The sequence below is a fragment of the Babylonia areolata genome, chromosome 24, assembly GCF_041734735.1.
Source record: "Babylonia areolata isolate BAREFJ2019XMU chromosome 24, ASM4173473v1, whole genome shotgun sequence".
Lineage (NCBI taxonomy): Eukaryota > Metazoa > Mollusca > Gastropoda > Neogastropoda > Buccinidae > Babylonia > Babylonia areolata.
The window spans coordinates 45,588,095-45,660,183 of NC_134899.1; the positions used below are offsets into that span (position 1 = coordinate 45,588,095).

The 72,089-nt window shown below is 41.6% G+C and overlaps 3 protein-coding genes across 7 annotated transcripts in view; 1 reads left to right on the plus strand and 2 right to left on the minus strand.

Annotated features, from left to right (window-relative positions):
* The first annotated feature begins 25,680 nt into the window (after positions 1–25,680).
* On the plus strand, positions 25,681–45,576 carry LOC143299230 (divergent protein kinase domain 1C-like). 2 transcript variants are annotated; one of them, XM_076612432.1, is made up of 4 exons: positions 25,681–25,971; positions 33,574–33,650; positions 34,112–35,215; positions 38,856–45,576. In XM_076612432.1, exons 1-4 carry the CDS (start codon positions 25,839–25,841, stop codon positions 39,162–39,164), a joined length of 1,623 nt encoding a protein of 540 aa, XP_076468547.1. In that variant the 5' UTR covers positions 25,681–25,838; the 3' UTR covers positions 39,165–45,576. The 2 variants fall into 2 exon arrangements, with proteins under 2 accessions (XP_076468547.1, XP_076468548.1); XM_076612433.1 differs by lacking the exon at positions 33,574–33,650 and having other exon boundaries at positions 25,863–25,971.
* A 366-nt stretch (positions 45,577–45,942) lies between these two features.
* LOC143299231 (uncharacterized) lies at positions 45,943–59,287 on the minus strand. 3 transcript variants are annotated; one of them, XR_013057499.1, is made up of 7 exons: positions 58,608–59,285; positions 54,036–54,446; positions 52,638–53,232; positions 51,495–51,659; positions 50,717–51,085; positions 47,408–47,853; positions 45,943–47,373 (listed from the first exon to the last, which is right to left on the minus strand). XR_013057499.1 is itself a non-coding variant. In XM_076612434.1 (6 exons), the coding sequence occupies exons 1-6, from the start codon at positions 58,992–58,994 to the stop codon at positions 47,840–47,842; spliced, it is 1,941 nt and encodes a 646-aa protein (XP_076468549.1). In that variant the 5' UTR covers positions 58,995–59,285; the 3' UTR covers positions 45,943–47,839. The 3 variants fall into 3 exon arrangements, 2 of the variants coding, with proteins under 2 accessions (XP_076468549.1, XP_076468550.1); XM_076612434.1 differs by having other exon boundaries at positions 45,943–47,853; XM_076612435.1 differs by lacking the exon at positions 51,495–51,659 and having other exon boundaries at positions 45,943–47,853; positions 58,608–59,287.
* Positions 59,288–67,229: 7,942 nt separating this feature from the next.
* Positions 67,230–72,089, minus strand: part of LOC143299063 (ADP-ribosyl-[dinitrogen reductase] glycohydrolase-like) — a 12,029-nt gene continuing 7,169 nt past the window's right edge. For both annotated transcript variants that reach the window (XM_076612162.1, XM_076612163.1), the window contains 5 exons: positions 72,029–72,089; positions 71,309–71,465; positions 69,607–69,765; positions 68,133–68,263; positions 67,230–67,398 (listed from right to left, as the gene is read on the minus strand). The exon at positions 72,029–72,089 is cut by the window's right edge and continues 94 nt beyond it. In XM_076612162.1, coding sequence (XP_076468277.1) covers positions 67,323–67,398; positions 68,133–68,263; positions 69,607–69,765; positions 71,309–71,465; positions 72,029–72,089 — 584 coding nt within the window. In that variant the 3' untranslated portion in view covers positions 67,230–67,322. The remainder of the gene's footprint in view (positions 67,399–68,132; positions 68,264–69,606; positions 69,766–71,308; positions 71,466–72,028) is intronic.

A 72,089-nucleotide genomic window follows, 5' to 3' on the forward strand; every position in this document is an offset into this window, starting at 1 on the left:
ACTTCCCTTTAAAACTATTCTTCAATCGAAAAAGTTTTAGTAGGTGTTACCAATAAATGGCACGGAGATCTGCTAGCAAGATTGAGAAAAAGAACCTTAGGTTTGAGAGCTAACAAAAGATGGTTGATCTAGATGGTTCTGCCGATAATGTGTGCACGATGTGTATGGATGGTGTGAGAGAGGATGAAGATATCTTTTTATTCCGTTGTAAAGCTTCTGAAGACGTCAGGGCTAAGACCCGACTTTTCATTCTGGCTGCTGGGACCTGGCAAGAACTGCATCGTCTGTTATCCTCACATATTAATGGAATTATAATTTTGCTTGCCAGGGACGTTGCAGAGGCTGTTAATATCAGAAAAAGAAAAGTGGATGGTCATAATACGTAATCATTTATTATCCGAATAACCTGTTACAACTGTATATACTTGATGGTCTCGTGAATATTAACTGTAAGTTTCATGTTTTTTGTTTGTTTGTTTTTTTGGGGTTTTTTGTTAATGAAGAGGTGGAGGTGGATGATGGAGGTGGTGGAGTGCTGTTGATGATGAAGGTAAGTGTGCTTGCACTAGATACATATGCCTGGCAACTTGATTTTTTAAATCGTTTTGTTGACTAATTTCGCTTTGTAACTGTTCGTTTTTCTTCCATTCAATACATTTGAAGCTGCAACCGAGAATTGCACACCCTTCACATAAGGTCTGTAGTCAGGCCAATGTCAATGAAAAAAACAACAGCAAAAAAATCCCCACCGTCTGAAGCGTTTATCTCTCTTTCACACACACGCGCGCGCGCACACACACACGCACGCACGCAACACACACACACACACACACACACACACACACACACACACACATATTAACTCTAAGACAAACACATACGTAAACTCAGTCAGCAATGGCACATCTGCCGCGTCTTTTTGTCAACTAAATGGACATATCTGCACTGCAGCAGATATTTTTAGACAGAGGCCGCAAGCATCCAAAACATCCTTCAGTATGGCCCATGTCTATGTGAGCCCTCCTGGTTTTACATTGAACTATGTTCCGAGAGAGTCTGGTGTTGATGGACTTGCGGTTTTGTTCAGGGACAGTTTAGTTTGCAACATATACGTTTCTGCTAAAGATCTTTAAGTCCTTTGAAGTGTGTGAAAATCGGCTGTGCTGCGAGAACCAGCATGCTACATTTCTCACAGTCTACAGACCACCACCAAACAAACGTTCTAACAGTATATTTATTGATGAATTTGTGATTTGCTGGATTGCTTTATCTCACGTGATAACATTTTTATTGTTGGTGATTTTGATTTTCATTCTGATGCAAATGTTGCTGTTAAAAAAATACTTGAAAATCATTGGATACAAAAAAACAAGAGGAAAAAAACTACAAACCCACTTGGGAGAGGAGAAGCTGTGTACTTCGACTCGTAGAGTCTTCAAAGCAACTGAAGATAGCAGCAGTCACAAGTGCAGTTTTCTGGCTGTTGAATAAAATTCACTTGTCTTGAGAACAGTTCACTGCTGGTTGGAAAAGATGGATGGGTGAAGGAAGTGAGAGAGAATCTAGACAGTGAGAGGAAAGGGGGGCGGGGGAAGAGGAAAAAGAGGGGGAGGGGAGGGAAGGGGGAAATGGGCAGGGTGGGGACGAGGGAAGCTGTGATTTGGTTTAGTCCTTGATGTTGAGGCCATCTGGTGCTATACTACCGAGATGGTGGATAATCTGTTTCTCCATGTTCTTTCTCTTGAAGGAGTCACCGGTGCTGTTGTGCCAGACCACTGATATGGAGAAGTGGGTTATGCTGTGGGGATCAGTGTTGAAGTGTATTGCCACAGGGGTTTGCTTTTTCTGGAGGATGCTGTCCCTGTGCTCTTTGCTGCATTCTTCCAGTGTGTGGTATGTCTCGCCTACGTAGATACAACCGCACAGGCTGCAGTGGACCACATATTCCAAATCACTGGTTTGGCAGGTGAAACTGCTCCTCATGGTGAACTGGATGGTATGTCAGAGTCAAAAGGATGCAGTCACTATGATCTGCCTTGGTCTTGGGTGTTAAGGCCTCCTCTCTGGAGATGCGTTTGGCCTGGTCCAGTGCCTGTTGGATCAACTCTTCGGGATATCCTTGTGTTTTGAAGAAGCTTATCATCTGGGCTGTCTGGGTGTGGAAATCTTCCTCATTGCTGCACAGGCGTCTGAGGCGGTGGAACTGGGAGAATGGAATGGCACGTTTGGTGGAGGTTGGATGGCTTGAAGAGTAGAGCAGGTGGGAATGTGAGTCTGTGTTCTTGTAGTGGACTGAGGTAGAGATGGTTTGGTTGTCAGGTGTGATCATGAGTTGGATATCCAGGAAGGGGAGAGAGTTGTCAGATATTTCATGAGTGAACTTCAGAGAAGGGTGGAAGGCATTGACAAAACTGATGAAGGACAACAGTTCGCTTCTGTCACCTGTCCACAGGCCCACACAGTCGTCGATGAACCGGTGAAAAAGGGATAGCATGGGGCCACTGTACTGCTGGAAGATCTGGGACTCCACATAGCCGACGAACAAGCACCCGTAGCTGAGGCCCATGCGCGTTCCCATGGCTACTCCACTTGTCTGCTGGTAGTGTGAGTCTCCAAACTGGAAAGAGTTCAGTGTGAGTACTAGTTCCGCCAGGCGAAGGATAGTGGGCACATGGACGTTGTACGTGCTGTTGCTCAGAAAGTGCTTGAGGGCAATGAGGACATCCTTGTGGGGAATGTCATTGTTTACAACAACTTGTCAAGGCTGCCACCCACCGTCACGGTCAAATATTAGATTGGGTTACAACAAAAAATGAGAACAATGTGACAGATCTTCTTGTTGACAAACTCATCTCTGACCACTTTGTGATATCATTTAACCTTAGGCTAAAAAAAAGTCTGTAAAGATTAAAAAAAAAAGAAAAAAAAAAGTTTGCTCACGCAATTACAGATCTCTAAATGTCAATATTCAAAAGCTGATGTTTTTGGGGTATTTGCCACTAGTCTGTATACAAATGGCCTGAACACATTCTACAATATTTCCCTCCAACCCTTTTAAATGTTTCTATATCTTTTTATGTGCTTTCTCGTTTCACTTTAAGCACTGGATTAGTAAAGTGCTTATAGCTTGCTTATGCTTGTATTATAGAGCTATACGAAATTAAAATATCATTATATCATTTATGAAACATAATTACCTCCACACATCGCTTTTTGCTAGGAGTTACATGCCCTGCGTTATGGAAAGGGACATCAAAGATTGTGTTACTGTTAAAACATGTTTAGTGTATATTTCAAAGCAAGGTATATTAAGTGTTTTACGGACTTCAACTGTGACGCTTTGACTATAATAGAAGGTCGACCCACTGGACTTAAGATAATCCCATTTGAAAAGGTGAAATATCTCATGGTTAGTTTCAAATCTGGTTCTATCTTTGTCAGTCTGCAATGCTTTCCGAGTCAGCAGTATTTAATCTATCGAACTGATTTTTTTCCCCGAATTCTCGAAACCTCTCACTTTGGACCTCCACTTTATGATTGGTTTAACATGTATCCCAGAGAAAGGCCAATACTGGCACCTGTGTGTGTGTGTGTGTGTGTTAATGCTGACGCATGTGCTTGAGAAAGATAAGGGGAAAGAAGGGTAAGAAGGGGTACTGGTAATTTAAAAAACAACAAAACTTCTTTAAGTTTGCTTAGGACTTTTCTTACGATTTACGAGTTCAAATCTTTATGAACCTTTCTTTTACTCATTATGTTTATTTGTCCGTTAAACTGTATGACCAGAAAACTTGTGTTTGAATCAGAACAGTTCGCAAATTGTTCTCCAGCACGTACATGCACAGTTACTTCCCTTTTAACTAACGTGCCCCAACCTATCAATGACCGTGCTTTCTCATAGCATTCGATACATTTATTCTTCTCCCACGTTGAATAACTTAAAAAGTATCTGCGTATATTGAACCAAATAAATTTCGTGTTGAGTTAGTTTATGTTGTGTAATGTACGCCAAATTTCATTTCCGCTGCTGGTAGACGTACAGTTACTTCCCTTCCACTTAACGTGCCCAAATCTATCACGAATAAGCTTAGCGGAATCGCATGTATTCTTTTCGTATCGTTTATTACACAATTAATTCTTCAACCAAGCTGAAGAACTTTAAAAAATCTGCGTATATTGAATCAAATCAATTTAGAGTTGAGTTACATATATATGTAGCGTAATAGTCTACACTATTTTTCACCCCTTTGCAAAGTATGGTTTGGTAGTCATTATTATTGTTTTATGCATAAGAAATACACAAAATTTATCAGATCTTTAATTCAATCCGTAAAGTCCTCTATCAAAATGTGAATCCCTATTTGTTGTAAATTTTTATTTGAGACAAAACGTCAGCTGAACTGCTTTTGATGTTTTCAGTGTAGCATGATAACAATTCTGAACTATATTTATGTCACTGCACGCTAGATGTGCAAATTTGAAGCACGTGGATGAGCATTGGTGCACTGATTCGCTCAAGTTTACTCTCAACAGAATTAGTCAAGTTGTGCTACGGAGACAATGTAATTTTTTTTTTTTTTTTTTTTTTTTTTTTTTTAGTCTGAACAAACCCCGTGCAGTCCTTCTGCAGAAATTATCTCCCTTCCTTCAGCTCATTTATATTTTTGACGTGTGATACTCGGCAAACACGGAACCAACGACATTCGTTTGGCCTAGTCTGTCGTATTGACACACATATTCCCAGGAGCCTCCTTACATAGGATTGCTGTTCGGATCAAAAGTAGCCGGCAGACTCGATGATATATTGTGTTTTTGTGTTGTTGTTTTTTCTGGTAGTTTAATATCATTTTCAATTCTGATGTATCGAATTATTCTTACAGTCATGCCTTTACTTTCCACAAAAAATATACGGCAAGTCCCCGTCTGAAGTTACTCATATACAGTTGAAATACTGACACATACGCGCTCGTACACACACACACACACACACACACACACACACACACACACACACACACACACACACTGTGGCACACACACATACACACACACACACACACACACACACACATACATACATACATACATTCACACACACACACACACACACACACACACAAACATACAAACACAAACACCAACACTGTGGCGCACACACACACACACAGACACACACACACACACACACACACACACACACACACTCACACACGCTGACACTTTTTGTTGCTGTTGCTGTTTTTTGTGCGGTGTGTTGTTGTCGTGGTTGGGTTTTTGTTTTGTTTTGTTTTGTTTTGGTTTGGTTTTTTTATAGGATTTTCTCAGTTGTTGCATGTGAAAACTTCCAAAATATAATTACAAAGAAGCAAACAGGGACTGTTTTACACACACACACACACACACACACACACACACACACAAAAAGGTCTTCAAAATGTAATAATCGTCATGTCAGATACATTTGATAAAGATGACAGTGTGCCACTTTTCAGTGCAACTCTGAAATCCAATCAAAACAAAAGTGACAGAATCGTAGCCTAAAAAGCCGCCAGTTAGCCAATATTGATCAACGTTTTGCGCATATGAAGTTCTCGACCACACAAAACATGTAAAAGAGATAGGATAAACTAAAATAAATTTATTCAAAATTTTAAGCAAGAGAGATAAAAGGAATGAACGTTCTAAGTCCAAGTTATCCATTAGAAACAGAAAATAACCCTATACCAAATGCATTGTAGAAACAAGAGGCTTTCGTGGATATGTCTGCTGATGCCTGTCGTAAATAGGACAACTAAATGATACCCAAACTGACCGAGAATACAAAAAGAACAATGTCACACACAAAGTTCCTTTCGAAGAAAATATTAGCTGCATCAACACACAATTAATACTTCAAGAGACAAAAGGTGGTATCAATTCAAATCCAGTTGAAAAGTCATCAGTTGGACTAGATGTCATTTGATATCAAATTCTTTTTTCTTTTCTTCTTCTTCTTCTTCTTCTTTTTAATCACTTTTATACGCAAATAATTTTCAGTATGTTGGGATAGTAGAAAACAATGCCGATGCATTACTACATCACACGTGTGTAAACCAATGGATAAAATTATATCTTATATATTTGATATAGCCAAAGCATATGACTAAGTTTGCCACTCTCGGTTGTTATTCAAAATATATATATATATAAAAAAAAAAAAAGCATTGGTCTGACAGGTCACATTAAAAGTATGACCTTGTGAATGGTTTTAGGGTTGCCAAGTATTTTTAAACGAAATAGGAAATACATACTCAGCTAAAACAAATACCGAAATAGGTATCCCCCAAGGGTCGGTTCTAGTTTGCCTTCTATTTTCAATATAAATATCTAACTAATCAGCTGAAATATCTAAAATGTTGTTCTGGTATAATACGCTGATGACACATGCATGTGGATGGCTGTAAATCTAAAAAAAAGAAAATGCTTTTGCACACTATCCATTATACAAGGAAGATGTATCGTGTTGAAACAAGGTAAGATAAGGCAGTATATGGAAGGGGATGGCTTACCCCTGTCTCATGAACAAAAACTAACATTGTTCTGTTTAACAGTACTTGTAACCCAGATCAGATGCCTAGTATTAAATTGAGAGACGCTATTCTCCAGCCTAAACATTGAAAAAGACTTGGGTGTGTCTTACAGCAAACCTAGCCTGAAACCAACAAATTAATTTCATATTACAAAAGCTCAGAAAAGCTAAATGTTTCAAAAGTAATTAGTAAACAACCATGGGAACAGTAGCTTTCTACACCTGTCTATGCAAATCAGTTATAAAATCTGAACAAACATATGCTTAGGAAGTCTTTTTCAGTGCCCCAGAATATCTGTTTAAGACTACAATGCACAAAATGTAAAACAAAGGAAAGTCGCCTCTGTAAAATGTTCATGAAGGAGCGGTACGGTAAAGAATTATATCAAATTTGAAGCTAGTTAAGATCAGACATTGATTTCTCAAAACTAGCTAAACCAGTTTCGTCTCAAGTGACACGGGTAACGTATATTTCCATGAGTGGTGTTAGCACTGGTAGCGCAATGGAACCAGTATCTGTAAAACCTTCATAATCTCCGACACGTGTGTGGGAACTCAAGAAAACACATTTTGATGCATTTCTTACTGATTAAAAGATAGGAAATGATATAAATCTACTGCTTAACCTTCTGGTAAAATGATTACCAAAATCATTTGAAAATAACTGTATCCAAATGGTTCATTAAATGAAAAAATAAAGTAATCCTATTCTTTACTTTGTTTCCATCCGCCAGTTTCCTTATCCATTCTAAATTTCTTTTTCGCTTCATAATTATATGTAATTGTATAAAATTTTCAAACACTTGCAAACATGCACAATGCACACATTTTTTTCCAGTGTAATATCACTTTAGTGAATGACCAGCACACACACACACACACACGCGCGCGCGCGCGCGCGTGCACGCACAAACTCACACTGATGCACAGACGTCCGCCCCAAACCATCCTTCACCACCCCCTCCACCCAAAGTAAGGATCACGAAAGACCCCCCTCTTTCTCGGCATTGAATAGTGCAGGTTCTTTTTTTCCTCTTAAAAAAGTTTTTATTTCATTTTATTTTTTATAGGAGATACAAAATCTTTTGTAGGAGATAAAAGAAATCTTTTGTAATACACCATGCAATGCATCTCGTCTCTTCCGTACACAAGGTGTTCGTAAATGCAAATTATTGATGAAATGATACCTCCTCTCCACCTCCTCTCGCTGCACCTCTCTGTCTGTCTGTCTGTCTGTCTGTGTCTGCTTATTTGTGTGTCTGTCTGTCCGTGTCTGTTTGTTTATTTGTCTGTCTGTCAGTGTCTGCTTATCTGTCTGTCAATCTCTGTCTGTCTGTCTGTCTATCTATATATCAGTGTATGTCTGTCTGTCTGTGTTTGCATATTTGTCTGTCAGTCTATGTCTGTCTGCCTGTCTGTCTGCATGTCTTTCTGTCTGTGTCTGCTTATCTGTCTGTCTGTCTATCGGTCAGTCTGTCTCTGTCTGCTTATCTGTCAATCTCTGTCTGTCTGTCTATTTATATATCTCAGTGTGTGTCTCTCTGTCTGTCTGCGTCTGCTTATCTGTCTATGTCTTGATGTATATGTCTGTCTGTTTGTCTGTCTGCGTCTGTCAGTATCTGTTTCAGTGTCTGTCTGTCTGTCCGCCTGTCTGTCTGTGTCTGTCTTTTTCTGCCTATTCGTCTGTCTGTTAGCCTCCTTCTGTCTATCTCTCTGTCTCTGTCTCTCTCTCTCTCTATGAGTGAATATGTCATATTTCTGACTGAAAATGACCTGCACACCTGACTGAGCCGACCGTTTTCTGGCAGCACGATTGAAAGGCAAAAAGCGTTTCATTCTCAGCACACACACCAAGACCACATCCTGCTGTGTCAAGTCTCAGCCTAGTGATAAACAGCAATTGTCAGAGACACGAGTCATTACTCCCATTCTCGCGGGATTGATGACGCCAGGAGATGTCCTTTAGCAGAGCGGATTTGTAAATGTCTTCTCACGGCTTTGTCCGGCAAGAGAGAGGGATTAGCACTGTCAGTCAAGTCGTGTAACCTCACGTGATATGGATACGTTATGTTGTACGTTCATCATCACTGCATTAATTAGCACACACGCAGACGCATTCGCGCGTGCATCACTTGTGTCGGAGAAGCGCGCTCACACGCACACACACACACACACACACACCTTTCATTCATCCTGCACCCGCAGAGACAGGGAGAGACAGAGAAAGTTCTGTGTGCGCCGGTGCGTGCGTCCAGTAGTATGTACATGAATGAGGGCGCTGCACACGCACGTTGTGTGTGTGTGTGTGTGTGTGTGTGTGTGTGCGCGCGCGCGCGCGCGCGTGTACGTGCGTGCGTGCGTGTGTGTGTGTGTGTGTGTGTGTGTGTGTGATTTCATGTTTTTGAATGACCTGACAATATATAGCAGATGGTGTGATATCAAAGGTACCTTAAGGTTTGAGAAAACAACGTTTCGAGTCTTACACTCCCTTCTGAAGGGAAAAGAGTCTTGTACTCGAAGCGTCGTCTTCTCATAAAGTACCTTTGATACTACTTTTTCCCCCCTCATTTTACAAGATGCTGCAGGTCTAATTTTTCATTTATTTGAACAACCGGAAGTTTAAGTGCTTGTTGAATCGCCAAAGGATTTAACTCAGCTGACGTTTATACTCGGTCCATATGGTGAGGACATTCTTTTTCCGTGTCGTAGAAGTCACTGGTTTCTTATCATAAAGCCCCTGCTCTGTTGCGTCTTACCCTTGGTCTGTTGCGTTGAAGTCTTTGTTCTATAGTGATGAGGTCCTTGGTCTGTTGCGTTGAAATCTTTGGTCTGTAGCGATAAAGTCCTTGGTGTGTTGCGTTGAAGTCCTTGGTCTGTAGCGATAAAGTCTTTGGTCTGTTGCGTTGATGTATTTGGTCTGTAGCGATGAAGTCTTTGGTCTGTTGCGTTGAAATCTTTGGCCTGTAGCGTTGAAGTCTTTGCTCTATAGGGATGAAGTCCTTTCAAGTGCGTGTGTTATGTTGAAGTTTTTGGTCAGTAGCGAGGATGTGTGTGTGTGTGGGTGTGTGCACGTGCGTACGTGCGTGCATGTGTGTGTGTGTGTGTGTGTGCGCGCGCGTGTATGTAAGTCCTTGGTCTCAGTGCAGCAATGTAATCGGTTCTTGGCGATGGTGAAAAAGTCCTTGACCCGACGAATCCACCAGCACGACCAAGGAACGTATTCATCATCATGACATTGTGCCACACACTGTGGGCCTAAACTCACCTGGAGGCGCGCGTGTGCAGTGCATGTCTGCTGTGACTGTGAACATCGTGATATGGCATGTTCTATTGCGTCGTTATGTAACTGCATTTGAGGTGTGTGTGTGTGTGTGTGTGTGTGTGTGTGTGTGTGTGTGTGTGTGTGTTGTTGTTGCTGTTGTTGTTGTTGTTGTTTTGTGTGTGTTTTATTTTGGCTTTTTGCGTGTGTGTGTGTGTGTGTTTTGTTTGTTTGTTTGTTTGTTTGTTTTTTAAACGATCTGGTTCCCAAGTCGTGCAGATCGTTTGTGTGCAGTATTGTTCACAGGTCTGCGCAGCTGTGTGTGCGACTGATGGCCGCGTGCATGGTCGGGCGAAAGAGTGCGTATGTGCCTGTGTGCGTGCATGTGTGGTGCACGTGCTTACAGTACATATGCCGGCGGTCGAGTGTGTAGCCTACGCGCATTTGTGAATGTGGGTGTGTGTGTGTGTGTGTGTGTGTTGGGGGAAGGAGGGAGGAAGGGCACGTGTGTGTGAGTGCGCCATGTAGTGTGCGCCATGTTGTGTGCAGACCTATACCATTCGCGTGAACGCACGTGTATGGTTTCGTGCGCAAGTGTGTGCACCTAAAATGCACACACAGACACGCGAGCGCTGAACTTTACAACCGCATTGTTTGTCAGAAATAATACATTCGTAACATGTGAATTTAATACACACACACACACACACACGGAGAGCACAGCACAGCACAGCACAGCACAGTGCTGTTTGTGAGTCACCAACTCCGGCTGAAACCGAACAGCCTGGTGACTGTGTCTAACACGTGGTGACTGTGTCTAACACAAAGGCCATGGTCTATCTCTGCACCCAGTCCTTTGAAGTTGTGAGCAATGACAAATGAAAGTCAAACGCTGCGTGTCAAAAGGCCCGTACTTGTACCGACTTCTGACAGCCTCTGTTAAGGATGAAAAACGCATCTGTTTTCACGTCTGGCAACTGCTTATAATATTAAACTTTATTTGATTTTTTAAAAAGTTCTTCAGTTCTGGTCGTTACGGCTAAAGCTAAAAAACAAAGGTTTGGTTTTATTTGCCATAGATCGTGTTGACTCTCCCGGGATCTACTATGACTGATCATGTTGATAGGTGTCTGTTTCAGGAAGAAAACTGCTCTTTGTTGAAGTCACCGACACTGGCTGAGAGAGATTGTTGAGTGTCACATCTCTTGGAGAAAGAGAGAGGGGGTGAAGAGAGGGGAGGAATGCAAGGGAATTAGGTAGCGGGTGGGGGAGAAATAGGAGGGGGTGGGGAGAAATATGAAGCGGGGGGAGGGGGGGGGGAGAAATATGAAGCGGGGGAGGGGGGTGGGGGGAATGAAGCATTGGAAGTGGGTTGACTGTGTATTCGTGTGCATATCGAGACGATGCTTGGTCTTCAACCTGTTGCCTGGGAATTCCACAGGGGCGGTATTCATTTTCGGCCTTTGGTCATACCAGAAGGATAGTTTTAACCCTGTTTCATCTCAGAGAAAATGGCAGCTTTCCGCGACTCTTGGTGTGTCAGAGTTCTCGGATTTTCGTGACGGGATTACTTGTAGATAGCTGTCCCCAGCTCTATTTATTCAATCATTTTTTCAAAAGAAATGCTATGATAATGATGACAATGTTAATGATGATGATAATAATAACAGTGACAATGCTGACTGAAGCTCACATGTCCTGGGACCAGGCAACGAGCACGTGGCGTTCACAACAAACAACACATAAACTTAGCATCAGTTAGGCTACAGCATACACGAACGAGCATGTGTACACACAAAAAAACCCGCCTGCACACACGTACACACGCACACACAACAAGCAAAAGCCCAAGAAGCACACTGGTCATGTCAGCGGAGCGGAAGAGGTATGCTTTGAGAGACTTTCCATCCGAGCTGAGGAACCTTGGCTGCACGAGACGGACTGAGACCGGCAGTTTGTTGCACACCACTGGGCCAAGACAGGCGACAGAGCGCTGACCTTGGGACTTTTTGTTTCTTCGGGGAACTGTGAGCACTCTGGAATCAGCGACCAAGAGTGAAGATCTGGGAGGGTAGACCGGAAGTAAGTCATAGAGGTAGCAATTCCACATTTCCCAGCCGTGTGCGCATGCGCCTGATAATGATTACTTTCACAAAGCCTTGAAAATAGGAAGTGCGCGAAACGAAAAAACAAGTATTGGAAAACTACTGAAATTACAGCAAATAAAAACGATTTACTGAGTAGATTACATTCACAAACGGAACAACAAACAAGAACAAAAAAGCAACGATAAAACAACTAACAGTTTGAACAGAGATAACGACACATTACACAACTGATGCTAATGGCTGAAAGAACTGGGATAAACAACCTCTTTCGATTACTTAGTTGCAGAGATTCTCTCACCAGTCAGTATGTAGCCTATATCTCAAGCAGGCTATGTGCTGACGTCAGAAACGAAACGTCCTGAACAAATATTCGTCGTCACATCATCAAAGGCTGTGCTTTGATTTCTTCGTGATGTTATGTTCTTCGTTGACAACAGGGTACAATGTCCACCAAGATTCAAATATACAGAAATGTCGATTTCTAATTAATAATAACAATCATCATTATGAAAGAAATGATAATAATCCAAATGATAATAATAATAACATTTATTTTCAGTCTAATATCATCATCTTAGATGAACAGACTATAAATAAATAAACGAACGAACGTCCACCAAGACAAGACAAAGACGTGTTTATTTCAGGAAACCCCGTGGGGGCATATGAGAATGTTACATATTTCATGTAACTAATGCAAATATTAATCACATTTGGTATTGTGCTCATTTTGTGCAATATGTCTTAACTCTAACAGGACGAGGGAATAAATCACAGCCCAGGCTGCAGGTGGGAGTCAGGTTTTTTTACGCGGTCATGACTGCCTACACTTTATCCTAGTTAAGAAGTGATTAAATTTAGACCCTCTGTTACGCAGCTATAACTCATGTCCATATGAGTGTATCACTCGTGCAGAAGGAATATAAGCAGACGCAGAAGAGACAGGTGGGGCTGACGGGGGTATGGGGCGTGAGGAGAGAGAGAGAGAGAGAGAGAGAGAGAGAGATCCCCACAACGTTTAAGCAGCCTGACGCAGTGAGGGCTGTCACTGAAGCATTTCCAACGAAGCGCAACAAGCAGCTGACACAACCACTGACATATTTCATCATTCACGTTGGTCCGGCTCACGAAGTCCTACTTACGAAGTCCTATAACCAGACTTTTTTTTTTCTCTCGTCCCGCCCCATCTTCCACGGTGTTCCAGGCACTTCACACCACGCTGCTCATGTGGAATCTCCCAACACACAGCCACAGCCATGCTTGCCTGCATACATATTGCCAGCAGTCTAGAGGGAGCTGAAATATTTGGTGGTCATACGGACACGCAGCAGAGGAGACCGGGCACTAGTTCTGAGTCATCTTGATGGTCGAATATTGCCAGTTTGATTCATCACACATACTCAGCGTGCCATCCACTATGCCCCTGCTGAGAACAATAATTGTTCATTGTGGAGTCAGGCTTAGTGAGGGCCTGCCCTGGAGCGGAGACGGCTAACACATATACCTAGCACCTTGCGACTGTTTCAGTTTCAAGGTGTCAAAGCGTGCCGACTGATCTGCATGCCCACCACACCTGCTTAAAAAAAAAAAAAAAAAAAAAAAAAAAAATATATATATATATATATATATATATACATACAAGAAAAGCAGACACCTGACGTATGCATAAACTCAAGGTGCTCATCAGGCCTTGAGAGTGTACCCAATTCAAGGTTTGCACAAAACATTAACATAAAATTGAATAAATAAACAAATGCGTAAATACAATAACATATAATAAAACAGCAGTTCTCGTGAATCTGCCGACATCAAAATATTCGATGCTAGCTCACCACAAGCAAGGGCATGGAGAGAAATCGGAACTGGTTTCACCAACGAAAGCGGGAGAGAGAAACTACAGAATCTCACGATACATGTAAATTAAAAACCACACCTACAAACATGAATGATTATTATGCTGCTGTTTTAGGGGTCCATTTTAGGTTAGGGACTACATGACAATCTTCAAACCTGAAGGTTTTGATAACCTATAACATTGCCTAGATAATTATTGGACGTTGTGCTGCTGTGTACTTGAATTTCACTAGAGTCAAAATGTGATGGACTGTGAGCAGGAAAAAAAACACACGAAATGTCCGAGAGAGATCCCGTCGCTACAAACTGCAGTAGTACGGACTGCATTGATAGGGAGAGCTGGACAATACAGGGTCTTCAGAGAAGAAACCCCGCTCAGTCAAGTGTTTCGGCCCTTTACAATTTACACATGGAATGACGAGGAAATGTATGGCAGAATTCACCCTGTATGGCGGCTCTCGTATTTCCCACAACACAGACTGATACTGCAATAGGGCCCGAGCCCTCACTGAAAACATTTTCAACGAAATGCAAGAGAAGACATCACGGCTGACACAGCTGCTGGCACAGTTCATCACTCAGACGCCTCGGTTCTCTCAGAAAGGCTTACCTCCACCTGGTGACAACTTGCTCCACCGTGACCCCGAGTGACGGAGAAAACTGGCTTCGTTGTGCTCAGGGTCAGACAGGGCCGTTGTCGTCACGGACCTGGTTTCTGCAAACAGCGAAACGTCTTCCGGAAAGCGGAAGGTTTTCAGTCAGAGCTTTGAGAACTTTGTCATCGTCCATGTTTCCTTGCTTGTTCTTTTTTTTTCTGTGTAATCTTCTTTCACTTCTGACGTATCTGTCATGTCGCTGTGGTTTTCAAAGTTCCTTATAGTTTAGTCTGTCGGGTGGCAATAATTGGGTCTGCCGGGTGGCAAATGGCAATACATACTCCAGCGTGGGAGGATTTTTTTTTTCTTTTTTTTTTTTTTTTTTACAATGATTTTCTTTGTGAACTTTTATGTAAGAAAATAAAATCGCAGTTTACCTGTCTGCTATGTTTATATTACGGTGAAAATGCTAGAGGATATGCCAGTGTCCCTTCTTTGGGCTCTTTAAATGACTTTGGGGTGTACACGTGCTTAAAACAGCAGTTAAAATTGGATCAGTTTCGAAATAGCTTGTCACGCCTTTGAGGTTTAGATGATAAAATATTCATTCTTTTCGTTCTTTCAGTGTTTTTTCATTGTGACGGACCCTTGTATTTGTCCGCCCCTTGCACGGATGTGTCTGGCGAAACAGATATCATGCAAATCAAGAGGAGACAACTCACTCCTCAGAGAGGTGATGCAAATCCAGATCCATTGTCGCACGTCGTCCGAATAAAGCCCCTTTCTTTCGAGACAAAAAGAAACGTCATAAACACTCAAAGGGCGATTATCCTGTCTCCGTCATCGCCTCTCGCGCTATGTTTACACACGGAATGTGCTTGTTTCAAGTCTGACAAACTTCTTCATGTTTCTATACCAATGTAGCCCATACAAAAAATGTAAATGTAAGAGGTTCCGTAAGTGTGTCAGTGAGCGGAGAGGGGAGACAGCCATGACTGATGCCGTGTCACTTCAAGGATCTTACGGCAGGACGTGCGTCCCACGAATGTGCTGCAACGGAAGTAGTAGTAGTGGTAGGGACTGGCTTTTTGGCCTTAGACTTCGCGGCCTATTTGTGTCCCCTCATTATTTTTCAACTTTGTTTAGGTCTGATTGCATGCCTATCTTATAAAATAACATTACATTCAATCTACACTAAAGAAAAGGTCTTTCAATTTAGGGTCTTCATCTACGAGTTTTTGTGTGTTTTTTTTAAAGCTGTCGATATCTGGTGCATATTTTGTGTTAGTAGGCAGCGCATTCCAAAAAATAGCAATTCTGAAAGTAAAACAAGACTTTCGTTTGATAGTATAGAATGCCTTCATTATTTCTAGTGTAATCAACTTCTGAGAATTTGAAAAGAGCATGCACATTAATATCATCATAATTATGGATTTTTTTTTAATGTATTAGGTCTCCTCTGATCCTCCTTCCTTTGAGTGAGTGTAATTGGAGATTATGTTATCTTTCTGTATTTTGCACTCTCTTAGGATTTTAGCAGCTCGTCTTTGTACATTTTCTATCGTTTTTGACTGTCTCTTGAGACAAGGACTCCAAATTACATTAGTGTATTCAAGATGGGGCCTAACAAATGCTTTGTATAACTCGATAAATGTCTCCTTTTCTAGAAAGGTAAAAGTTGTCGTGATGAGTCCCATCATCTGATTTGCTTTGTTCACAACTCTCTGGATGCGAAGATCAAAGGATAAATCTTTATCAAAGGTAACTCCAAGATCTTTTTCTTCATCACATGTATTTATTTTCTTCATTTCATCATTCATAATCATCGTATATTCAAACTGTTCATTCTTTTTGCCATTGTACATCACCTTACATTTCGCTACATTAAAGTAAAGGTTCCGTTCATCTGACCATTCTTGTAGCTTGTTTATGTCCTGTTGGATCTTTATGCTGTTTGTCGCCTTATCATATATTTTTGTGTCGTCGGCAAATATTTTGCATGTGGTTTGAGTCATGTCCAGTAAATCGTTAATGAACACAGTGAGTGATATAGGCCCTAGAATACTACCCTGTGGAATTCCACTTAAAACCCCAGATTTCTTGGATCTTTCTTCTCCCACTCTCACTAATTGTGACCTTCCTTTAAGAAAACTTCTAATCCAGTTTAGAATATTACCAGTCACTCCATATGCTTTTAGTTTAGTTAGCAGCCTTTCATGAGGGACAGAATCAAATGCCTTTCTAAAGTCCAAGTACACTATATCAACTGACTCCCCATTATCTGTCAGTTCTGTTAGGTTGTTGATTACTTCTAGTAATTGTGTGACACATTATCTCTTTTTCCTGAATCTATGTGGCGTATAGCATATTAGTCATTTTCAGTAAAATGAGCAACTACCACATCTCTTATAAAGCTCTCCAAAATCTTACATGCATTGCAAATCAAGCTAACTGGCCTGTAATTACGTGGATCTGTTTTGGAACCTTTTTTAAAAAAATATAGCTGTGACCTCTGCAGTCTTCAAATCTCCAGGCAAAGTGCCTGTTTCTAAGGATTTGTAAATATATTACATAGTGGACTTGCTATCTCTTCGCTTACTTCTTTCAACATTCGCGGTAAATGAGATTGGGACCTTGAGACTTGTTAGGGTTTAACTCTTTCAATTTGTTTTTGACTACGTGCGTGGTTACCCGTACATCATATACAGATACACCATACAGAAACATTACTTGGGACCTCACGTGTAAAAACACTAGAGAAAAATTCATTTAACGTTTCTGCCTTTTCTTTATCATCATCTACCGAAATTCCATCTTTTCTTTTTAATGTGCCTATTCCAGTGTTTATTTTTATCTTTTCTTTAACATATTTCCGGAACTTTTGGGGGTTATTCTTACTTTCTTTACCCATTTCCCTTTCATAATTTTTATGGCTTCTCTTAATTAGTCTGTTGCTCAAATTCCTTATTTCAATATATCTTAGATAATCCCGTCCTGTTTTGGTGCGCAAGTATCTTTCGAACATCTTATGTTTCTTTTTGGTTGTTTTAAATGCTTTTCCATCCATCCATATTGGCTTTATATTTTTAACGGAACCTGTTTTTACTTTTGGAATACACTCTTCCATACCTGTTGTTAGTACTTCTTTGAGGTGGTTCCAACTTTCTTCTACATTCATTTGGTCCATAACTGTCCAATCATGGTTACTTATAATACTTCTCAGTTGATTATAATTTCCTTTGTTTAGATTGAAAATATATCTTGCCTTTGGTTTTATGTTGTGGCTTGTTAATACATATAGTTCAAATGACAATACTTTTTCCAACTGGATCCTGGTGTATAATGTCTGAAAAAAGATTATCTTCGCTCAGTAATATCCAGTCATCTAAAGTTAGGTTCTGTTATGGTCTCCTCCTTGTTGGTTTGCTCACTTTCTGCATCAAGTATGTATCATTGATTTTTTCCACAATTTGCTCACCTTTCTCCCCTGACCACTTTCCATCCCATCTGACAAAGGGGTAATTAAAATCACCCATAATCAATACTTTATCAACTTTTAACATTATATCAGATTTTAACAGATCAAACATTTTTTTTTATCATTAGCTTCAGAATTCTTTTTAGGACTTCTATAGATACAGCCTTGTAATACTGTGTTTCCATGACTGGTATTGAATGTACACCATACACTTTCTTGGAACACAGATGTGTTTAGTTTTTCACATCCACGTGCATTTAAGGATTTTTCTGTATATAATGCCACCCCTCTACTTTTCTGTTATTTAAGAACATATCGTAGTTTGGAATATGGGATTCTGATTCGTTAAAATTCTTAGTGTATTTTGGGGTTTTATTTCAGTGAGACCAATTATACTCGGTTTACTTTCATGTACTCTTGTAAAAACAAAAACAAAAAAAACTTTTTTGTTAAAAAAAAAGCTGTCCATATTGTTATATAGTACAGCGCATCCATTCACTCCATTCATTGCACTCTCACAACTCCATGTCTTACTATTCTTTTTTCCAATTTTGTTTATATTATTTACACTATGTTCATGTCCTTGATTCAGTCACTCCCTGTCACTCCCACCGCTGTTTCCTGCACCAGTCCTGTCATTGGTCGTTCTTGGTTTTAGGGTCACTATCTTTCCTTGGCGTATTGCCAAGTTTTTTTTTCACCTTCCTCAATGCGTTTTTTCACCTCACCCCTCAACATCTTGTGGGTCTCGCGTTCTTTCATGGTGTAGTCCGGGTTCACAAAGACTCTCTTGTCCTTGTCCCTCACGTCTTTGTTCAGTTCCGGGGCCTTTTTCTGGATCTCTCGCTTCTTGTTCTCCGTCTTGATAGTGACTCTAATCAATCTTGGTTTATTCCCACCTTCTTTGCCCAGTCTGATAGGGTTAGTTACATCCTCCTTCTCCAGGGTGACCAGCTTCCCCAGCAGTTTCTTGGCAGCAGACAGGTCGTCTTGAGTCCTCTCAGTGATATCGGTCTTTGAGCTCTCTTTCAGATTCACTATGATAAGATTTTTCTTTCTCTTTTCCACCTCTCTGCTCTTCCATGGCCTCGGCCAGTTTCCTGTCCACTATTTCTTCAATTTTCTCTTTTAGGTTTTCACCAAGAAGGTTCTTTTCTAGGTTCTCTAGACGTGCGCTGTGTACACCCACAATCGGTATGAGGTCCAGTAGTTTATCAATACGTGGGTCCTGCCTTGCCTGTACCTCGTGTTTGGTATCCACACACTGCTGGCAGATCCACTCCAAATTGAGCTGTTTTCGGTCGCAAAACGTTTCAAACAGCTGCGCGCTTTGCCCTGAGGATTTTTCATGAGCCAGCTTTTTGCACGCGAAGCACTTGATCGAGTTCTCGTGTTCGTCGTCGCAAGTATTGCTTCAGTGTAGACACTGCCAGGCAGAGAGACCGTTCATTCCAATATTTGGCCTTAGTTTCGGTTTGTTCGCGGAGTCGGAGTTGCGATTTTGCGCCTTCTGTACGTTGTTATTTTGTTCGCTACGCTGCATTTTGGACATGTTTTGATAGAATAATCAATGCACGAAAACGAAATCGAAAAATGTGTCTGCTTACCTTGTAGTTGTTAAATAAAACCAAAGTGAAACCAAAAGCCAATTATGGAACCAAAGTATTAGTACAGCAACAGTACTGACAAAAATAAAGCACAAAACGTTGTAAATGGCGGGAACAGTCAACACAGAAGTCGCTCAGGTCGAGGGACAACTTCACAGCTTGTGTAAAAATCTCTTATGTGATGGCTAACCACAAGCAGACAATTGTTTGCTTATTCATTGAGCACCAGTCTGTACCAGATTGCATTCCAAATAACAGTAGCGACAGTAATTTTCCTAATTTTTTCCTCCTGCTCTAGAATTTGGCCGCCATCTCTTGATCAGTTCATCAGTTTCTTTTTACCCTACTCCCGTCTCTTGGGTCAAGGATGTTTACTGTATGGTCATCTTATAATATCAAAATTATATCATTATTTTCGTCTTCAACGTCATTGTCATCATCTCCTTGTTGTTTTTGTTCAGAACGAATTAAGGTTCTTATCAACATGATCAACACCATTCCTGTTGCCATCATAATCTCTTTGTTGGTGTTCAAGAACGAATATATTTTTTATCATCATCTTATTAACGTCATCACCATCACAATGTATTTGTTGTTGCTGTTTTTGTTGTTGTTTCTGTTGTAGTCGTCATCGAGATAGATAATGTAAGTAAAGACCGAATCTTGTCGTGACTGGTGAATTCGCGAAGTCGTCTGCCGAATTTATGTGTTAACTTCATTTCAAGTCAACAAAACACAACAAATAAACAAACGAAGTTCAGCATGCTGGTGCTCTCAAATTGTGTATACATATCGTGGCGGTGGTAATGGTGGTAGAACTGGTGTTTGCATATATAATGCAGCGGGAGTGGTTTCGTGTGTAATTTTCCTGCGTCACCAGAGTAAAACCTTCATAACTGCACTGCCGTCAGTCATAAAACCAAAATTTAATCATTTTCTGTTGACGAACAAAATGTAAACCAAGATTATATCCCTGTGTTCTGTGACACACGGACCTGCAGTGCTGCCTGCAATAGCCTTTTGTCACCATGTGGCAATGCAGAGTCAGGGGCTGGAAAACAGCCAAATTTAATTTATTGTTATGCAGTATCGAGACTACACTATAGAGACTGTGCTTATCTGTTTCTGAAGTCAAGAGTGAAAAGTGTGTCGCGCACATGCGATCCTGTATCAACATACTGTATATCCCTCTCTCTCTGTCTCTCGCTCCCCTCCACCTCGCCCCACCCCCACCCTCCACACACACACCCTCTTTTCTCCCCAACCTATCTTTCTCTCAAACGGGAAGAGACAGACTTATTGTGTGTCCCCATAGCTGGGTGTAACATTTGTTGTGCAACCGTTTCAGTTTTACGGAGTGCGTGTATGCATTGGTTTGGATGTGTTCTTGTGCGACTTGTCTGACATGCAGTGGTGTGCTAAGATTCGTGAAAAATACCAGTCGCCGTGGCGAAGTGGTTAGCGTCGCGAACTGACGGCTGGGAGGACGCGGGTTCGAATCCCAGCGGAGGTGGGTTTTTCGGAACGTGGCCGGCTCCTACACAGGGTTGAGTGTGCTGTGGGCTTAAATGGGGAGACTGGGACCACACAGTCGAGTGTCATCCACTTCAAGGATGCGTCTTTGGGTGTGTTGCTCTAATTACCTGACCAACACTGCAAGTGTCTGTATCTCTCGGGCCTGGTTAACGCCGGGATATCATTATGACAGGAAGCGTAGAGTACAGCCTTGTCACGCAGTCCCAAACCAAAATGGACCTCCATAGCAACATCGTCATCATCATCGTCATCCTCCTCCTTCATCGTCATCAATATAAACAAAATAGTCTCAAAGTCTGTGACCTTTCATGCCCTGCTCTCATGGTGACCTCAGTTTCGATTCCCCTCCACTTCCGTGCTTGGGGTGAATGCTGTCAATGTCGTCAGTGTTGGCTGATTCATGGGGGGCTTTTGTTTGAGGGACGTGGTGGCGGTCTCCACTCTGGGAGGGACGCTCACTCAGTCTGGCTCCGCGACTAAGCCATTATTGTTGTTAGTAGGGGGCTTAGTAGGTGGTGTCCTAAGTACGTTAAAACAGAACAGGCACCACTGAACACCACCGAAGTGACTCAGCAGCAGTGCAGGGTCTCCTCTGGTGTGTGGCCTCCTGGCGACCTAACATCGATGGTTCCCTGTGGACTGCCGACGCTGGAACTGCGACGGACGAACCCGGGTGTGGCCGTGTATAGGGGAATCTAAATGAGCGGCGTGGGTGTAATGCCACTGAAACAGTGCAGGTGATGGGGCAGAAAAAACAAAAACAAAACAAAAAAACGTGAAAAATGAACACCACCACTGACAACAATTTCCTTTGCATTTTTTTTCCCTTACCATTGCCGAGATAAAATCTCTGTCTTTTTGTCTTTATCTACTTAACCAGAGACATACATCTCTCTTCTATGTCTCTGGTATGATCAGTTAATCATTGATTGTCACAGTACCAGATGGAGAAATGTCAGACTTAAAAGATAAATAACAAGAGGCAAAGCCTTCAAAACTATCCAACAATCATGAAGAGAGGAAAAAAAAGAGATCTAAAAAATCGTTGAAAAGTGCTCCGTATTGAATATGCTATATAAAATAAGCTTTGGACAGAAAAAAAAAGGTATGGGAGCGGGATCGAACATGTTTAGTTCCGAAGCAAGCAGACTAATCCCCACTGCTGAGGCGCATCTGACGTTTTCTTCTTCGTGCGATAATAGATGTGATTGCAGTGGACGTAATAACGCCGTTTAAATCATGTTTTTTTGTGTGTGTTTTATTATATTTCGATTATTCTTTCATTTCGGCGGTAAATAAGACTTTGCTATCCATTCAAGCACAAAGCAACACATGGTAGATCTCTAGATCTGCACGAACCAGTCGAGGCCTACAGTTTAACGAGCTGAAAGAAACGATCGATTCAATTCTACTTTTATGGTCATTCCAATTAATTCAGTGTCCACTTTAAAATATTTATATGCAGTAAATACGTCGATGGTGTAGTTAGTAATACTGTATATCTTTTGTCCATAATTTGTATTTCTTTCCTTTTAATTGTGAACAAGAAAAACGAGGTCATGTCTTCGAATACAACCTACCTGCTAGTAGGCCTAAGCCCATCGCACACGGGGCGTCAAAGCAGCAAGTATCACGCGACAAGCAGCAAAAACGCGCAGCGCCCCGTGTGCGAGGTTTTCAGGCAGCAAGAGTCGCGCGCCACGCAGCAAGATCACCGTTGCCGCGCGTCAAGTTTCTTCGATAGAACTTGTCCTATTCCCCCGCGACAAAAGAGACAGACGTGCGTGGAGCAACCAATCACAAGACCTGCTCGTTTCACGTGAGAAAAAAATGGCTGACATCGTTTGTGCTCGATTCACTCGTTTAACGTTGCTCAATTATTCATGAAAACAAAGTGTTTTGGAAGTAAATGATTAGACTGTTTGGATGAAAAGATTGTCATTACATCTGAACGCATGTCTTTTTAAGAGTGATTTCTGTGAGTGCCTCAAAAATGTTGACTTACTACTTTGTACAGCAACTCACATGGTAACGTTTGTAATTCAAGCATGAGAATATTCAGAGAACGAAAGTATCTTTGACTGAATGTAAGGATAACTGGATTTCCAAATATCTTTTAGAGCTGTACACACTTCTTCTTTATTTCCACACACACATCATGTGCAAGTACACACACACACACACAGAGACACACAGACACACACATACACACCACTACCACCACCACCACCACACACAAAGACACAACTGAACATTCACACAAACCCTACTGAACACACACACACACACACACACACACACACACACACACACACACCACACCACACCACACCACACACAAACACTACTGAACACACACATACACACACCACATCACACACACTGTCAGTACTGAACACACACACACACACACACACACACACACACACACACACAGAGTCATTCCTTCATTTTCTCCTTCGTCTACATGCTCACTGTATACAAATATCATGGGATTAATGCAGACTGCAGATAATTGTGACTATTTTCTCATCCAAATCACAAATATTAACAGTATGATTGGTGTTTGGTATGCAACTGATTTCAGATAGCATTTTAACTTCCCTACCTATCATACTTATCTGCCTTATTTCAGCTTCAGCTTAAATAAACATTTCCCAGCAGTTTGTTCTTACAGAGTTTGTCAAATGACTTGTAATTATGTATATCAGTGTTTTATTAACACTGTTTGATAACGTACACACCATTGTATAATATCAGTGTGTTTTGATATTTTCAGTTGTAACTTGTGTTACTTCCTATTGGAGAACTGTTCGTTCAACACAAATACATGCTTACATAATTGATTTCTCCTTCATGGTCTGATTGCAATTGTAATTTCTTATCTTTCTTTTCAAACCATATAGTTTGGAACTGTAAAATGTTGGAATCTGATTGTATCTGCAGTTATAACAGGCACAGTTTATTTTATGAAGCTGTGCAACTGATATGGATAAGAAAAGAACTGTCACAATTGCATGTACAGGATTCTCACACATCAACACTAATGTAAATGAAAGATGCAACAACCAGGTTTGGTTCCAGTGTAAAATTCATCTTAAACAAATTATTACATTTTCTTATATATAGTATATATACACTTTTTGTATCTGATTGTAAACATCTGGTTGTATATAAATAGATAATTAGATATACTCACACATATTCTCTCTCTCACTCTCCAGTCAAAAAGTCCACCAATCTTAAAATAAATAAATGAATTTTTTTAAAAAGATGAAATAAATGAAAAATCAGTCAAGAGTATAAATTGTTATAGTTCATCTAGTCATGTCAAATTTTTGGAATGAATGATTAAGTACAAGTAAGTTAAGAAGTAAACGCATGAATCATTAAACAAATTATTTAGGACAGACAGACAGTTGGACAGATCAACCTGTATAAGAAATAGTACAATATTTGATGAACAAATACAATGCAGAATATATTCACTGAAGGAAAGGGTCGGTGAAAACTGGATGGCAAAGAAGCAAAATAATTCAAATAGGTCAACAATTTAGTAGCAAATGAATAGAATGAAATAATGAATAAATACGGTTTCATGTTTATAAATAAAGTGTTGATGACTTATACATGAAGTGAATAAAATTAAATCAGTGAATACATATAAATGAATATATAAGTATGAACTATGATAAATTTATCCAGTTTATCTAATTGCATGAATGAATAGACAAGCAAAATGGCATGCTAAACAACACAGAATTTATTTCATTACATTGTTGGAGACAGTTAACAGATGAGAGATCATTTGATTGATGTAACAATTAATATAGTGACTGCATGGTGAGTGATTGAATGATTGATCAAATGATTGGTTTTGCAATGAATATCAATATCATGCATGGAAAAGTGACTGAATAATAACTATTAAACAGATCGATAACCTGGATAGGGTGTGTGATGAATAAATTCAAGGAAACGTGGTGATGTGTTTGAAAAAACGTTAAAAGAAAATAAAGAAACAAACAGTATAAAACAAGAAAAGCATGTTATATCTAACTGTTGCCCCATTTCAAATGTAAAAAAAAAAAAATTTGTTTAAAAATGAATAAATAAAAAAAATCGAAGTTTTTTGTTTTCTTCCTTCGAAAAAGTGGGGGGTATTTTCATTGCAACAGTCAACCATAATTTCCTCTTCAGTATCAACAATAAATTATCGTCAGGGCGACACTGACAGCACGTGACTTTCCAAATATGGAGCGTGATGCCTGGGGAGGTTTGTCGCGCGTGTGCGAGCGACATGCCTCGCGACAGGTTTCAAGCGTCCCCGCGACAATGAAGCGAGGCATCAAAAACTGAAGCGCGGCCGACGCTGACGCCCCGTGGGCGATGGGCCTTAATCACTGACCTATAAACACGATCTCAGTGGCCTTAATGCGCTGCGTCAGACTCTTAAATTGTTGCTTGAAATCCTCGCACACTGGGCGCTGCGCGAAGCTTGTTGCTTGTCGCATTAAACTTGCTGCTTGACGCCCCGTGTGCGATGGGCTTAATCCCACTGTCATGTCAACCCCAGCAACAAGGAAAGAAGTGAGAGGGCGGAGGTGTGTGGTTAGGTTGGGTTGGGGGGAGGGGGGAGCTAACCGTAGACAGCTGACGCCCTGAACAGGCTGTGTCTGCAGTCAGTGGGACAGACCCACTTCACAAAACGGGCCACCCGTCTTCTCGCGGGAAGTACGAGGCGGAAAAAAAGAAAAGAAAAGAAAAAAAGAACATTGCAGACGACGCAGAAGAGGACTTAAGGCAACTGCAGTTTAAACTTGAGGGTAAAAATGAACTTTCATCTCGGGGTTCTGCGATGGCGGAGGAAAAGAATCTTGCGAGGAGTTTGTTTTTTGCTGTGCTTGGGAAGTGTGAGTGTGTGCTGCAAGTTTGGCTTCTCTTCGATCTGGGGACATTGGGCAGGTACGTTCTTCTGCTGTCGGTGTAATCTGCATGAACCTAAAGATGGGCCCCTTCGACTGAGTATTGTTTTGAGCTCCTTTCTCTTCCGTTCACACAAATATTGATGCACTCAACACACACGCACGCACGCACGCACGCAAACACACACACACACACACACACACACACACACACAGAGTGAGAGAGAGAGAGAGGGAAAATATGGGTGCATTGGTCATTGTACTAAGTTATGTTTAAGTCCCTCTGTCAGCTTATCTGTGGTGTGTGCGTACGTGTATAATACCCGCAGCATTCTCAGTCTCTGAACGGGCTACACATTTGACGCTCGATCCCTTGTACTTAAACAGCAGACATGTGTACACGGAGACCTACGTCCTTCAGTGTTATGGACTGACGGCTTCAGGAAGTCACAGGTTCTGTTACCACCAGGGACATGTTATTTTTGTGCTTTTTGTTTGTTTTTTTGCCGTCTGGCTTGTACCGTGTTGAGTGTACAGTGAGTGAGTTCCTACCACGCAAATGAAATCAGGAGAAAGACCGATATGTGCAGCAGAAGAAAAGCGGACCCACAGAAAGGCCCCGGAATGCTGCAGTTGAAACAGCACAGTCTGAATCCATCGGTGTGACATGTATTTGTATTTCTTTTTATCACAACATATTTCTCTGTGTGAAATTCGGGCTGCTCTCCACAGGAAGAGCGCGTCGCTATACTACAGCACCACCCATTTTTTCGTATTCTTTCCTGCGTGCAGTTTTAATTTTTGTCTGTTGTGTGACAGAAAGTCTTCGCCCATCGGCCGGTGTTGCTGCATGCCACCCCTGCACATATTGTCGCCGGCGACAATAAGTATAGACCCTAAATGCATAAATTATGTATTCGCCCTGCACAGGCGACAATGTTATGTGCAGACCCTCACTGTATATATTGTCGCCAGTTGTTAGAGTAATAAAACTCAATGTAAATATGGTGACAGTATGACGATGATCAGTATGATAAAGATGATAGTGGGTGCGAGAGAGAGAGAGAGAGAGAGAGAGAGAGAGAGAGAGAGAATGCGAATGTGTGTGTTTAGTAATTGCATTCGTCTTTTCACGTTATGTTATTGTTTTTTTCATTCTCTCTCTCTCTCTCTCTCTCTCTCTCTCTCTCTCTCTCTCTCTCTCTCTCTCTCTCTCTCTCTCCATTGAATATTAGATCAATTGTAAAACGCAGAAAATATTGGCTCAAATTAACAAGACCGCCAACATCACGATTATGTAGACAAGCATACGAGATGCTGCTGCTGCAAGAGGAGAAGGACAAACAGACCTGGGTATTCCACATCAAGAAAACACAAACGGAACATGGATTCGGTCTGGTCTGGATGCGCCAAGGAGTAGGGCACGAGAGCGGCTTTGTATCGGAATTTAAAGACAGGCTTATAGCATGTTACAAACAAAACTGGCACGGAGAAACAGAGAGCAATGTTAGGTATAAATGGTTCTATTCATTCAAATCAATATTTCAAACAGAGAAGTATATTAAGATTATTACAAATTAATGACATAAAGTCTGCTTTGTGAAGCTCAGGCTGAGAGCACTTGGACTGCATGCCAACAGAAGATGGTTCGATTCAGACGTAGCAATATCCCCTTGCCCAATGTTTGGCGAAAGCCCAGAAGATGAAAATCATTTCATATTTAACTGCAAAAGATATGATGAACTGCGAAAAAACTACCATTTTCAATACAGCTCCAGCGCAGAGAAAAGATTTCTTCGGCATGCTGATGACAGAAAATGAAGATATAATACTTTCACTTGCAAAATATGTATCTGAGGCAATAAATATACGGAAAACATCCATCATCGGTCCAAATACTCGTTAATCAATTAAAAATTAGTATGGATTCTATGAGGAAAAAAAAGGAATGGCGACATTTGGATGGTCAATCTCGACATTGTAATTATTTGATGTGTTCGTATTGATATGATGGGTTTTGATGTTGAGGCATAAATACTTATCTTGAAATACATATTGCTATACAACATCAGAGCACTGCACATTGTGAATCAAGCATTATCATACAAAACTCACAAAAAATCAATAGGTAACAAGCATTGATTGCAACTCTGTCACATGGGGGAAATGCTTGAGACAAAAAACAACAACAAAAAGATATGGGTGACTACAAGAAAAGCAAACTTTCACTTTCTGAATAAAAGAAAAACAAACAAATCACCTAAAACATAACAGATGTCATAAATAAAAGTCACAATCAATCTTCTCAAAGACGCAAATGAACAGAAGGCTGAAAAGGAAAGCATCTTCCATACATGCAGCCTGTGAAGCAAGCGGCTATATATATATTTTTTTTAATTTCTTTTCTTTTTTTAATTTCATCTCTGTCAGTTGATAGGATGTGCCAGAGTGTGAAATTCATTCAATATGAAATAGTGTTAAAATTATTTTGTGACATGGTATAAATAACATTTACATTTCCCAATGCAGTTCTGTTCTAATGAGTTAATTTGGTGAAATATCAGTTGAAACAACAATTAAAAGGGTGCTCATTTTCACAGATCTCAAGTGGAAAATCAGTTGTGCTGCATCTTGACTTGATTGTCTATTGGTCTTGTGAATTTTGTCACAGTGCAACTGTCCTGGATTTCTCACTCAGTACATTATATCTTAACATTACATCCATACATAACTACATATCTGTCTGTCTGCCCAAGCTTCCCTGCACAGAGTTCTTTATATTGTTCATATATATATATACATATACATATATATACATACATATATATATATATATATATCTTAAAACATTATTCAAGTGATAACAATAAAGTCATTGAAGTGAAAAAACTGAAATGCATTTCATTTAACCTTGAAAGACTATATTGTGAACAACTGTTTCGCTGCGAAAAAAAAAGTGTGAAAAGCTTATGAAATCAAGTTGATAAATATGGTGACATATTAAAATACACAAGATGAACACATGTTGAAGAAAATCTGATAATTTCTCTTCTGTGATAATAAAGATGTTCTGATTCTGATATATTAAAAAAAAATCATAAAAAATATGTACTGGTTCATGCACAATGGTTCTGGTAACTCACACTCTTTTTCAATCATTACAGTTCTTACATGCATTCATGAGCATGAGACATTTGAGTGAACAAACAATACTGTGTACAAGATCTGTTTATTTCCCAAACTTTTGAAAATTGGCTCTTCATTTTTTTGGTTTCCTGGGTGTTGTTTCCTCATGAATTCATAAGTCTGTGTCCATTTCCCTCTGTTCAGGTTCTGAAACACAAAGAATAAAAGTCTAAATGAAATATAGCAACACACACACACACACACACACACACACACACACACACACACACACACACACACCTTTTGTCTTAATTTTGCCTTACATACATGCCAATACCAAACGCAGAAACACATATACTAAGTGACTGACACTCACTAAATGACTAACACCACTGCCCTATCTAATCCATCTTACTCAGACACACACACACACACACACACACACACACACACCATCTTTGCATTCACACACACACACACGCATGTACGCACACACACATACACACCTTTTGTCCTAATTTTATTTTTTTTAATTTATTTTTGTTGTTGTTATTTTTTACTTTATTTATTTTATTTTATTTTATTTTATTATCATTTATCTTTTCTTTTCTTTTTTCTTCTCAAGGCCTGACTAAGCGCGTTGGGTTACGCTGCTGGTCAGACATCTGCTTGGCAGATGTGGTGTAGCGTATATGGATTTGACCGAACGCAGTGACGCCTCCTTGAGCTACTGATACTGATACTTGTCTTAATTTGGCCTCATATTCACGTCAATCCAAGACCAAACGCACAAACGCAGACTAAGTGACTAACACACAAACATACAACCATAACTTATAACCATTCATTATATATATATAACTGTCAGATTATCAGTGTGTTATTTTCTTTGTACAGGTCGATTATTTTCACTTTTCAGTTGACAGTGTGATATGATTACAGGGTAATTTCTTTGTACTATGCTTTCTTTCCACTGGCCCTGAGTATTTTCAGCAGACTGATAGTGTAATACAATTAAACTAATACCAATAGTATACAATACCTTTCCTACTTAGATAGGTGTCTGTAAAAGAATCCATGGCAAGAAAAAGTCCCCTCTGGCAAATTTCTACCAGAAAAAATATCTCTCTCATAATTGACGTATCACTTACCACTGCTGCTGACTGGAGGAAACAGCAGAAGAGTGCTCCACTGGCATGTTGATCTGTGTCCTGTTCCTTCCCATTTTCATGGTCTGATGTCTTCTCAGTTCTGGGTATCATTCTGATGACTGTGCAGCTGAAGTTTTTGTTTCCTGGGTTTTGTTTCCTCATGAATTCATAAGTCTGTGTCCATTTCCCTCTGTTCAGGTTCTGAAACACAAAGAATAAAGGTCTAAATGAAATATAGCAAGCTTAAAAGGACATTTATTTATTCATTCATTATCACATATTTTAGACTTGGACAGATAACACACTTTCACAAGCGTGTTCTTCACCATCACCCTATCTAATCCATCTCACACAGTCAGATCAGACGAGATCAGGAAAGAGCCAGGCAGCAGAAAGAAAGGCAGGCAAGTGTCGCAGCTGGTGCTGATTGTGCTTGAAAGGGCCAGTCTTTTTCTGGCAGTCGATCCATGCAAATTGATACAGCGGACAGAGACACACAACACACTCCGACGGCCAGCAACAGGTGTGCCACATGTGCCAGACAACTTGGATCTTCCTTCATCATCGGACTGCGCCACCTCTCAGTTCCTTCGACAACCTTACAATAATAATAATAATAATAGATACTTGTAGCACACTATTCAGAAATCTGCTCTAGGTGCTTTACAAAAACGCTTTTGTTAACATAAAACATTACATCAATATTACACACACACACACACACACACACACACACACACACACACACACTGCATACATACATTTTAACATACATATCTAACAGCTACCCAAACACATACGCACACATAGGCAGGCACAAACTTACACACGCACACACAATACACATTCATATACATGCATGTAGTTATGTACACATACATATGTATACACATAGTCAAGCACAGCTAACGCAAAGGAAGTGGACCTGCCACAATTAATCTTATTGCTGAGGGAAAAGGTGAGTTTTGAGACGAGATTTAAAAGATGCGAGGGAATCAGAATGACGGAGGTTACCAGGGAGCTTGTTCCACGTCTTTGGCGATTGAAAAGAGAACGATCTGTGTCCATCTTACTTCTGACGTGAGGTATCCTGAGAAGTCGAGTATCAGAGGAAGAACGGAGCTGGCGAGACGGGGTGTATATATGGAGGAGTTCAGAAAGATACATGGGGCCAGATCCGTTGACTGCACAAAAGGTCAGAGTGGATAGCTTATAGTCTGTTCGATCAGAAACAGGCAACCAGTGGAGAGACTGAAGGAGTGGAGAAACATGGTCAAATTTAGAAGCTCTGCAAATGAGTCTGGCAGCGTTATTCTGAATTCGTTGGAGTCTGTCTAACAGATATTTGGGAAGGCCGGCCAAAAGAGAGTTGCAATAATCCAATCTTGAGAGAACCAGAGAGCATACAAGTGTCTTGGTTGCATCGGTTGAGAGATAGTGGCGGATAGAGCTGAATCTACGCAGTTTCAAACAGGCAACTTTACAGATATTCGAAATGTGCTGTTGGAAGGAAAGAGACTGGTCTAGGATTACACCAAGACTGCGAACAGAAGGAGAAAGTGAAACAGGTGTGCTATTGATCAGAACAGAGTCAGGAAAGGAAGGATGTTGACGAAACTTCTTTGGACAGGTTATCATAAATTCAGTCTTACCATCATTTAGTTGCAGCTTGTTGAGAGTCATCCAGTCCTTTAGGCCAGCAATGCACTCCTGTGTTTGAGTCACCAGTGCATCAAATTCAGCTATGGAAGCCGACTGATAAAGTTGTGTGTCCTCAGCAAAGCTGTCATGCGACATCGCATGATGACTGATGACATCCGACACAAGAGCCGCATACAGCACGAAAAGAACAGGACCTAGGACGGACCCCTGTGGGAAACCATATTTTAAGGCAGATACTCTAGAGTATCTACCATTTGCACACACTTTCTGTGTACGATCTGACAGGTAAGATGTGATCCATGCTAGTGCAGTGTCACGAATACCAAAGGAAGTTTTACAATGACAGTGAGTCGGCAATAGAAAGTACAGTGGCCGGGTTCTTCTTCTTCTTTCCCTTGACTACCGCCTTCATTATTGTGAAGATTCTGTTCGATGCTGGCGTTGTGAAAAATTTCGTTGCTGCTTTAACTGACAGATCCATACAAAGACGTTTGAAGGACAAACACAGAAATATAGCGTTTCGAAAGATTGTTTTACGTAAGTCTAATAGTGCAGATGTTTTGTTGTGTGAGTCGGATGATATTGTTCTAGAACACTCGTGCACCACAAACAGTGATGTAGATTGCACATACTGGTTTGTAAAATAGCATGAAAAGAACATGTTATAAGAAGAACGTGTTAAGCTGTCCAAACTGAGGAAAGGAAAACGCATCCACAACACACAACACACCGACACCCAAGCACGTGCAGAACGAGGCCTGCAAACGCTTCGTGGCCTGATCCAGTTCATGTGTTCACTGCTGTGCCTCGCCTTGCCAACTGGACCACTTGCCAGTGACAATTTCGATATTGACAATAATGATTGTGTCAATTGACAGTACATTTAAAACAAAACAAAACATTGCCATGGTCTCCATGCCTGTGACATCGCGTCGCGATTACTGATGTTTGTCGTGTCGCATTGCTGAATGGGCTGAACAGCTGTATAGCAATAAAATTCGTTCGTTCGTTCGTTCTCTCTGTCTGTCTGTCTGTCTCTCTCTTTCTTGTGCTTGTTTGATTTTTTCCCCGGAGGGCCGGATGTAAAAAAAAAAAATTAAAATAAAAAAGAAGAAAAAAGATTATATATAAAAAAAGCAACAACAACAACAACAACAAAAAAAAAAAAAAAAGCGCGTCCTTGCTTTTTCCACTTCTCTCATTCGTTCAGTTCATTCATTAATGGGTTGGTGGAGCCAGAGGAGACTTAACGAGGGCAGCGAGAACGGCCATAAAGGAGGGATGGGGAGGAAAGGTCCGTCATTTGTCCGCCACTCCTAAGCCCTCATGAGACATGCCCAACAGCTTTATACCCCGTGTGGGGGCTTAATGGGACAGATACCTTTGATTCCTTGTCAGTGGAAGATGAAAGTGAAACGGCTTGGGTGTGACAGGTTTATATCGTATTACAACTTGCCTGCTGTTTACTGTGTGTTATATGTGACAGCACACACACACACACACACACACACAGAGTTTCCGTTCGTGTTCAGCTGGCTGCCACGTTGACTATGTACGAGTGGGCCGTTGTGGGTATGATCCTTTTTTGTTGACAGACAGCCTTTCTGTTTTTCGGTGGTGAGAGCTGGGTTGAAAATATTCGTATGAAATCAAGTGGTACATCTATGTGTGTGTGTGTGTGTGTGTGTGTGTGTGTGTTGCAGTCAAGGAGATGGAAGCCAGATTAGCAGGTGGTCAGTTGTGTGACCCATCCTCTCTACCGGCTTCCATTCAGCTTCACGTGAGTCTGTCTGTCCTGTTTGTGACTGTCATCGCCCTGTCGCGGAGTCAGAGTGAGCGTTCTCAGAGTGGAGATTGGTTTATCTGTCCCCTTCCCACTTAGTACTTGCTGTGGTTGAGACAGCAGTGTTTACTACGCTGATAGCGTGCTTCCAGTGAAAAAAAAAAAAAATATATATATATATATATATATATATATATATGCAGACAGCAGAGGGAGTGTGTGTCGTGTCTGTGTGTCGGATTTAATAAACATAATTGGTATCTAAAATAAAAGACTTTGAAATGCTATAAGTATATAAGTACAATGAAATGCAGAAATGCATACTTTGAAGTCTTATTTTAGATGTATTATCAATAGGTATTGCTGAGTATGGTATTCAAGCCATCTTTTTTTTTTCCTCAAAGCGTGTTTGCATTGCATTTGCAAATTGATAGCGCTCTTTTTCTGTGTGCTTTCAGTGTCGAATGTACCGGAACAATGTCATCACTGGCAACCTGTGCGCTCCCCTCTGCCTGCGTGGAGACATTTGTGACGTCACCAGCACCTACGGCAACGCCCACAAGGAGGTGATGGTGGCGCAGTGTCGTGGGTTCTGCAAGCACGGCTACAGTGTCAAGGCCGTCCTAAAACATGACGAGGTGACCGCCGCCCCTGAAGGATATGACCAGTTTTACAGCACGCTGAACGATACAGCGGTTGACAATGATGCCGACTGGAAGGAATCCCTCAGAAGACTGTTACGTCACCACCTTCCTGGTAACTCCTCCGTAGTAGACAGGCTTCTCCGGGAAATGCTGGGGGGAAAGCCAGCCGCCTCGAACGGGAATTTCTCTTTCTTTGCTTTTTACAACAGCCTCACGCAGCTTTTCCAGCAGAAAGAGTACGTGTTGTTTCAAGCTTACAGAAATACGGGCGTTTTCCCCAAGGTGTACGGCACTTGTGGACCTCTGTACTTGGTGGAGTTTTGTGACCCGATCCTGAATCAAGACGAACAACACGACAGAGCATTTGCTTTGAACAGTTTACTCGGCTGGGACAAAGAAAGCAAAGATGGACCCGAGAAAGGCAATGTTCAGACCGTGCGTAACTCTGTGGTCTTGCTAGAAAATCACAAAAACACTGACAACCACATTCATCAGACTGGAAATACTTTGTTTGATGAAATGGGGGACAGGCTCTTCGAGGATAAATCCAAACACGTTTATATCCAGCATGGACCGAAATTCGGCCGTCATCATTCCTGGCCTGTTCTAGCACACGCTGCTATCAAGATATTGCGGTTACTGGAGTATTTAGAACAAGAAGACACGTTCTCGGGGCACATCCATTTATGTGATCCCAAACTGGAACACTTTGCCATTGGGACAGATGACAGGAGGTTGAAACTTATTGATGCTGATTTAGTTCTCTTTGACTTCAACATGGCGGCAGAACCCGAGACATCGGTGGTGGACACAGGCGTGTGCACAGAGCACAAGGACTGCAGTGACGTCATGTGCAGGGGATGGTGCTGGAAGGGGGCGGGAAGGTGTGCGTCACGACGCGTCAACAATAATCTGCAGGTGACTAGTTTCGCACACGGCATTGTATTATCATAACTAGCTGCGTCGTTATGCATGGCGTATTGTACATTTACAGCTTAGTCTTTTGTGAAGGACTATGACTCTCAAACTAGGAGGGGAAATTGCACTGGCTGTTAGTGTTCGGCGGCAGTCTTGGGCGCTAGTTGGCCTTTGGGAACCATCCCCACGCCGACTGTCCTAAAACCCTACTGGTCGAGAGAGTTGGGGTGTAACTTGGGCAAGACACTCTCCACTATTATCAAATTCTAGCCCAAATAGTCCGGGCAGCAGTTAACTCCTCTGCTGTTATGATGGTCATAGTTGAAAACGACCGACTATCATACATTGTGCAGCGGTAATGGTGATAGTGTCAGCTCATGTGAGGAGTCGGGCTTCTCCACAGCTAGGCGTGTGGCTCTTGGCACATGTTGGCGTTAACACGCTGGATAGGTGCCACTTGGCGAAGACAGTCTGAAGCTTTGTTGCAGACCCTATAGCAAGCCAGGCCATTACTAATTCAATGCAGGTGCGAAGGATACACACCTGGGCCAAAGAACAAGGGGCGGTAGTTCTTCTTGCAGCTGCAATGAGGCTGTTCATGTTAGAAAACGATGAAAGTTCTCACAAACGTCTGCGCCTACAAGCACTGTGTTGTAAAGACTGAGATGTGGGATTTGGGAGGTGGGGTGGTGGGGGTAATGTACACAAAGCGTACCTGTGCATGCAACGTTTTCCGTCTGAACCATATGATTAATTACTTAACTGATGTTAGTGAATGTATTTATGTTTGGTCAGTCACATACACGTATTCACAGACATGAGCATACATTGTATATGTGTATGCGTGTACGTGTACGTGAACGTGTGCGAGAGAGAGAGAAAGAGACAAGACAGGAAAAGACAAGACAAAATTCTTTATTTTCCTGGATAATAGATAAGCACCGGCGTGCTTTTTTACACCGCCCTGAAACAGGGTCCACACTTCACAATACTACATTATATAAATCATTGCATGCACTACGCAATGCTACTAAAAGTCATGAACTGCGTACACAATACTACATAAAGGCAAAAGTATGGTAATGATAAGATACACACACACGCGCGCGCGCGCATTCACATACACAGACACACACACACAGACACACACACACAGACACACACACACAGACACACACACACAAGCGTGATATTAATAAACTACACAGGGAAAAAAACATAGAGAACGCACTCTCTCTCTCTCTCTCTCTCTCTCTCTCTTTCCCTCTCTCTCTTACGCACATTTACACTTACACACACATAAGCATCATCAAATACTATACTAATGTGAATGTGAAACAGTAAGTCTAATAGAGCTCCACATAGTCATAGCTTTGAGCCAAAGGAAGCAAATAATTGCACATAGAAAATAGTATATGAAAATAAAAATGTCACAGGTGAACGAGAGACAGACAGACAAATAAGGAAAACGAGGTAACACGCATTGAAATCATCTAATCAACACACACACACACACACACACACACACACACACACACACACACACACACACACACACACACACACACACACACAATATATATATATATATATAGAGAGAGAGAGAGAGAGAGAGAGATGCATATATATACAAATATACATGAGGACTATGCGCATATCGGTACACATACATAGTTTCAGTTTCAGTTTCAGTTGCTCAAGGAGGCGTCACTGCGTTCGGACAAATCCATATACGCTACACATACATAGATACATCGAATTAACAAAGGAGCAAATGGCAACTACTGCATGAATATAACTACATTTAATAGAAAGAAATGAAAGAACCGAGAAAGCAAATAGAAGTAACATGCATTATAAACGAATGAAATATTATAATATAGTACTTCAATTCACACAAATAGACAGGGGTGCAATATGATGAGGTGTGGGAGTGAGGGGTCATGGGCAGCCGTACACAGCAGGAGTCAATCGGTATCAACAAAATGGACAATACATTACACTGTCATAAGGTGGGAAAGGTAATGTTGTTGTTTTTTAAGGTAGATGGGCAGTGGTGTTGTTTAATTATTTCTGTGAGTGAGTTCCATAGAGTGGCGCCCGAGTAAACCAAACTGGATTTGAATAAATCAATTCTTGGGATTGGGATATGGACTTTTGGGGGATTCCTCGATGAATCTACAGAGAATTTGTTTATTAGTGTTGGTGGTGCATTTCCTGTCATAATCTTGTGCATTGTTATTCCTTTGTTATACTCTAATCTACGGACCAGAGGGAGAATATTCACTTGTTTATAGTCTGAGTCCAAAAGGGAAGTCTTTTTTAAGTGTACCAGCTTGAGCTCCCGTTTATGAAGATTTAATAATGGTTTCATGGTGTTCACAGTGGCGAAGTCCCATAGTGTTGTTGCGTAATCTATTGCAGACTGGATATGTCTTGAAAAAACAATTTCCGTGAGTGGAGGTCAAGGAGGTGCTTTATTTTGGACAGTTGATGATTCTTCTCGGCTGTCTTTTCGCAAATGGAAGTTATGTGAGGAATCCAAGTGAGATTGTTGTCTAATATGACTCCCAGAACCTTATTATCACTAACCTGTTCAATAGGTTCATTTTAAAGTTGGATGGGAGGAAGTTTATCGATATTGTTTTGCCTCTTTTGTCTGGTGATGATCAACATGCATTTTGTTTTCTGTGGATAAAGAGACGTGTGGTTAAGTTCAGTCCATTGAACGAGTTCATTAGTACTTTCTTGTAAGTCTTTAGCAAGAGCGGTAATATCAGTATGGGATGTGTGGATTGTTGTATCATCCGCAAAGAGTTCGCACGCGGATTTTAGATGGAGAGGCAGGTCATTTATGTATATTATTGAGAATAATAAAGGAGTTAAACAGACCCCCTGAGGGACGCCATAGTCAAGTACTGCTAGCGCGGAGACTGATGAACCCATTGCCACACATTGTTGCCTGTTTGTGAAATATGATTGAAGTAAACTAAGACTACTGTTTGCCAGTCCATATAGTTCAAGTTTTCTACGTAAGAGGTTACGGTCTGTTATATCAAATGCTTTTTTGAAATCAACAAACAGAACACTGCAGTATCTGTTGTTATTGATATTGGCAAGCCAGTCATCTATAAGATTGACTAATGCTGTGTGGCATGAATGTTTTTCTCTGAAGCCAGACTGAGCTAGCTGGATGTAAAAGCTCATCGGCAAGAAAGTGATTAGAAATGTGTTTGTTTATGTGCTTTTCTAGTGGTTTCGAAAGAACAGAAATAAAGGAAATTGCCATATAGTTTGACGGATCGGAGACGTCTCCTAATTTGTAATTATTAATAACTTGTGCTTTCTTAAATGTGTTCGGAATGTACTGAGTTTTTGTCAATACACAGATTATAAATGTACGTCAGTGTATTCATGTATCCGTGATAACTGGCGCAGCTAGAGAGAGAGAGAGAGAGAGAATGCGCGCGCGTGTGTGTGTGTGTGTGTAGCTCTCTATCTCCTTTACTGTGATCTCTGTCCATGTCTCAATCTCTTCTGTCACACAGACGTAGCATTTATAAGTTAGTTCTGATCAGAATCAGGGGCTGTTTGTTAAGACGTTCACAGCAAGCGTTGCCTTTTTGTGTGTGTTTGACAGGGGATATGTGAAAACGTGTTTCTCCGCCCTTCGCTGGAGTATGGATTTGTCTTTACCGCCTTTCCGGTGGCAGTTTATGATGACGTCAGCAGGTCCTTGTGTGAGTGTGCCACCAATGTCACTGGTGTATGGCAAGGAGTACCCTTGAAAATGCCGCCTGCCTCTACGGGGAGAAAGCTTGTGGACGTTTTGGAGAACTCCCTGAGTGTGGAGAACAGCCATGATCTGTTGCACATCGGAGGAGGAAACGATTTGTTTTTCTTGTTTGAACATTGTAAATCGTTCGACCAGTCCTTGATGAACGATTGAAGGTTGAACTGTAGAATTCAGTGAGGTCCGTACAGCGTACTTTTAGTAAATGGGCAAACTTGAAAAAGGAAGACTGACAGACAGAGAAAACAGAACTTGTGCAGTGAATACTTCACATCGTAATCAAGGCCTCTAGCGTGTGAAAAGTGTCTGTGCTGAAACGTGTGTCTAACATCTGTCACTCAGTGACCAGTGTTACCCCTGTTCCATCTTCTGCAGCACAGGGATTTCCGCCGACAGGTTGTCCGGCTGGTCCAATATGTTTCTGATATAACACTTTTCCCACTTTTGTGTGTGTGAAATAGTCTTTGAACAGCCTTTTGTCTTTCTCTTCTTTTTGACTCAGTTGTGTAAACAAAGTGAGTCTATGTTATAACCCAGTGTTCATGTGTGTGTGTGTGTGTGTGTGTTAAACTTTAACATTGACATTTTCACTGTAAATACTTTGCCAATACCAAATTTGGATTAAACATAGTAGGAAAAAAATCTTCACAGTCATACCAATAATAGGTTGTAAGTCTTCCGAAATAAGCCGTTATTGCGGATCATTTACGGCTTGTTTCGTTTAGGTTTGTTCCGATTCCAAAAACACTACAATACTGTTTCCCATTTGCTGAAAAGTAGGCTATGTTTGGTAAGAAGATGGGTGGTATGACACCATTTTTCTTGCTCGCATTTAAAAGAAAAGAAATGCAAATTATGGACAGAACACATACAGTACATGACACCACCGACGTATTTACTGCACATGAATATTCTGAAGTGGACACTGAATTAACTAGAATGAACATTAAAGAAAATTTGAATCAACAGTTTCACTGAGTTTCGGTCAGCCTTGTCTAGACTGGTCTGTGCAGATCCTGAGAAAACGTCTACATGTTGTGGTGTGCCTGAGGCAGTCATGTTATATGACGATGCTCTTCATGTCAAACGACGGAGCTTGTCAACTTATACGACGGTCTTCGTGTTATACGACGGTCCCTGTCATGTAATACGACGGTCCTTCTCAAGTTTTATGACGGTCCTTGTCAAGTTATATGACGGTCCTTGTCAAGATATGTGACGGTCCTTGTCATGTTATACGACGGTCCTTGTCACGACGCAGATAATAAAACTTCCTCTTGCAATCGCACGCACTGCAATGTGAACCAGTAAGTTTATGTAACATCTCAGTGTTCACCCTTTACGTCATAAAAGACCAAAAACAAACAGGTCCGCGCGTGTGTGTGTGTGTGTGTGTGTGTGTGTGTGTGGTGTGTGTGTGTGTGTTTTACCCGAATAACACTGCAGCGTCCAGCCACACAATCTTCCATTCAAACCACAACCCGCAGAACACAACAAATCCTGTTTCGTTCCACTAACCACACAAGCTCTCCATCATTTGTGCAGTCATGTGTGTTTCGTTAGTTTCATATTATCAGATCCAAAAGACAGTTTCGGGTACAGATTGTTTATTCGTGTGAAGACCATTAATTTTCTCATCATGCATTGTTCGTTTATTCATTAAACAGTCTGTTCATCTAAGATGATGATATTAGACTGAACTCTCATCATGCATGAGTGAATAAAATACAGAAAAGAGCAATGACACGTGCGTAAAAATGGTAAAAACGGTAACCTCCATCTGCGTATTTTTAACACTCTAACACATCAGATGTGGATTGAACCATGTAAGTAACTCAACATAGTAACACGTTCTTCTTCTATACTGGACCGAAACTAACTGGGATGTGTATAAAATCTAAGCGGAATGTTTCGTGCAGCCAAACTAATGAAAGCATAGCAACAGAAAAGAAAATGTAGCTCGCTTTCAGTTCCATTTTTGACAAAGCACAAATTAAATCCAGGAACTAAAAACCAGAGGTACACACACACACACACACACACACACACACAGAGAGAGAGAGAGAGAGAGAGAGAGAGAGAGAGATTCACTTGCTTGAAATTCGTAAGTCCACTTACTCTTTATTGAAGCCGTGTCGGCGAGGCTCTACGCACCATAATTTGATTTGATTTGTTGAAGCCTTATTAAGTTATATCTATACCTTTTTTCCTGATGAAAGTTGGGTATTCTTCTGCTTGGAAAATGTGTATAAAAGAACAGAAGCGAGAGAGAGTGAGTGAGAGAGAGAGAGAACAGAACAGAACGAAACAATGAAATAAAATGGAATAATTAAGCTCCACCCCAATCCCCGCCCCCTAAGGAGGTGTGAGCATGATAGAGAAAACCACATGATTGTATGACACACAGTATGAATCATGCAAGTGTTTACAAATTTGTATATTAGACAGCCATCTCAATATCATAACATTCAAACAACAGCAATTTAGGGATTATTACACTTCACATTTTTGTGTAATTTCCTTTCTGTTCAACCTGAATACCTTCCAAAGATAAATCATTGTTAGGCCAAGGTTTCCTTGCCTCTTATTATGTTCATCCGATATGAATGTGAGTCGGGAGGTCGGGGTACGGGAGGAGTGGAGATTAAGAGCGCACGCACGCACGCATATACACACATGCAGTACACACACTCACACACAGAGAACAGCAGGAGCAGCAAGCAGGAGAAAAGATGCATACCCTGCGATTTAACACGATGTTCCGGACACCCACAACGAGATCACCGTTATTCTGGTAAAGATGCTAACATAATTATATCACTGTTGACGTTTGCCAAAAGCTTTGTTTAAGGGTCAAGAGCATGGGAAAGATTATGTATCACGTGCACTAACCGGAAAAAGTATAGTTTGACCATCCTCTATAAACCTCATTCGACATCAGTAGGATTTTGAAATGGGGTGGTCAGAAAGACTTGCCAGTTCAGATGTAGTCCATTTGAAATTCACAGCTTGCAACGTCCATGGACAGGCATTCGTCCTTACAAGTTCTATTTCGCAAAACGTGACCACGTTTTCAGGCTGTACAAATCTGAAGCATGAATATTTGAATCACGTGTGTAAACAAAGTGAGTCTATGTAATAATTTGGTTGTCTGTCTGCGCATGCGTGTGTGTTTGAGGGATGGGGGGTGCAAACTTTAACCAGTTCATTTTCCCTAGAAATGCTTGTCAGCCAATACAAAATTTGGATTTAAACACAGTGAAAACAATCTTTACACTCATACCAATGAAATGTTGTAGTCTCCCGGAGTAAGCCGTATTTCCGGATCATGACAGTTACTTTCGTTGAGGTTACGGTTCCGGAAAAGTCGACTGGGTTGTTCCCGATTAGTTCGCTGAACATTTAAAAATAGTAAAATATTGTGTTTCTTGCAATTTACATAAAAGATATATAAATCCTGGGCAGAACACATAGAATAAATACACTATTGACGCGTTTACTGTATATTCTCAAATACATTCTGTTTTACACTGTTCCATACAAGCTTCTTTCCTTTTATCTCAGTTCGAAGCTCGTTCTATGGATCATCTACTATCTCGTTAAGAGGACCCACTCTGTTCGTTTCCATCAAGCTCTTTTCTCTTTTAAATCAGCTTCAACTAGTGCCCCCCAATGAACAGTTGTCACCTGTCCTATTCACATTATATACCAATGACTGCACTGGTACAGAAACAACACTTTGATCAAATACTCTGATGACTCTGTCCTTGAAGATCCTTCTAACTCTGACACTATTTTGAACAAGTTGAGATCTTTTCATCTTGGTGTAAGGAGAACTATTCAGAATTAAATGTTGAAAAAACGAAAGAAATGGTTATTGGTTTCAGGAAAAGTCCGACCCCTCTCCCTCGTCTCTTTATCAACGGCACACAAGCAGAAAGAGTTAGGGAATACAAGTATCTAGGAACAATAATTGACGTTAATTTTACATCCAACACCTGTCACATCCAAATGAAATGCCAGTCTCGCATCTACTGCTTACAGAAGCTCAGAAACATTCAGGTTAGTCCCAAAATCCTTCAGAGTTTTTATCGCTGCTTCATTGAATCAGTTTTAACTTTCTCGTTTATCTGCTGGTATGGAACTTTAAACGTGGAGAACAAGAACATATTGAGTAAAATTGTAAATGTGTCTAGCAAAATAGTTGGCGTCAAACAAGAACCTTTGAATGAGTGTACAAACGACGGATGAAATGAAAATCAACACAGATCATAAGCAATGGCAGCCATGTACTATCAAAATATCACTAACCCTTACCTTCAGGGAAACGCTACCGATTTCCCAGTCTGAAAACTCTTAGAGCCCGCAACAGTTTTATACCCCAGTCAATTCAGTTCTTAAATAATTGATCAATCTTAATGCACAACTATTGTTATAATGAGTCTGTGCATGTGATGTGATGTGTGTGTGTGTGTGTGTGTGTGTGTGTGTACTTTAGATTTTGTATTATATTTTAAATACTGCTAAATAGCTTAGTTTTAACCGTGTATACATGTCTATGTTATAGATTTGTGTGCTATTTATTTATGCATGTGTATGGCTGTGATTATTTTATGTGATGCTTAAATTAACTTAGCAGTTAAGCATATTTTCTTTTATGTATACATTTACGCTGATATTGAATGACTGTGATCAGTGGGTGTTTATGATTGTGAGGTTCCACATTAACTTGGCATGTGAGCCTTTTATTCCTTTGTGTGTTCATACCGTACATTGTTTATGTAGCGTACACGCATGAATTTCTCTTATTGAGATAATAAAGTATTCTGTATCTGTATACTGATTTAACTAGAATGACCATTATTTTAAAAAATTTTTAAAAATTTATTAAAAAAAAATTAATGGACAGCACACCGAAGGCAGACATGTCTTTCTGACAACTCTTAACGGTCCAGGAGAAGAAAGAAACCTCAAGAGGGATAATGTAAAAGACATGAAATGTAATGTAATCTATAGAATTGTACAGCACATTTCACATAAAAAAAATGTACAAAAATGTGACTAATGATCAATACGTTGACAACCAGACAAGGCAAAGGCAAGACAAGAAGTTTATTCTACATGCCCCCTGGAGTCATTGATACAGTTGACACATCCATCTTTATAAAAAGTGATGTCAAGAACAATTTTTAAAGCTAACTTTAGCAAACAAGCAAATACAAATCAACAAGTCAATTTTCCTTAGTACTCGAATAATAACGCAAACAACTATATACAAATCAACGTTAGAACGTGTAAATTTTCCAAAAGTACTCAGTTTTTTCCTCTGTCAATAGACATAGTTCTATCGAAATAAAATGGGTATGGAAGAGACAGAGGATTTCCATTTAAACGTTTTTTTCTCTCAGAAACCAGTGAGTAGAATATTGTATTGAGTTTGGATGGGTTCTATAGTATTCTATAGCATGTAGACAAAACTTTTTGTCTGGTGTTTTTAAAAAGAAGGGCACGGAAACAAATAATGAAATTCATCAGCAATATTGTTTGTGGTACATTTTTCACAGATTCGTTCATTTATAGGTAAAAAAAAAAATTATTGTCAAAACGCTGTTTATTAACAGGCAGTCCATTATTGCTTGTTCTAAACTTTATTAATTCAATTTGACGTCTGGGACGAAAGTGTCTAACGATGACGTTATTTTATGATGTGTGACCACAAAGCTTGACGTGCACAGGCATGAACATGATTTTTGTAGCAATGAGAAGCATCTGACTGTGCGGCTGTGTACATCGCTGCACCTAAATCAAACTACTGGAATAATCTCCAGCACAGAAAAACACCATGCTGAGTTTTGCAAATTTCACACTGCAGGATGTGCGAGCACTCTAACAGTAACGTTCACTGAGGAAGCATATGTATTTTGAGGCATAGTCTACTTACATCATCAAAATAGTACAAGAGCTCTTGTGTTTCTACCCAATTAGTCAGTCTCTCTCTCTCTCTCTCTCTCTCACATACACACACACACACAAACACAGGGCCCAATACGATATTCACAGAACTATTTTAAATATGAGCGAGGGCAACATAGTACACCGAGCAATCACATCCATTCTGGTTTTGAGACAAAAGGCAAAGAAAAATGGAATCTGTTTCCTGAATTATTTTGCAATGTTCAGTGGGCTCTGATCAAATATCCAAAACTGGGGATGGGTCGTTCTGGTCCGTCCATTGACACTACAAGTTAGACTGAGCATGGCAGAAGTGTGAACTAAACATCTGCAAAGAACAGTGCCATACGTCAGTCATTGGTGACGAAGTTGTTTTTTTTTATACGTCCAAAGCGTGCTGAATTACGTTAAAAAACATTCTTGTGACAAGAGAGGCAAGGCCTTCAAGACTCACTTGTGATACACTTTAAAAAAAAAAAATCTAATTGTTAAAATGTGTTCTGTATTTGTTACTATAAAGCTTCGGGTTAAAAAAAGAAAAAAAGAAAAGAAAAAGTCCTCACCAAATTCGAACCCCGCGTGTTCGGGTGAGAAGAAACTGTCTTACCCATTACACTATCGTGGCTCCTTAACTGACGTTCTAAAATTTAATATTTGAACATACTTTTTAAAGGGCGATAAATCAATTGCGGTATTCGCAGTGAGAACGCTGTTTAAATCATATTATTCTGGTGTATCTTGGGCATTCAAAAAATCTTTAAAGGCAATAAAAAAAAAATTCTTTTTAAGTCCGCGGTAAAGGAGACGTGGCTATCGCAACATTTAGCCGTTTTCTCTAGATCTAGATAGATGTACAAGTTTAGTTACACCCGCCGGGAATGTAGTACGACACGGTCGATTCAATTTCTCTTTTATGTTCATTCTAGTTTTATAGTTTTAAAGTTGATATGAAAATTTAGTATTTGTTAAACTAACAAGAGCCAAGTACAAGTACTTCTAGACGTCGTAAGAAGTGAAAAGGACTTCATTTTGAGAAAAGTCAATACTGGAAATTGTTTCGTTTCATCGTGATCAATTCAAGGGTATTAACTCGCATGGTTTACAATTTTTAAATGTGAATTCCGACTGATTCTATGGATATTTTTATGGCAGTTTGGGGCATAATCCAGTAAGTGATGAGGCGTTCACAAATCTTTCTCTGAATAAATATTTAACGATCTCCTTCTCCAACTTTCCATCACATGTTATCGTGTATTGTCCATTGAATATAGGATTGAACGGGCAGGTCAACAACTTGAAACAAAATGGCGTCGTTCGCGTTCGCGAAGAATATGAGCACGCGCTTTGAATGTGTATAAATATGTGTACGCAATTGATTTTTGCCAATGACCTTCAGGGCTCAGCCAACAGATCTGTAAAGTCCACTCGTCGTATTGATTTTAGTATTTTCCGAAAATGACCACTTGGGCGAATGAACATAGTGAAAGCCTTGTACACTGAGAGTAAAACACACAAGCTTTTTATGTATTGAGTATAATTTCAAAATGTAATGTTTAAGATGAGAAAGATCAGTTTAAAGCAAATTAAGTCCCCTAGCATTAATTACAGATTAATTTCCCTATTTTACTATCTGCACCAAAACGTTTGCAAAATAAATAAAACTTCCATGCTTAGCAAAAGAAGTTCCTGTTTGAACAAAAAATGATAATAATGACTGCTCTTGTTGTTGTGTCAGAACATCAGATCAAAGTGCCAAGTTTAGAGAATACAAAAAATATAAATATAACAGTAAATACAGTTTGCATATAATTTGGCTTCTTTTTTTCTTCTTTTTTTTTGTGTGTGTGTGTGCCCATCCCAGAGGTGCAATATTGTTTTAAACAAGATGATTGGAAAGAACTGAATTTTTACTATTTTTATGCCTAATTTGGTGTCAACTGACAAAGTATTTGCAGAGAAAATGTCAATGTTAAAGTTTACCACGGCCACACAGACACACACACACACAGACAACTGAACACTGGGTTAAAACATAGACTCACTTTGTTTACACAAGTGAGTCAAAAATGCATGTTGCTCGAAAATCTGTATTCAAAATCTGCAGTTTACAAAGTGGTAGCGAAAATGTACTGTTTATACAGTTCAGAAATGTTTAATTCTATTCGACAACTTTTTCTACCTTTGCTATCTGCGTAAGTTCACGAGTTATGCCTACTGTTTGTCAAACGGTGCATTTTCCATGCTCCAGTAAGAGTTAAAAGGTTTATGAAAACTTGAAACGTGAAGAACCAGGCATGTTTTCCAAGTAGACCTGCTGTGCAATGTGGTGAAGCAATCACACCTGATGGCAACCTGGATGGTCCTGAAATCTCTGGCAGCCTGGGTGATTCTGAAATCTGTCTCTGGTGGCAGCCTGGGTGATCCTGAAATCTCTCTCTGATAGCAGCCTGGGTGATCCTGAAATCTCTCTCTGATAGCAGCCTGGGTGATCCTTAAAGCAGGCTGGGTGACCCATGAAATCCCGTCCAGGGACGTTAAGATCGGGTTGTGCAGATGGAGGAGTGAAGCACTATTCTCTTTTTTGGATTCTGGTCGGGGTCTCTTCTCATCCAGCTGGGATCTGCATTTGAAAGTGTGAAACAGTATTCTCTTTGTGGACGTGCGCCTTGCACTGCTCAGGCGTGCAGGAGTAGTCAGCACTGTCATCGCAAACGGCAGTGGCGTACAGACAGAAGACAGACAGACAACCATCAGCGAACAGACCCATCTGTGCGGACACTCTGGACAAAAAGAAGGCGTAGAAATGGCCGCTGATGGGTGTGATGAACCATCAGAAAATGTTATCAGGGTACAGTTCAGCCGGACTTTCTCTTTGCTTCTCACCATGTCTGACCTGGAAGACGTGAAAAGAATAGGTCATGAAAGCACACCATCCAGTGACACGTTAATCCTTCCATCCGTCCATCAGCCAGTCCAACCAGTCACCAACCAACCAACCAACCAGTCAGTCAGTCAACCAGTCAGTCAGTCATCGTTCATTTCATAAGACAAGGACACAAAACTTCAAACCAATTACGTTCAGTGCTCACCAACCCCGTTTTCAATAAATTACCAAATAGTTGCTCAGAACAAATCGATAAACATTTCAAAACTTATCAGTCAGTTAATCAGTCTGTCTCTTCAATCCAGTTAGGATCCTCAAATCAATCAGTTAACTTCTGAGCACTTCTTTACTGTTGCGAACTCGCTTAATATAATGTGGTAATCTCCAATGGGCAAAACTCCAATGGTTAAAATGGATAATAGTCACGTGGTAAACCTTAATAAAAGTCATATGGTTAGCCCATGATAAGCTTGGGAAAACGTCATGTGGTAAGCCCAGGTAAAGGTCATGTGGTATTCCGGGATAGAGGTCATGATATCCGCTTAAATAATGACACAAGGACAATACAGTGCAAAGCAGCACTGATTGCAGTTCATCAGCAGAACACACATGACAGCGAAACACTTCAGTTCATCAGCAGAACACACATGACAGCGAAACACTGCAGTTCATCACCAGAACACACATGACAAGAAACACTGCAGTTCATCAGCAGAACACACATGACAGCGAAACACTTCAGTTCATCAGCAGAACACACATGACAGCGAAACACTGCAGTTCATCACCAGAACACACATGACAAGAAACACTGCAGTTCATCACCAGAACACACATGACAAGAAACACTGCAGTTCATCACCAGAACACACATGACAGCGAAACACTGCAGTCCATCACCAGAACACACATGACAGCGAAACACTGCAGTTCATCAGCAGAACACACATGACAGCGAAACACTGCAGTTCATCAGCGGAACACACATGACAAGAAAAACTGCAGTTCATCAGCAGAACACACATGACAAGAAACACTGCAGTTCATCAGCAGAACACACATGACAAGAAACACTGCAGTTCATCAGCAGAACACACATGACAGCGAAACACTGCAGTTCATCAGCAGAACACACATGACAGCGAAACACTGCAGTTCATCAGCAGAACACACATGACAGAGAAACACTGCAGTTCATCAGCAGAACACACATGACAGCGAAACACTGCAGTTCATCAGCAGAACACACATGACAAGAAACACTGCAGTTCATCACCAGAACACACATAACAAGAAACACTGCAGTTCATCAGCAGAACACACATGACAGCGAAACACTGCAGTTCATCACCAGAACACACATAACAAGAAACACTGCAGTTCATCAGCAGAACACACATGACAGCGAAACACTGCAGTTCATCACCAGAACACACATGACAAGAAACACTGCAGTTCATCAGCAGAACACACATGACAGCGAAACACTGCAGTTCATCAGCAGAACACACATGACAGCGAAACACTGCAGTTCATCAGCAGAACACACATGACAAGAAACACTGCAGTTCATCAGCAGAACACACATAACAAGAAACACTGCAGTTCATCACCAGAACACACATGACAGAGAAACACTGCAGTTCATCACCAGAACACACATGACAGGGAAACACTGCAGTTCATCACCAGAACACACATGACAAGAAACACTGCAGTTCATCACCAGAACACACATGACAGGGAAACACTGCAGTTCATCACCAGAACACACATGACAAGAAACACTGCAGTTCATCACCAGAACACACATGACAAGAAACACTGCAGTTCATCACCAGAACACACATGACAGCGAAACACTGCAGTTCATCAGCAGAACACACATGACAGCGAAACACTGCAGTTCATCAGCAGAACACACATGACAGCGAAACACTGCAGTTCATCAGCAGAACACACATGACAAGAAACACTGCAGTTCATCAGCAGAACACACATGACAAGAAACACTGCAGTTCATCAGCAGAACACACATGACAAAGCAACACAGAACACAAAGGGGAAAAAGCAACAGTGAATGCAGTTTACGGGTCCGGTGGTCAAATGGTTAGCGCAATGGATTCTCGCCCAAGTTTCCTGACTTCGAATCCCATCGCACCTGGGTTAAGGGTGGATATTTTTCCGATCTCCCATGCCGACATATGTGCAGACCGGCTAGTGCCTGAGCGCACGCACAAAATCAAATACGCACATTAAAGATTCTGTAATCCACGTCAGCGTTAGGTGGGATGTGGAAACAAAAACATACCCCACATACACACAGAACAAGGCACATTCGTGTATCAGGCATGGTCAAATTATGACCATGAGAAACTAAAACAAAAAACAGTCCAGATGCTCGCGCGCGCACACACACACACACACACACAATGCGGAGTGGTGGCCTAGTGGTAACGTGTCTACCAAGGGAGCGAGAGAATCTGATGGTTGTGGGTCAAATCCCATAGTCGCCAGTGTTTTCTGCCTCTCTGCTAGACCTTGAGTGGCGGTCTGGACGTCAGCAGATTCGGATGAGAATATAAACCGAGGTTCCGAATGTAGCATGCACCTAGTGCACGTAAAAGAACCCACTGCAACAAAAACGTTTCCCCTGTACAAATCCACTTTGATGGGAAAACAAATACACTTGCTGGCTGAAAAATGGATGGCGCTGCACTGTGGCGCTGCACTCTGCCTGGAGAAAGCAGCCCGAATTTCACATAGTGAAACCTGTTGTGAAAATGAGTAATACAACTCAACACACTTATACACACAGAGCACAGCACAGCACAGCACAGCACAGCACACACACTAATCATGATTCTCTCACCAAATAATCCAAAACCGCTTAAGGCCTTGCCAGCTGTGGTAGTGCCAGTCCCAAAAGTCAGGCCAGTGGTAGTGGTGGTGGTGGTGGTGGCACCGCTGGAACCAGGTATCAGTCCAAAGCTGAAACCAGCTGAAGTTGTGGTAGTGGCGGTGGGAACAGGTGTCAATCCAAAGCTGAAACCAGCTGAAGTTGTGGTGGTGGCGGTGGGAACAGGTGTCAATCCAAAGCTGAAACCAGCTGAAGTTGTGGTGGTGGCGGTGGGAACAGGTGTCAATCCAAAGCTGAAACCAGCTGAAGTTGTGGTGCTGGTGCTGATGGCTGCCAAGCCACCCAGAGTGACGTCCCTTGATGCTGTGGTAGTGGTGGTTGCTAAATCCAAAAAAAACAACAACACAAAAAACATTTATTGGTCATGATTCTGATACGGGGATTTTGTTTGTCTATTTCCTTCTTAGAAAGATTACCGATGTTAATCAAGTCTTCTGCATGTGAATCGTTAGGTGATTATGGCGTGGGTGTTTTATCATTAACCAAAGTTCGTTACTAAAAGAGAAATCAACCATTCTTTCATTATGTAAGGAAAATAAATATCATTTTAAAATACAATATGTATGTACACACACACACACACACACACACACACACACACATATATATATATTTATTTTTTTTTAGGTTGCGTTAGATTGTACGGGTACACAATATAGCTTACTGAGGATAGTACACTGCAGTTTGAACTTAATCCTGATAGTGTAACTTGAATGACCACACAACGTACGGGCTGTTAGTCCAAGGCTGAAACCACCAGCGGCAGTTGTCTTAGTGACAGAATCAGGAAACCTGAATCCACTAAAGACAGTGTGGGCAGTCTCGGGACTTCGCCTGGACTTGCGGACGCTGGACGCGGTGGTGGCTGCTGTTTGGCTGGGCGTGGCTAGTGTAGCTGTACCGTTCACACACACACACACGCGCGCGCGCGCGCGCACGCGCACATACACACACAAGCATAAAGATCATTTTGACACACACGCACATACAACTGAGTATATATTGAATACATAGTTGTTTTTAATGCTTCCCAGTGGAAAAGGCTCTTGTCCTTTGGGGTTTTTTTCCCTGGAGGGTGATGGGAGAGAGAGAGAGAGAGAGAGAGAGAGAGAGAGAGAGAGAGTGTGTGTGTGTGTGTGTGTGTGTGTGTGTGTGTGTGTGTGTTTTAGGGGGGTGCTGATCCTCCTTTCCCCGTATCCCATCCCAACGCAGTTTGAACAGCTTCTTTATGAAGTCACTTGAATGTTGTTTTCCGACAAGCATTTATTTTCCACCACCGTGCTGTTTCATCAGCAGGAAGAGAGCTTTAGAGAACACGAGAGACAGACAGTTAAGATACAAATGACTTTGGGTTAGGATCATAGATTCCATTGGTAGTAAGGATTATAAACTATCAGATCGCAACAGTTCCGGTTCTAATCGGAATCAATCAACTGAGAAACGGTTTTGCGCGTTCTCTGAATAAACAATTGTGTGTCAGCTGTAATCAAGATGTTCAAGCATTTTTATTATATATATGTATATATATATATATATATATATATATATATATATATATATATAAAGAGAAAAAAGAAAAAAAGAAAACAAACACATCAATCTGTCAAATATTCCAAATTTTCGGAACGATCACGTTCCTTCCTCAAGGGTAAGTTGTTTACATGTTACCAGGGTCACTCTTACGCAGCTATATATATATATATATATATATATATATATATATATATATATATATATATAATATAATATAATATAATATAATATAATTAGAGAGGGGGAGAGAGAGAAATAGTCGTATCCACCATAACAATCTACCCTCTACATTAACAGAAAACGGGCACTGTGCATCAACTAAACAGGGAGATCCACCTACCAATCCTGCAGTTGATCCTTTCTATGCTGGCTTCCAGCTCCCATCTGTTTTTGGAAACTGTTTGGCGGAGCTTATCCACTGAAGACTTCAGCCTGGCATCCAGCTCTCGCACTTGCTGCTTCAGGGACACGCGTCCCGGGTCCCCTCTGCCGGCCATCACCCCCAGGTAGGCTCTGACGGCGTTCACATCCAGGAAGGAGCAGTCCACGATCACGCGCAGGAACGTGCGCCGTTCCTCTCTGTCCGCCAGCTTCTGGAAGTCCTTCAGGGCGTCCTCTCCAAGCAGCGCCGCCTGCAGCTCGTGCCTTACTTGTATCACGTCCAGGTCACTGCTGTTCGCGTCGGCTGTACGTGACACAAGGCTGGACAGCGTTTCGACGGCGTCACGTGCCCGTCTTTCTTCAACTGTCAGAGCAGACTGCGCTGCTTCGTTGGCGGCGGAGATGCTGTCCAAGAGTTCTTCGCGGCACCCGTTGAGCCATCTGAGAACCTGTTCATAGCGGGCGTTCACCTGGTCCCTGGTGTCCTCGGTTTCACGTGCCAGGTCTCTGCCATCCCTGGCCACTCGACTGACGGCGCTGTTCATCGTTCCCATCTGTGGTGGGAGGGCAGCAAAGTTTTCGTTTCAGTTCCAAGGATGTGTCAGAGACAGCAAAAGAGAATGCATTAACAGGGCATTCCCTCCCCTTGGACGTGAGGCAAAAAGGTTGATCAATGAAGCGTGATCATTTCAGTTATCATTTAAAGACTGCAAAAATGACCTGGTGTGAAACTGTGAAGGTTTCTTTTCTTTTGGAAACCACATCAGGGGGTTGGAGATGGGGCGCAGAGAATGGGAAATAAGCTATTCCCTGGTCAGCTCCATCAGCCCTTTCACTGACATCTGCCAGGGGAGGGGGGTCCAGGGTAGGGGGTTGCGTGTGTGGGGGTGGGGTTGGTGGCTCAGGGGGGGATTACCCTGCAAGTTCATTTTAATACCTGAGCATCTGATGAAGATGGAATAATGGGTCTTAGTTCCTCGGTAAAGTTCCTCACCCTTCCGGACATAAGCGTTAGTTTCATGAAAGATGGAGAGAGAGGGGAGGGAGGGGGGGCTAAGGGAGGGGGGGGGGCAGACAGACAGCGTCAGAAAGAGAGAGAGTCAGACAGACAGACAGACTCGGTCAGACAGATAAGCACAGACAGAGACATGGATTGACTGATATGGATACTTATTGATATGGATACTTATAGAGGCAGAGAGTAAGACAGACAGAAAGACGGGTGCACTGAGAAAGGGTCAGACAGACAGACAGATAGACAGGCAGACAGGGACGTACAGACGGGCAGAGTCAGACAGACAGACATGGACATACAGACAGACCGACACATCGAGCTCAAGGGCCACTCAAAACGAACCTGCCTCTGGGCGACCTTGGCCATCTCCCCCAGCTCCCCTCTGGCCCGACACGCCGCAGTGACCACACTCTCAGTGTCGTGCTCTTTGTGCGCCAGCAGCTTGCACAACCGACAGATGCACGCGTCACACTTCGTGCAAAAGAAGCACACCTCTTGCCCTGCGTGAAGCCCGCACCTCTTGAGCACCTGCTTCATTGGCTGTCTGCTGTCACGTGGCAATAACAGCCGCACATGATGATCACGTGAGTTCGTGAACCTGTCGTGCATGCGCCGGCAAGTTGCGCACATGACCTGGTGGCATTCATCACAAGCGTGGGTGGCTTCGTTTCCGGCGTCTTCGTCGCACACCTCACAGGGCAAAGGTGTGGTTGGACTGGTGTCCTTCACGTCTGTCACAATGTAGAAGTTGGTCTGCAAGTGGGAGCAAACAGATGGTTGTTTCCTAAACGTGGTTTCAGTTCTTAACGTGGCACACTGCACGTCAAGTTAGAACAAACACATGTCCAGTCTGAGTTTCAGTGAACAATATCAATCAAGTCCCTTTCAGCTGGCAAAAGATCTAGTTTTCCAGCCGTCCATTCACCGTTCAGCTGAAGAGTCACTGATTTGCCTCTTTTTCTTACACATATGATTTTAAACTATGCAAGAAACGTCTGACATATGACCTGATTAATTTCCTTCATTTTTTTCTGAAAACTTGTGCGTCGTGAACGTCGGCCGGCATGTAAATTAATGTCGACTGACGGTGACAACAATCAGCAGTTCCGTTACTCAAGGAGGCATCACAGCGTTCGGACAAATCCATATGCGCTACACCACATAATTCAAGTTATGCCAAGCAGATGCCTGACCAGCAGCGTAACCCATTGCGCTTTGTCAGTCAGGCCTTGAGGGAATAAAGAATAAAAATAACAGACAGAACAGGCAAGTTTATTCTAAAAAAAAAAAAAGAAGAAGATTTTTAAAAAGAAAGCAAACAGATAAGTAGAATGAAATGTCCACGGCACACACAAAAAAAGACATTAACCAAAGTAAAAAACTGTCCTGGCTGAATTTGACTGTGTGTTCGTTTTTGTTGTAAGCTTGGAAACGGAGGGGAAGTGCTCACCTGTGTGTGTGCGTGCGTGCCGGCGAACGTGCGTGCGTGTGTGTGTGCGTGCGTGTGTGTGTATTTAGTAGTACCCCGCCCCAACAATACTCAGTAACCTCACAGTAGATAAGAGGACTGAGGGGAGTAATTCTGGTCCAATGTCCGTATACACCCCCTCCCTGGCCTCCTCAATACTAAACTCAGAGAAGAAGAGGGGAGTGGCCGAATGTCCGAATCCCCCCCTCCCCCCCCCCCCCCCCCCCCCCCCCACCCCCCCCCCCCCCACCGACCCCCACATCTCATCCCAAAGTTTTGACCTCACGTCAACATTATATTCATTTTGTGTGGAAGCTACGTATGTGCGTGCATATTCATGTGTGTGTGTGTGTGTGTGTGCGCGCGCGCGCGCGCTCGAATGTGACAACAATGAAAGGGACAATAAAGCTGCAAGCTTTCTCGGTCGTCTCTGTCGCTTCGAGGAAGGTCAAGGTTATACACAGGCCAATTATACTCTCATCTTCCCACTTGGACTCCAAATCTATTGAGTGACTGTCGCCCTTTGTCTGAACTTGATTTCTTAACACTGTGTATGTGTATGTGTGCCAGTGCGTGCGTGCGTGCGTGCGCGCGTGTGTGTGTCAGTGTGTCTGCGCGCGTGTGTGCACGCGCGCTCGTGCGTGCGTGTGTGTGCGGGGGAGAAGGGCGCATAGAAATATGGCTGATTCTGGTTTTTTTCCCCTTTTGATTGCCAGCAGGGTCCTGGCGTGACTGCAACTGGGCGATGTCTGTTGTCAAGGAACTAAAACTTTTCTGGCCAAAGGACGGATAAAGGTGTAAGTGCATGGGCTGACCACAGCTGACAGCACCGGTCGCCTGTTCCTTTCAGACTGGTCAGTGCAGGCTGCAGGTCGGGACACTGTGCAGATCCCCGCCATTCACTGACCAACACGCTGTGTGTGTGAGTGTGAGTGTGGGTGTGTGTGTACATGTGCGTGCGTGCGTGTGTGTGTGTGTGTGTGCGTGTGTGTGTGTGTGTGTGTGTGTGTGTGTGCGTGCGTGCGTGCTTGTGTGTGTGTGTCTGTGAGTGAATGCTTGCGTGTGTGTGTGTGTGTGTGTGTGTGTGTACACGCGCGCACGTGTGTGTGTGTGTGTCACGGTGTGGGTGTGTGTGTACCTGCGCACACTTTGTGTGTGTGTGTGTGTGTGTGTGTGCGCGCGTGCGTGCGTGTGTGTGTGTGTGTGTGTGTGTGCGTGCGTGTGTGCGTGTGTATGTGCAGTCAGCGCTTTTCGCTTGTTCAATCGTCAACTAGCTGTGTGGCATCGATCGACAAAGAGTGGAGGGGTGTTCATTCTGTCTTTCTCCACTTGTACTCCACATCTTTCCGTCGACTGTCTGTCGCTCCTTGACTGACAGTGTGTGTGTGTGTGTGTGTGTGTGTGTGTGTGTGTGTGTGTGTGTGTGTGTGATTATTATCATGATCATTATTATCATTTAAAATTTTATCATCATATTTTCCCCATCGACTTGAACACTCTTTTGGCATATAAGGCTGATTTCTTTCACTCTTTATATTTCATCTTACTGACAGAACTAAGACGGCATGTAACTAGTTAAGGCTTTAAGTCCAAACCATCCACTCTGTTATACGGTGTGCTACAAGGGTCTGTCCTTGGACTAATTATTTTCTTTTCAGACCACCAACTTCTGGCAAATATCATCGAAAAACACTGTTTCACACCGGCAGTAAATTTGCTGATAACAGTCAGTGGTATTGTTCTTCTCCTGCTAAAGACTTCAGTTTTCGTCTTCAAAACATGCAGCTGCGCCTCACTGTCATAAAATTCTGGATGACGACAAATTACAATTGATCGATGGACTGAACACAATGGCACTGCTTACTGGTTGTCTGAAACCTCAAAATTGCCAAGATTCTATCATGACTGGTCAATGCAGTGTTCCCTTCACTGAATCAGTAATCAAGCAAACTCTCAATGAAACAACAAATGACAAAAGTCTGCCAAATTGCATAGGCTACCTGGAATTAGGCTAGGTAGAGTAAGTTGTGTTCGATATATCCTGAAGCAACCAGAACTCTCGTCACTTCCTCGTTTCTTTCCCGTCTTGATTATTGTCATTTCAAGACACTTCTAATTCTAGACGGATTGGTAGGTATTTATAATGTGCTCAGCCTCCTCAGCGCAGGGGTCCAGAGCGCTAACAAATAGCATCAATAAATGGGGGAAATGGTGACAACACTTAACACCATATGGCTCTGTCATCAGAACTGATTGGTAAAATTCAGAAAGTTGGTAGAATTCAGAAAGTTCAGAGTGCTGCAGATCGCTTGGTCTCCAAACCTCAAGTTCCACACAAGATCTCCATTGACTAAACTCGGCATTGGCTTCCCCTTGCTCAGAGAATTGATTACAAGTATATATGTTTCGTATGTTCCAGTACTTTTTCTGGTAATTCCCCTCAGTACTTGTCTAGTCTTGTTCAGCCTTGTGTTCCATCCCGTTCGTTGCGATCATCTGATGATCCACGTGTTCTCCGCTGTATCCTACATCGTGAAAAGAAATTACAAATACAGCGCGCGTGCTTTTTCATACCTTGGTCCTGTCACCTGGAATATACTTCCCTGTCAAACTAAACCACGCTGAAACACTGAAAATCTCAATTCAAATTCTGCCTCTAAACACAAAGGAATGCGCAGGTCTGCTTTCTTGGATGTCTCAGTTCGTGGTGGTGGTGGCGGTGGTGGCAGTGTGTGTGTGTGTGTGTGTGATGTGTTTTGTCAATGACAGATCTGATTTGTCGTGTTCGAAAGTTTTGATATCAGAGCCATGTGGTGTTAAGTGTTGTCACCATTTCCCCCATTTATTGATGCTATTTGTTAGCGCTCTTGACCCCTGCGCTGAGGAGGTTGAGCGCATTATAAATACCTATTATCATTATTACTATTATCATGAATTCATTTCATGTTGTTATGATTATCATCAGCATCATAAAATAAGACTGTGTGTCCGGATACCAACTCTCATCAGTAATTCATTGTATCAGCATACAAACTTAATATGCTTAGTAACCGCCTCTTCCGCCCACCCCGACATCCTCCTTACAGTTGAGTTCCACTGAGCAACAACAACAATAAAAACAAAATGTGACAGCAAACGAATTCGGGTCCTGATGGTCAGATCAGAAGGTAACGGCAAGACTATTCTTTTCTGTATTCCAACCGCACCCACGGACTTAAACGCCATGCACAGAGATGTATAGTCTTCTTCGGAGTTCTTAATTTCTTTATCTGTGTGTGTGTGTGTGTGTGTGTGTGTGTGTGTGTGTGTGTGTGTGTGTGATTTGTTTTTCTCTGCCGTGCAACAATTAATTTATCTGTTTCGGGTGTGGAAAGACGTATGTGTGCATAAAAATGGCTGGAGGAGACAGACAGTGACTGACTGTTCCTGTTCCCCAATTAACTGACCTGCAGGGTGGCAGGCCCTTCCTCAGGAATTGTGGCGGGAGCTCGGCAGGTGGGGCACACGATGGAAACAGGCCGGCCTTTCCCCAAACCACCTTCTGTGACACTGCCCCGCCCCGCCCCCACGACCCCCGTGTCTGTTGTACTCAACTCCTCACTGGCCAAGTCCCGCGCCTCGGCTTTGAGTGACTGCGAGTCTGCACATCTCTCGGTCGTTCTGGCAGCGTCCGTCAGTGCAGCCAGGCACGGCAGGCAGAAGGTGTGGAAGCATGGCAGAATCTTGGGACCCCTTTCCCTGCTGTACATCTCCATGCACAGACTGCAACATTCGCGGCAGTGGTCGTCGTCACTCGTTTTCTCCCGTCCGGCCTTTGCTTCGCTTTTCGCCATTTTGTTTCAGTTTGTGGAGCAAAAGCAGCTTAGCAGTGTTGGGCGTTATTTTGCGCGCTTTTTGTCCTGATAGTCCGTGACTAGTGTTGGTCCACACCTCAAGTTCCTGACTAGTGTTGGTCCTACACCTCAAGTTCCTGTCATTTTTTGCCCATGAACACGCACGCAGCAGTAGCCTACATGTTGATTGACACATCTCCGTGTCTCAAAGCGTAACAAAAACACAGTTATGGGTCCCGCTGTCTGTTCACCGCTGCAACACACACACACACACACACACACACACACACTGACACACAATCACGCCGCAGCGCCTTTCGTCACACGCAACACCACACCACAACGCACAGCCCACTTGCAGTGATCGTCACAATGTCACACTGACCTGTTAGAAACAGCCAGTGAATCGGACAAGTCACAACGACACGGATGTGTGCAACAGGTGCTCCACAATGTTAAAAAATATGTTCGATAAGCCATGGTAGTACATATGTATCTCGGACTGGCGCATACAACAGCATCGTATGATGATGATGGTGATGTTATTGACTGACAGAAGTAGAAAAAGACAGAAAGACAGGCATCAGTAGTGTGTGTGTGTGTGTGTGTGTGCATGCGTGCATGAGTGTGTGTTTGAGTATGTGCAGATTTGTTGTGTAAATAAGTGCCTACCATATAACTGAAAACTAGCTTAGGTACCGGTAAGGGCGGGATATCATTCACAACCATTAAAACACATACACACAATAATGATAATAATACCTATAAGATATTTGCAGGCAACACAAACTGTTTGGAGAAACTATAAAAACGGTATACAAACAAAAATATGCAAAATGGTGGGAACTTAAGCAGTGTGCCAGTTTATGTTGACAGAAACTGCATTAAAAAAATTATCGTTTTTGAATCTGCTACTGGTAACCTGTAATCCAGTACAACCTGTTCAGGGTCGGGTTGCCGACGACTAAACCGGCACTCCCGCCGCTCCCTTCTGGGACTGGTGAGGCGGGTGGCTAGACACCCTTATGGAATTAAAAACGAGATCCATAAAAGGGCGTCGGCTCAGGAGAGCCACCGACGGCCATCTAGCTCCACCGTGCTGTGTGCATGCCACACGCAGTTGGCCCCCGGGATGTGTCTACCCATGCATGTGAAGTCTGGATCCGACAGAATCTGCGGAAGAAACCTATCGGTTCAACGGAGAGGATGGCGGCTACAGCAACGCACTGTGGAGTGCAGAGAGCAAGATGAGACACCAAAAGGATATCTTGGTCATCCACTGCATCCGTGCTCATCCTCCAGTTGTCTCGACTTAGTCTTGCCACTGGAAATTGGTGGACCCGGACGAGAGAGTGAGGTCGACGTTGCGCAACTCCTCTTCACTTTAAACAAACTCATCGCGCAAGTCATCAGTCATCCTTAATGACCTTTCATCATTCATCCCTTCATCACCCCCAAGTCTTGTGGCGACAGGCGAGCGACGAAACGACAGGTGTGGGTACACTGGCAGTTGCAGCCGCAGACCTGCACGCAGGCGGTTCAAGCCATAGGGTCGTTCTTCATCGACAGGAGCAGCGATGGAGCTCGGCAGCCATCTGAGCGTCTGAGCAGCCCTCTTTAGGAATGCACTGCTCACCTCCCTGGCATGAGGAAGGGGCTAGAATAGGTGCCCAAAAAATTGCCTGCTCCATATCACCATAGCCAGCATACCGCGGCTGGCGGGGACCCTACATCAAGCAGCTTCTGGATGAGAAACGCCGTCTGCATCAAGCCTACCTGAGCAACCCAAAGTCTGCATCAAAAAAGGATGCGTACAATGCCATCTGCAGGACTGTTCAGCAAAAGTTACGTCACATGCAAGATAAGTGGCTGAGTGACAAAGCTGATGAGATCCAGGGATATGCTGACAGGCACGATATGAAGAGGTTCTATGATGCCTTAAAAGAAGTCTACGGCCCCACATCCTCAGGATCATCCCCCCTCCTCAGTGCAGATGGGAATACCTTGATCACCGAGAAGGAGAAAATTCTCGAACGCTGAGCTGAGCACTTCGACATGGCCTTAAATCGCCAACGATGGTCATCGTCGATCTCGATGGACACACACCATTGTTTCACAATTTCTGTATTCAGTTTCTGTCCCTGTGCGCCTTATTCACAAAGGGCTGAGAATGGTATGGGTTTGAATAGGAAGACTGAGACCACTTAATCAACTGTCATCCACGGATGATGAATTTGCTCAACTATTTTCTGACCAACACTGCACTGCATACTGTGTATCCCCTCTGATCCAGTCCGGCCAGGCCTGTAGCTGATGCCGGTGGAACAACCTAAAAGTGGTGACTGGAAAGAAAGTCCCATGATAAAAAGTCACAGAAAAAAAAGTCACATGATTAGGCTGAAACAGAGTCACAAAATTAGAAAGGACAAAAAGTCACAAACACTTCACATGCTCATATCAGATACCTTAATCGTAATCAAAGCGGTTTGTTTTCGACTGGGTCCATACATGCAGATGGCTGTTAATGTGGCCAAACTTGATCTGACATGCAGACCTACTCAGATATCTCTCTCCCTTCCCACTGTTATGAGATGAGCATACATGTAAGATAGTATATCTAGCTGAGACAACTCAACTGATTTGTTCACATACTAAAGGGATTCTATGATATGCCGAAACTGAAACTCTTTCCTGCAAACCCCAAAGCACCCCAGCCCCCACACCCGGCTAGATTTTACCGTTGGGTATTTGGGCTGTTTTCTGACCCACCACCCCTCCTCCCAAGGCCACGCCATCCCCCTCTCCATCAAAACTTACCTGAAGACGCGTTTCTTTCACACAACCAGTTTAGACAGGTAGGCCAGTGTGGGGGAGAGGGGGTGGTGGTGGTAAGGAGGTGGGGATGGGGGTTTGAAGGGGTGGAGGAGTGAAATGGTGTGTGAGTGAGCGATTCAGTGTGTTTTTATTGTTTCCACAATACATCACACAATTTGTATTTTGGTATTTGTATTCGATGTCTTTTTATCACAACATGTTTCTCTGTATGAAATTTGGGCTGCTCTCCCCAGGGAGAGCGCGTTGCTATACTACAGCACCACCCATTTTTTTGTATTTTTTCCTGCATGCAGTTTTATTTGTTTTTCCTATCGAAGTGGATCTTTCTACAGAAATTTGCCAGGAACAACCCTTTTGTTGCCGTGGGTTCTTTTACGTGCGCTAAGTGCATGCTGCAAACGGGACCTTGGTTTATCATCTCATCAGAATGACTAGCGTCCAGACCACCACTCAAGGTCTAGTGGAGGGGGAGAAAATATCGGCGACTGAGCCGTGATTCGAACCAGTTCGCTCAGATTCTCTCGCTTCCTAGGGGACACCTCTAGGCCATCACTCCAAACAATGCACTGATATACACCCACAAAGACATATAGATGTAGCCAAGCACCTAGCTTCAGATGCTGCTTCATATAGCACTCTTAGGCTTCAGATACTGCTTCACGCACAAGCTGTATAGCAGACGGCTTTTTTCGCAACTGACTTGCCAGTCTACAATGATTCACGCAAAATGTGTGACACCTATCCTGGTTTGATGCAAAGCCCATACTAAACCTATTCCCTAATCACCTATTAAATCAAGTGTCTGTATCGTTCACTGCAGTATTATATTTGTTGTGCTTACACACACACTTAAATCAGTTAGAAGCATACTTGATTTTAGTTTGATCATTCGTCAGTGTAAAGATTTCAACTGACGCTAAGCTTACATCATTTTGTCCTCTTCACCAGACAACCCACTCCTCGACCAGTTCGCTGTACGCCATTGGCTGAGGGGAAACTTGTGTTTGTGACTCAGCATATTTAATTAATATATCTTTTGTTGGATCAGTAAACTACAAGTATTATATACTGGCAGAATTGTCGCACTTCCATCTTTAAATCTATTCCATTTGTTTGCCTACGTTAAACTGATTTAACGCAGTTTGTAATTTTCCGCGATGAGCTCGCAAAAACTGACCCTCTTCAGGTGACTTAAATTAAGATTATATATAAATTTATCTTAAATAATCAACGCTTCATTTTATACTCATTAGAAAGTAGGTGTTGAGCTCTTTCTTTTGCGACTTATCCGACGTAAATCGGTTCAGGAACTGAATCATTTAGAAATCCATCACTGAACACCTTGTAAGAAACACAGATGTTGTCAGATTCGGGTTGATCTGCTTTGCAGCACACGTGATTGTCTTTGCAGTCCACTTAACTTGCATAAATTGGCAGAGTGGATGATCATCTTATGCTAATAGGTCGTTAAACTCCAACAACGCGATCATCAGGTCATTTTCCACCTGGCTGAGCCTGACAGAGCCTCTCTCTTGCTGCGTTGCAAGCAGTGTGTGTGTGTGTGTGTGTGTGTGTGTGGCGTGTGTGTCCCACAACGGCTAGCGTCATCGCCATATCGCAGTAAGTACCCAATTTAGAATGTGCTAATGATTTGTAAATTGTATTCTTTGACATAGTACTTGTGTTCTTATGAGTATGTTGGTATTGCTTTGTTCAGTTATTGCTTTAACATGTAGTCACAGCTCAGATATGAGAATCGCCATGTCATCATATATTTGGAGCAGTGTTCTATTTGATTCTTCATAACGTCACAGTCAATGACGTCTCTGGACACTGATAGTTTGTTCGAGAATGTTCTAGTGGATGACACATTCTTTCTCATCTGCTGTCACTGATGAAGGTTAGGTTCCTTATCCACTTTGGTGAGGAGATTTAAATGTTGAGCACAAGCTTAGCTATGTTGATATTTGGCTTTGATGCAACAGATAAATTGTGTAAGTTCATTCACCACTTAATGGTTAAGCCATGATGGTTCTTCACTATCTGGTCTATCAGTTTGCCAGTATAATATCAAAGCCACTGATTCTATTATCTTGTTTATTATTCATGTATTATTTTACATGCTGACATCATTTATGGTGCTAGTGTTTCATTGATTCTCAGTACTCTACGACATGTGTAGTATTCTGTTGTGGTGATCACAAGATAGCGTTGGATTAATATCAGTTATTGGTTAAAACCACCTGATATGTATCAGTCTGTTAATTGTTATTTAGTTTATCATGCTCTCTCCAATATGGCTTACTCCAGTATAGTGCTACATGATAAACTAATTCTTTTGAGTCACTTTGACACAGTATAAGCTTTACCTAATCTATACTGTCAGTGTACTTTCACTAAATCAGCATAACTTCAATCACTTTAACTGCACTATTTAAATGTATTTGAAATGTCATTTGATGTCAGTGTTTGGTCTTCACACATATGCATTATCTTATGTTGTTGCTTATCCCAAACTGTGTGATAGTCTTTCCATGTAATATGTATACATGTACTTTACTATTCACTTGAATTCCTGACATGTGGTATTTAATGACATCTGTTTACTTGTCTGTTCAGGCACTGTTTTTATCTCTTTTCTCCTAATCTCTTCTTGTTATAACTATTGTAAATAAAACAATAGAAAAACCCATTTGTGACTGGCCTCTATGTTCCTGGCCTGTGCACGGGAATTCTTGTCTATCTTTTAATACAGTAAATTATTAGTTCTTTTGTACCGTCCCCTTATATACCACTCGGGTACACGACTACACAGAAATAGATGATTTATTCATTAGGCTATAGCCCCAATGAAGGGACCAACAAACAACATTTTACATGAAAAAATAAAATTCACAACAAGTATAGCACAACATATTACAAGGTGGCCGTTTCTCTAAACCAGAATGTACATGTATTATGCAGGAAGGTAGACAAGTTCTAGTCATCATTTTGCTGTTTGGAAGACATCAATAAGTTTCAGTTTCAGTTTCAGTAGCTCAAGGAGACATCACTGCGTTCGGACAAATCCATATACGCTACACCACATCTGCCAAGCAGATGCCTGACCAGCAGTGTAACCCAACGCGCTTTGTCAGGCGTTGAGAAAAAAAAGAGATAAATAAATAAATAAAATAAAATAATAAAAAGCAACAACAACAATAATGATAAAAAAACAAAAAAAACAAACAACAACCAACAGTTTAAACGTAAACTGTTGTCAGTGATATATGCTGGAATATATGTACAATGCTGTCAGTGATATATTGCTGGAATATATTTTTCTCTCTTTTCTCCATAAACACAGAACAGCTCAGGAGAGAGAGAGACAGAGAGAGAGAGAGAGAGAAAGAGAGAGAACTTATCTCAACAGACTTTATTTCCTCAGGGTAATTAAGCATGCAATGTTGTTTTTCATCCAGTCCTTGAAGGAGAGAAGGGAAAATGACAGAAAGAACACAAAAAACATCAACAAAAAAACAAACCAAAAAAAAAAAGACAAAGAAAAAAGTTATAATTATACTGCATATTAACAGAATAGCCAGTTGATGCATTTATTTCAATGACTTCTGCTACTACTACTGTACACTTACAAAGTATAATTCAATATAAAATATGAAATAACATTGTTGCTGATTAATTTTTGAGTGATTTTAAGTCAGGGCTGGTAATAATTTACTGAAGAGGGTTTTAAAAAAATGAAGTTGTGATGTTTTGTTTATGTCTGGTGGATATACTTGGAGAGATTTCCAGACTTGTGGACCAGAACAGGCAAGGCTAGGTTAATACAAATCTGGGCACTGGGACATTCAGTTTTGTTTGATTTCGGTTCTCATTAAAAAAAATTCATTCAGTAGGAATATTGGAATATATTTTTGTATGCATGTGAATGACTGGTGCAAAAGCGCTTTGTTTCTGCACAAGATTCAGTGCTATATAAATATCATTATTATTAATATTGGAACATGACCTGTCATTATTTGTTCACCAGTAATCCTAAGCTAGTCACTTTGTGTGTGTCTGTGTGTGCATGTTTTCTAGCAATGGACGTTAATGTTGACATGATACTGCATTCTTTAATGTTTGACAAATGCTTATCCATACTTTTTTGTTGTTAATAATGCAGTATCGTGTACTGCATTTGTCTTGTTCAGTCACCCCTCTCTCAAAGGATGGGTGGGTGAAGGGGTTGCAATTTTTACTGTGTATATGTATACAGATTTTTTTTTCTTTTCCTGAGTGTAAGGTACTCTGGGGTGAGTAAACCACTGCATCCACGTCAGGTATAAGTTGACAAAATGTTCACACAAAGCCAAACTAAAATGGAGCAACAATGACATGAAAAACCCAAAATGGACAAAACAAACAAGCAGTGCAAAATAAAACAACACAATAACCAAAAACTGGCCTGTATCTGGACATAAATCTTAATAGATAAATACTTAACATGAAAGCACCAAAGAAGTATATCTCTTTCTCGAGAAAAATACTTTATAACAAACAAACAAAACAACACCCACACCCCCCACCCCCCAAACAAACCCAGCAACATGAACACATGAATTTGAAAGACAAAGGAAAACAGATTTCATATAATGTGATGGGGAGGACATGATAACCATGCGGTTACAGCACTGGACTTTCACCCTGAGGGTTCTGGTTCAAATCCTGGTAGCTGCGCCTGGTGGCTCGAGGCTGGAGATAAAGGCTGGGTTGTTTTTTTTCAGAGTCTGATGTGTGGAGAGGATGTTTTTTTTATTTCATTCTGACACAGAGCGCTACTGCGGCGTTCTTATCTGCAAAACTTTTTTTTCTCCGCACCTACCTCTCTCAAAGTCCATGTTTATCTGAAGTCCAGTTCATAAAAAAAAAAAAAAAAAAAAAATCAAGAACGATCAAAACTACCATGACATGTAAGACATGGAAACCGTCTAAACATGTAAACCTGTTTTTGTCAGTGAAGGTAAAATAATGGCTGGCATGCCATCAAACACAACTGACAGCATGAGCTCGTTGCACTGAATTTGTTGACTGAGATGAAAACAAAAGTAATTTTACAAAAGGGAAAAAAAAGAAGAAAAAAAAAAGAAAAGGACAAAATCAATACATAAACTAAAACATCAAATCAAGCAATTCATCACTCACAAACATCTTGAAAACTCTTTCCAGTGGAACTGGAAAATGACAGCATCAGTCAAACGGATACAATTAACACTGGCAGTGAAGTGAGGTAGTGAGGTCTTACAAGAGTCCAGCACACTGGCCGTGCCATAAAAAAAAAGAGCAAAATTCACTGCAAAGTCAATACTGTAAAGCCCCCCTCCCCAAACCCCTCTCTTCCCTCTCCACCACACACACCCATTTATATCCAAAGGCATATTCTGATAGTTGCTGAAAAGTATTCACTTTAACAAAGTACCAAGAATTTGGTCACTTTAGAATGCTGGTTTCATTTTACTGAGATGAAGCCTTTTCACTTCTTTCTGATATATGCTTCTGGACAGCCATTTCCTTCTGAAGAGAAAGCCACCTGTAAAAGATAACAAAGAGAGAACAATTATATAATGTAAATAAGTCTTAAAAAAAGAACACACCATACACACATACAGAGAGCAAGCTGGAAAGTGGCTGAGTATGTGTGTGGCATGCATGTGTTTGTTGAGCATGCATGAGTGCATCTGCATGTGCATTCAAGTTGTGTTTGTGTGTTCCAATGTTTTTCCCCTTTCAACCAAAATAATAATGTAAGAGGATAGAAGGGTTAAATCAAGAAAGGATAATCCACATTAGGAACACTGCAATGTATATTCCGAAAATAATAAAACATAAGTTTGTGTTAGTATTTGAGCGTGCATATGTGGGTGCGTGTATTTCACACCTTTCAACGAGTTGATTAAGCTATGTGTGCATGTGTGTGAATGTGTAAGTGGTGTTTGCATGTTTCACACCTTTCAATGTGTTGATCCAGTCACGTGTGCATGTGTGTGTGTTTGTGTGTGAATGTGTGAGCACATGTCTGCATGTTTCGCACCTTTCAATGTGTTGATCCAGCCACGTGTGCGTGTGTGTGTGTGTGTGTGTGTGAGCGCGTGTTTGCATGTTTTGCACCTTTCAATGTGTTGATCCAGCTATGTGTGCGTGTGTGTATGTGTGTGTGTGTGTGTGAGTGCATGTTTGCATGTTTCGCACCTTTCAATGTGTTGATCCAGCCACATGTGTGTGTGTGTGTGTGAATGTGTGAGTGCGTGTTTGCATGTTTTGCACCTTTCAATGTGTTGATCCAGCCAGTCTTTGTGCTTCAGTTTCCCTTTCCAGGAGCTGGGAATGCTGTCCCACCCCAGCTTACATCCCAGCAGAGCCCCGGCAACACAAGCATTAGTGTCTGCATCTCCTCCCTGGTCACAATAATAAGGTTGAAGTTCCATGGATCAAAAAAAGAAAAGTGATGAGAAAAACGCATGTGAAAAATTCAAGCCAAATCTGCACACAAAGAAAAAAAACGAGACGTCCATCCGAATACACAAAATTTACCATTCATTTTTGACTAAAACCATGGTGCCAGCACAATCTAAGCAAGCACCCAGTAACAAAAAAAAAAAAAATAGAATTCTGAATACAGTCCTGTTGATATGGAAGATGAAATGCAAAGCAAAGAGGGTGCATAAATTTGGGTGGACGACATTTTGGAAGCTCAGCTAGCAGCAGAGTGCTAGCAACAACCTGAACTAGGAGCTTGGTTTTGGTGGGATCCCTTCAAGAAAAAATAAAGCTAACAAGCCAGCACTTTGCTCAAGTAGAGGACCTGGCTGATGGGAATCTCGTTACTCTCTGCCTTAGCCAAGAAGGGATCTGCCAAAAGAAAAGGCAAAATCTGCATGCAATGTCAAAAAATTTCGTTACCTGTGTAAAAGAAAAGTTTGCAGCAAAGTTTGTATGAAAATCAGTTCTACGTATTCACACAATGACAGAAAGGTTGATGCATATTTGTTCTCCTTCAGTGCAAAGTTTGCATGCACATTATGCATTGTTGCCAGGGTTTCTGGATTTCAAGACCAGCTGGAGTGCAGCAGGCCAAAAGAAGCACACCAGCATTAAGTCCATTGGTGGATGTATGTGTATCATTTATTTATCATGCTTTTCAGGGGTACTTTTCCTCCTTCTGCATTCATAGACACAGCTACCATGTTCACTCACATGTACAAGTATGCTTTTACATGTGTGTCTGTTTTTACACCACCAGGCAGCTGTACTCCATTCTGAGGGTGTGCATGATGTGTACATTCTTCCCACAGCCCACTGAATGGATTAAGAGATCTTTAATTTGCACATACACAAGAAGGTGGTTCAGACACTAGCATTTCTGCATCAAAACTGGGGATCAAACTCAGTAACCTTGGGTGAGAATCCAATGCTCAAAACAATCTGGCCACTGCACCAGTCACTGCACAACTTGTGACTGAGATGAAATGATACCTCACTGTCCCTACGCCCCATGCAACACGTGAAAGTCAAAGGACTGACAGCAACAAGGTGTCTGACTGAGTTCTCTAGGCTGAACATTGTACTGAACATTCCAGTGATGTCTTGGGTTTTTTTCCAAGGAAGAATGGCTCAAATTCCATTGTGAGAATTTGATGGGGCTAGCCCCCCCCCCCCCCCCCCCCCCCCCCCCAAAAAAAAAGTAATCTCAGTAAAGTAAGAAGAAGAATTTTTTTTTCTTCCTGAAATATGTATTTACCTCCATGGCTATTTTCTGGATGGCTTTACGGAAGTCGTCTTTCTTTAAAGCCCAAAAACCAGACGCCATGCTCTTGTAGGTAAAGCCGATGTTGCCTGGTTCAGCCAGTTTCAGTTCCTTTAACTTCTCACAGCTCATGTACCGCCATAGTATCTGCTTCTGCAAAAAAAAAAAAAGAAAAAAAAAAGAATACATTAAAATAAATAGAACACCAACACACACTTTTAAATGTAAATGATAATGTAAGAACAAAATATTCCATTCAAGCCACTGGCTAATGAACAGCTCACAATAACTGCAGTGACATTTTCTGCCAATGTTCTTATAAACTAATACTGAAAAGTGTGCTCCACACAACCACAAATATGGCTGCTTGTTTCCCTGACCAAAAAATATATCCATGTAAAAGCTAACCAAACCATAATCATTTTATTCCAAGAGTTGTTGATAAAGGAATCATCCAAATATGCAAGAAAAAGTTCACAAAACAAACAGCTTATTTACTATCATTATTACTAAATATTTCGAATGATGCTTGATATGATTTTTTTTGTATGCAGTTGTTTTTTTTTCCCTTTCTGCTCCAAATATCTCTCTCAACAGACCAGTTGTAACTGATTGTGAGCATAGTGTCCAATGTGTTGATGTTTATTTGTAGTTGTATTTTTGTTTGCTTATTTTATTCTGTTTTATTTATTCATTAATCTTTTTGTTGTGGCATCATCTGCACTGTTTCAGTGGCATTACTTCCATGCTGCTCATTCCCAGTCTCCCATACACAGCCACACCAGGGTTTGTCTGTCTTAGTTCAAGCACTGGCAGTCAACAGGTACACATTGATGTTAGGTTGCCAGGAGGCCACACACCAGCTGCCGAGTCACTTCCATGGTGTTCAGAAGTGCCTGTTATGATTTAACATTCTTAGGACACCACCTACTACACCCCCTACTGATGACAATAATGGCAGAACCAGACTGAGTGAGCATCCCCTCCGGTGTGGAGACCATCATTATGTCCCTCCAGCAACAGACTCCCATGAACATGCTGTCACTGAAGATCGTGAAAGGACTCACCCCAAGCACAGAAGTGGAGAGGCATCAAAACTGAGGTCACCATGAAAACAGGCAGTGAAAGGCCACTGATGATGGAGGAGGAGCAGGATGCTGTGGAGGTCCATTTTAGTAGGTTTGGGACAACATGACAAGGCTGTACTCTATGCTTCCTTTCAGAATATATATACCAGGCTTGAAAGATACAGACACTTGCACATGCGTTCATAAGTAAAAAAGACAATTAAAACAACATGTTTATTTCAGGAACCCTTAGGGGAACATGAAAATGTTACACGTTCCATGTAATTAATAGGAATCAGGAGGAAATTTGAACTAAACACCCAAAGATGCATCCGTGAAGTGGACGATGCTCAACTGTGTGGTCGCAGTCTTCCCATTTAAGCCTATTTTTTGTTTTTTTTATGTAAACCAGTTGACACACTCACTAAACTATCATTATTACTTTCATTACCATCATCATTACTATCATAATTATCATCAATTATCATTATTGATAATAATTATAGCAGTAATGGTGATGGTAATTATCTATTTTCAAATACAATGAGAGACCAACACAAGAAACGTCACAGAAAGCAATGCTGCTTATCACAAGTAATCTTTTCACAACATGCCGCCAGCACCCTCACATCTTCCTCCTTTTTCAGGCACTTTGCAGCGTGGTCAAAGGAATCCTTGATGAGGGCGTCAATGTTGTAGTGACGACCTTTTTCGTCCATGTGTCGCGGCTGTCGCTGAAGCATCAGGCTGATGCACACTGACACTGCCACAGCAGAGGCTTGGCACCTTGTTTTAGTGACAGACAGGAAAGGGTGGGGTTAAAAAAGAAAAAGAATATGAAACTGACTATCACCAGACCTTTCAGAATGCATGTATTCTTCCTCATAAATCTATGACGTAATATAAAACTGAATATACCAATATAATTTTTAGACTTATACTATATTTTATTACATACTTCCATATTAAACATAATGTAAATTATTTTATTCATATAAATCTAACTGTTAAATGTGTGTGTGTGTGTGTGTGTGTGTGTGTGTGTGTGTGTGTGTGTGTCTGTACTTCATCACTGTCATCGTAGACAAAATAAAACAACCCTATAAGAGGGATGGCTGGGGGAAACAAACTCATTTGTTTGCATACATACCCATCAAACCTCAGATTACACTGTAAGTGCATCCAACAGATTCTCTCTCTCTCTCTCTCACACACACATACAACCAACCCACACCTGCTAACACACATACACATGCCCCCTCCTGAACCCCTCCACACACACATGCCAACAGCACACTCTCACACATTCCCACACACAAAACGACATACAGTGACCACAAACAGCAAACCTCTGGTCACAGTGCGTGCAGCGGACAAACCCCAAGGCAGTGTCCACCACTCGGTCCACGT

Excerpts from the sequence above, each read along its gene's own strand:
- LOC143299230 (XM_076612432.1), top strand. The coding sequence starts at position 25,839 with ATGAACTTTCATCTCGGGGTTCTGCGATGGCGGAGGAAAAGAATCTTG. Across the intron at positions 25,972-33,573 it reads GATCTGGGGACATTGGGCAG|TCAAGGAGATGGAAGCCAGA; the intron begins GTACGTTCTTCT and ends TGTGTGTTGCAG. Across the intron at positions 33,651-34,111 it reads CGGCTTCCATTCAGCTTCAC|TGTCGAATGTACCGGAACAA; the intron begins GTGAGTCTGTCT and ends GTGTGCTTTCAG.
- LOC143299231 (XM_076612434.1), bottom strand. The coding sequence starts at position 58,994 with ATGGCGAAAAGCGAAGCAAAGGCCGGACGGGAGAAAACGAGTGACGAC. Across the intron at positions 54,447-58,607 it reads AAGGGCCTGCCACCCTGCAG|ACCAACTTCTACATTGTGAC; the intron begins GTCAGTTAATTG and ends TCCCACTTGCAG. Across the intron at positions 51,086-51,494 it reads CAGCCTTGGACTAACAGCCC|CAACCACCACTACCACAGCA; the intron begins GTACGTTGTGTG and ends TTTTGGATTTAG.